This window comes from Hippopotamus amphibius, chromosome 9, assembly GCF_030028045.1.
Source record: "Hippopotamus amphibius kiboko isolate mHipAmp2 chromosome 9, mHipAmp2.hap2, whole genome shotgun sequence".
Classification (NCBI taxonomy): Eukaryota; Metazoa; Chordata; class Mammalia; order Artiodactyla; family Hippopotamidae; genus Hippopotamus; species Hippopotamus amphibius.
Window position 1 is genome coordinate 47,768,466 of NC_080194.1, and position 72,089 is coordinate 47,840,554.

The window sequence follows — 72,089 nt, forward strand, 5'->3', positions numbered from 1 at the left end:
GTTTTTTACAAAGCTATTAAAGGATACGGAAATTTACCATACACACTTGTGTCATTTATTGAGATGATCATAGGGTTTTTCTTTCTGACTTATTAACATGAAGGGTTAGATTTTTTGAATATCTAAGCATTATTCCATTTTCTACTTGGTAACGACTAGTCTGTTGTATTTGATTTGCTAAAACTTTATTTGAGATTTTTATGAGTGAGATTTATTTCAAGTTTTATGCACTATATATGTAGTATTTTTGGATCTGGGTTATGCTACATAATATTAGAGTATTGGGAAATTTTCCTTTTTTCTTTAAGTTCTGAAAGAGCCAAATAGGACAGAATTATTGTTTGAAGTTTACAATAAACTCAACTATGAAGTCTTCTGGGAGCACATTTATTAGTAGTTTTTGACAATTATCTCAAAAATTTTCCAAGGTTCTTTGTCTTTTCAACTTACTACATCATTCTGTGGTCATTTTGGTTACATATTTCCTAGAGCATCATTTCAACCAGATTCAATTTTATTAGCATCATAAAATACAAAGTGTCATTACATCTCTTTACTCATACTAAATTTTGTACAATTATTCTACTTTTCTTGTTTACATTAACAATGGTTTATATTTTATTGTTGATAGGAAAGTGATTTATGGCTATATGCAACAGTGCAAACATTCATTCCATTTTCTACTTAGATAATTACATACTTCACTTTTTTAAGCTATTACAATTTTTTCTTACATTGATTTTGTGACTATCTTTCAAACTTTAGATTGATTTCTGTTTCAACTTATTTTAATATTATATTACAATATAATCAAATTGTTTAAGAAGAGGAACTTTCTTCTGACAACATACTTTTCCACAATTCATAAGCTTGTAATATAGCACAAATAGTATCTATATAATTTTATTTAGAGTTCATCTTATGGAAATACCAGATAGTTTTAAGAAATGTTTCCTGCCAGTAGAAGTATGGATGGCTGTTATTTACTGTAGTCATGTCTATCTATTCCCATGTTGCCTACAGTGAACATATATTATTTTTCCAGGAACAATTTTTTTTTCTAGTTAATGTGGTCTGCAAGTTCATGATTGGAAGCAAGCCCTTTGCTCCCAAAACAAAGTAATAAGATGACTATGAAAATGTCATATGAAAATATGATATATGCAAAGAAAACATTAAAAGAATATACCCTGATTCAAAAAGAAGACAGATGAAGCCTTTGGCCTGCTAGAAGCAGGAGGTTTGGCAAGGGATTGACTTCAGGAGCAGTTCAAGGATTAAAATCATTGCATGTGAGATGGGAAACAGAAGAAGTTGAAGATGGGCACCTTCAAAAAAAATCAAATTAAAAAAAAAATTAACCTGTCTGGTAATCCGAGGAAAGTAAATTGTAGTAAACACGAAGTACTATTTCACACCCATCAATCTAGATAAAGAAAAAAGAAAGAAAACAAAAAAACAACAAAATAAATCTGACAATTTCAACTACTAGTAGAGAAATCAGAACTTTGCTATGCTGCTGGTAATGGTTTTGATAGCTAATATATACTGTACACTTGATGTGTTGTAGACATTGTTTCAAATGTTTTATACAAATAAGGAATTTAATCTTTATTGTAACCCAATCAGATAGATATAAATGTTATATTCATTTGATAGGTGAGAAAATTAAGTCACAGAGAAGTATCTTGCTAAGGTCACATAGCTAGTTCTCAGGGAGTCCCATTCCAGAATCCACATAATCTTCAGAACATAAAATAGTAGTTACCTTGGAGAGCAGATTGAAAATTACAGTCAAGTTGGAGATGTATACACAAAAGACCATTTATTTCCACTTTTGGATGTCTTTCCTACATCTTACAGTTGGAATCAAAAAGGTGAGTGCATAAAGGACCCTTGCAACATTATTTATAATAATAACAGACACATATAGTATTTATTTTGCACTTAGCATGATTCTTACATTTATTGACTATTTTATTCTCCACAAAAATCCTATGAGGGAGGTACTATTAATATTTCCAATTTAAAACTAAAGAGAATGAGGCACAAATAGGTGTGTATAAAATAGCAAAATATTGAAACTATCTAAATGCTCATTAATAAGAGAACAGATTTTTAAGACTGAAATATTCATAGAGGGCTTAAAGCAGTTATACAATGAACAGCCTATATATATAGAAAGGCATAAATCTAAAAAAGTAATTTTTTTAGTCTATCGATGCTAGTGTATTTTTAAAGGTAGGAAAACATAAGGATCATGTTTGACATGAAGATACAAGACTTTCCTTTGGATTGGGAAGGAAGACAGTGGGATTGGGAATTGTCTCCCAAGGGCTTCCAGTATCTATATTGTTTCTTTTTTTTGAACAACAAATATCAAGACTTTTATTAAAAAGCTGAGTAGTGAGTACACTACTGTTTTTTATGAATTTCCATATTTTCCACAGGATTATATGTTTTATATTAAAATATATGACAGTAAATTGAAATTTTATCCATCATGTAATAATCAGCTTGACATTAATTTTATTAAACTTATTAAAATTTACTATAGGAACAAGTTATCATGAAAAATAGCTAGTAATATTTACCATTTATTAAGAATTTATTTTCTGAAGCGGTATAAGTTTTTATATTATTTACTCGTTGGGGTAAATATTGTTGAAATTGCTTGCTAAAGACAAAACTATTAAAGGATTGAACTGGGATTAAGTGTGTCTAGTATCCACTTTGACTAAGCTATACTGCCTCTCTAAAACAACTACAGATTATGGATCTCCAAGAGTCCTAAAAAGGAGAAGCTGTTTCTGGCCTCAGTGACCTTCTTTTCTGGAGATAAGTACAGAGCAACTGAATCACCTGGGCAGGAGCCCAGTGCCAAAACCTACACACTTTGATTGGTTATTGTACCTCCACCTCTTACTGGGATCTGGGTTGTGCCAGAATTTTGGAATTGGCAGTGGAAAAGTGATGTCATGTAGCAGAGACAGGAAACATTCAGAAAATTAATGAGAAGGAAAGATTTCATATAAGTCAGCACAAGTTTCTGAACCAGGGCGTATAGAATTGTCCTAAAAATGACACCACCTCTGCATAATTTGTTACTTTCTCAGTTATTATAGTAAAGCTTCCCAGCTAAGATCTCTTTTTTTCTTTAACAGAATTACTCTTCAGATCACTGTCTAAAATTTCACTATTTTTCTTTGTAATTCACCTTTCTATAGCTTTTGAAATTATATGTAATAAATGGTGTTCATTTATTATGCTTACAACTATGATGACATTGAGAAGGAAAAATCTAGTTGTGCAAGTCAACATTTAATCAAATACAAGTAATATGATGGGACTTTCACAGTGGCTTCATATTTCTGATTACATTTACACACTGGCTTCAGTAAATTGCTTTTGTCTGCTATGATATTATAGGTTCCCAATTCTGTGATGTTAAATACAGTTGTAAAATAGAGATGCATGTCCATATATTTCCACATACATAGACATATACACATAAGTGACTATGAAGACCAGGTTTTCCTTTTTCCCTCTGGGATTGCCCATAAAATTATATGATTCAGGTATCACATGGAGGATGTATCACAAAACACTTTATGAGTGTCAGTATACAAACACACTGCATAAAGATATTATTTTACCAGTCTTTTTCCTTTTAAAAATCAGGGTCTACCCATACTTTTCTATCATAGACATAATAGAAAGTCATGCTTAAATCCTCACGTACCTTTTACATCTTTATTAAACTTTTAGTATTTGTCACTGAGAGCTTTAATTCCTATTCTCCTCCTTATTGAACATTTTCAGGAATTCAGAAAGCAGCAATTGTCACAAAATTTAAGCTACTGACTTCTAGCTAGTCTCTTCACCTCATTTGTAATCAATTTTCTCACAGATAAAATGTCCTTAAAGTTAATTTCAGATATACAATCCCATTATTTTTTTCATTAGCTCTAATAATATATATTTTTCAATCCTCACACACACAATATTCCTATATATATTTTTCCCATGATATTCACCCCCCCATCCTGACATCACATTATCTTCCTAAGTTTCAACGAAGTATTGCTGTGCAACAAAATACCCTAGAACTTAATGTTTTAAAATGGCAAAAATTATTTGCTCATTATTCTGCAGCCTGGGCAGGATTCAGTGGAGATGTGCCTCTGCTTTACATGATTTGCTGAAGTAGCTATTGTTGGTCTTATAATCTCATTTGGGGGTTAGCTTAGTGGATGGCCTTCTCCACCTTCTAAAGCACACATTAAAATGATCCCCCCAAAAGGGTTTATTGGAAGAAGAAACTTACATTTAGCATGCATAGATTTGTATGAATGAAAGTTCAGAGAGAATCTTTAGAAAGAAGGAAAAGATATAAAAGTTGTAGAAATTATCAAGGATGGGTTAGAAAATGGAAAGGCTGGAGGAGCTAGAGATAAAGGTTGGTCATTTAATGTCTGCCTACTTGCCTGAATATCACTTATGGAAATTGTGCACCTATAAATGAAACTGCCAGTTACTTCTGAACTATTATATCGGAACCCAAGACTAATTTCTCTTTGAATCTTCTATGTCCTAGAATTGAAAGCAGCTAGATCACGAGTTGTTTCAAGAGAAATACATCTTTAAAAGTGTGTGAAAAAGAGATCAGCTTAGCTGTCATTTCCTGTAGCATTAACTTGGAAAACAGCTCATTTCCATATACCTTTTCAGGCCCTGTAGATGTTTTAGGTACTTACTTTCAACACATGCTAAATCACTGCGCCCTGCAATAAAATTTTCTCATTTTACATGTGCAAAGACTTTTTTTTTTTTTTAAACAGAGCATCAAACTAGCACTTCCCCCCAGGAGAAAATTTAAATTCTGTTTTCAATTAAGCAGATAATCATACATTTGAATGAGGGAGCTCTCTATCAGTAAGCCTCCTTTTAGATTGAGGGATGCTGGGTGAGCTCTCTGTACATCTATCTCACTGCATCTCATTTCAACTCTCTGGCACTTAGAAAATGTTGAAGTAAAGAATGGGAACAGTATTCCTTCAGTTCAAATAATGAGTCAGTGGATCTGTCAGATGAATGCCCACAGCATTATTCATTAATCCGTGACAGTTATGTTTCTGAAAAAATTACATGGTTTTGTTGGTCTATGACGAGTAACTTTTCAAGGGCAATTTCCCAACCTTCAAGAAAGGGTGCATAAGGCAACACTAAATGATTCTGGAAACATAAGGTACATCTTATTTGCATAATTTAGCCATGCATTTTTTGAGTACCTACTAAGTATTTATATTTGTCTTAAGGGATATGTAAATTATATTTATCACAACCAAGAGTTGAAAATCAATTGAAGATATTACTGTCAACTTTAAAAAATGCACAATGTAAAGGCTGTGAGTTGAATTTATTCAGTGTCTTACTGAGGACTATAGCCCAGGAGACAACCTCTCAAATAGCTCTGAGAAACTTCCTAACATTTAAGGGAGGAATTCAGCACATTTGTGGTTTTGTTGAAGGGTATATGCACTCAAACACACATCTTCGTAGAAGGTTGCTGCTAGTTATTAGGAACAGATAACCTTGGCTAATGGTTTTAGTGTTTTTTTAAATATTGGAAGATGCAAGAATTGGGGTTCACAAAACTTTCTCCTGAAAATATCTTAACTATCTGAAGGCCTGTTCTGCCAGTTTTCCCCAGAGCATAGAGTGCCTCATTCCTGATCTCCACCCTCAACACCTCTCAGTGCGTGCTGAAGGTAAGTGACTGCAGTGGCTCAATCCTTTTAGAAAAGGATTGTAAAGTACATTTCAATTAGCAAAATAAACCCACATAATACAGTATAGAGCAATAACCAAGGATTGGATTTAACATTAAAATAATGAATATAATAAATATGAATTTTAAAGTCCAGTGATCAAAGAGGGAAAGTTTGAGAATTCCTGAGAGCTTAAGAGGTTTAAATTAAATCCTACAAGATGTACAAACTTGGAATGGAGAAGGAAATGTGGTAAGAATCATGGGCAAAAACAATAATAATTTGCATTGATTAAAGAAGGAAAAATAAAGTCTATTATTTGAAATAAAAAGTGCAAGTACTGATTAATAGACATGGTTTTATATATATATATATTTAAAAATTATAGTTCAGATGTGAGTTCAAAGAGATGAAAATAACTATGGTTTAAGGAGAAATGTTAAATAATACACTTGAAGTTTCTCATGCTAGTTATGGTTTACTTTTAAATTAATATTAATAATTTATTAATTTTATTTAACCAAGATTTATTGAGCATCTATTAAATGCCAAGAAACAATCTAGAAAAAGAAATAAATGGATACTATTGACATTTACTGATACACAGACCTCAGAGAGAGATGGTTTAAAGGTTCTGAAAATAACTTTACATCAAATATGAGCTGTTCTGCAGGGTTCAAGTAGAGAAGATGAATACAAAACCAGACATATACCTGCAGAGCTTGAAATAGAAGTCAAAACTGGAGATGTAATTTAAAAAAATAGCAGCATAAAAGTCACAGATATTACAGGAATAAATGAGAACACCTAGAGAATATTAGACCAATTCAAAATGCTTATAGACCCAGACCCTATTGAAATAAGAAAATAAATAAAATAGAGGCAAGCTTTAAAGTAGATTTCCATAATACAACAGATGTGCTCATGAAATCTATCAGTCTATGGTCAAGCTATGTTGAAAACAGATATTTTCATTATCTGTTGTTTTCATTATCAAGAACATTATAGAATATAATAGCAGTTTGAGTGTGCAAGGGGACAAGGTTTGTCACTCTAAAATATCTCTTCAGCATGTGGATTATTTCAAGCTGAACACAATAAAGGTCCAAAAGACTCAGAAAGAAACAATGACCTTCCCCTTAGATGACTAAAGAATTTAGATAAAGATCCTGGACGAGGAGCATGGACCTATTACCAGAGATATCTGCAAAGAATATTGGCCAGGTGTAAGGGGGGAGGACAGGGCCTAGAGATCAGAGTCCACTCTGTGCCCCATAATCTCTGCATGGCCCTCCAACCAATTGTTTACCAAACATTTGCTTTTTTCTCTTTATGTGAATTGTCTTCCTCCCCTTTGAAGTCCCAAGCCACTGACCCCAACTTCCTCTTTTGTCTTTAGCCGAAGATGGTATCTACAGTGAAAGTTCCAGCGATTTTCTCCTGTTAATTTGTCTCATGTCAATTTAATTCTTAGACCAGCCAGAAGAATCTAGAAGGGTAGAGGAAAATTTCTCCTTGACAAGTAGAAGATGGAATTGAGAGGTAGTTTCATTGTTTTGTATTATGCTGTGTTGTGTTGTGTTGCACTGATTTTAGGAGTGAAGCTTAGGGTGTTTGACTGATGAGAGGAAGCCCATGGAATGTATGCAAGGTCTGGAAAGAACATCTCTAGGCAAAGATTACAAATGACAAAATTAGCCTGGATATAAAGAAGAGAGAAATTCTTCCTCTATTAAAGATTATAACGATAATTTTTTTTAGAGATTTTAACTTACATAAATATGAGACAGTTTAAAATTTTTGAATTCCTGCTTTCAACTATACTCTTCATGCTAAATGGTAGCCCTTAGCTCAATTTTAGCACTTTCTAGTTTATTTGTTATTAAAATCTTAATTTTAATTTGGATAACTGATCATTCAGTATCATCACTCTAATTTCTTTAAAGTTTTTTGTTTCGTTTTGTTTTGTTTTATGATTTACTCTCCAACAGAAGACTCCCTAGTAGCTCTATCAGATTGGAAATGGGGTATAGTTTACGCTAACTACATTCATTCTCTCTTCCCTGAGCTTCATCTCTGCTTTTAGGCTGAGGAGAAGGGTTGTGGAGACAAAGACATCCTTATTCCTTGGCTTATAGGCCCGTGGTCAAGGTTCAGTTCTCTCCTAGTTTGCCCCAATCCATGTTACTATCAAGTCCACAATTTCATCTTCCTTCCATGGTGTCTAACTCCAGGACCTAAAGGCAAATTTGATCTCTTGAAAACCAGGATATAGAGGGAATGTCCTTGCTCTCCACACTCTTTTTCATGCCTTTTCTCTCTAGGTTTTTGCTCCCTATTCCAGCATCAAAGGGCAAATCAACATGTCCAAAGGATAAATGAATTTTCTACCTGGAAACAAAATGCTGGTGTCCTTTTTTTGCAGGATTCCACATTTTACAAGTGATTTCCGTGTGTCTTTTCTCTCTTTATGTGTGAAGGGGAAGCAGACTCTTTCCCTCTGTATAGGAAAGAGAGTGAAGGAAGTAGCTTTTTGTAAAGAACGCTGCACTCTATGAAAAGACCCACATGATTCTCCTTAATTTTTCAATTTCCTTAGCAGGGTTTTCTGAGACGATAGTTGTTGGATGGTTTCTCCCATGGCACCTTTTAGTAATCCCTATGAAAGATGATCAGTTCAACAGCTGATGGTTCTCTGAGTTTAGAATATGGAATATTTAGGGATTCTTTTTCTTAACTTTGGGGCTTAACACCATTTTCAAGACAACAGGAAAATTCCACTCAGAACACAATATCTATTTACATAAGAATAAGTAAAGATATAGGTTTTGAGGTTGAAGGAATAAATCAAAAGATTTCGTATGTATCAGATTTTATTTCTGTGGGAAATAAAAGTCAAGTTTTTAATGGGAATAGAGATAGCCAGCTTAAGAAGTGAAAGTATAATAACGGTTGGGAAATGGAGAAAGAGTGGCACATAAAATTAGTACTGGGCACTTCAGAGACCAATCTATATTAGGAAGTTTTACTCTTGGATGAATCCAGTCAGCCTATTTATATATTTTTCTCAAACAGGGTAGTTTCAGTGTCCAGGTTTGATTCTGAGTTGAAGATCTAAAGATCAGATGTGGTAAAAGGCCATGGAGGTCAAGGGAACTGAGGAAACAGTATATTTCAGATCATTGATTTCTTTTTTATTTTAATTTTTTAATTGGGGTGTATTTGCTCTACAATGCTGTGTTAGTTTCTGCTTTACATCAAAGTGAATCATCTATATGTACACATATATCCCCTCTTTTTTGGATTTCCTTCCCATTTAGCTCACCACAGAGCATTGAGTAGAATTCCCTGTGTGATATAGTAGGTTCTCATTAGTTATCTCTTTTATACATAGTAGTGTATATACGTCAATCCCAATCTCCCAATTCATCCCACCCCTTGTTTCTCCCCTTGGTATCCATACATTTGTTCTCTATGTCTGTGTCTCTATTTCTCCTTTGCAAATAGGTTCATCTGTACCATTTTTCTAGATTTCACATATATGCATTAATATACAGTATTTGTTTTTCTCTTTCTTTCCTAGTACCTCTTCTTGAAAGGGGGTCTTAGAAAACCACATGTTGAGATCCAGTTGTCTTGAAAAACTGAATGGATCTTAGAGTCAAGAAAAGAGTCTTGTGTTAATCTGGTGGCATTCAAGTTGAAGAAGGAGAAGAGCCATGTGTGGGAGACAAGCACAAACATAATTATGAAAAGGGAGTCAAATCAAGATATATGAGCTAGCAAATAATAGAGGATAACTGCAGGATAGTTAGCTGGAAATTTAGAAGCTAAATAATAGTTCCATGAACTGGGAAATAAGGAAGGATGAGAAAGCCTGACTAAAAAATCATTTGTTATTTACTGTTAGACATGTTGAGTTTGATCCACCCATAGAACTTCCAGCTGGACATTTCTAGTTGGATATAGGAGTCCTAAGTTTAGAGAGAGATCTAGATTAGATTTCAGAATCTAAGCATGTAGACAATGGTTAAAGATTTGAGAGTAAGATGTGATTTCCCAAGAACAGCATGGGAGTAAGAATATCACTGGGTGAAGGATGGAACACTAATTAATAAGAGGGTTGAAGGGAGTTAGGAGGAATAGAAAACTTGATGGAGAATTAAGAAGAAAAGGACAAAGAGGAAAGGGGAGAATCAAGAGAATGAAGGTTCCTATTTATGAACTTGTCTAGAATAATTGTGGCACTTTCAAGAAATAATTGTATTAGTTCATTAACCTTAAGATGCTAATTAAAATATGTAGTTTGATATCTCAAATAAATTTTTATTTTTTCAAACTAGTTTCTTTCTTCCTTGTTATGTAAAGCTTACACATAATCATAATTAATTAGAAAATATTTAAATTTTAAAAAATAAGTATTGATTATACTAGATTTATGAGTATCTAATGGTCTTCAAAGTATCTTAAATGTTAATTTATCATTTTGAGTATAAAATCAGGAGCTAGAGAGTGAAATAGATGTATAAAGGAAAGATTTTTCATGGTTCAAACTTAATTTGTAAGATTATTATTGTGGGAACCAGTTTCATTTTCTAAATAAATGCCTGCCTTCATGATGCTGAGTAGGGCCCCGTGGGGCTCCTGGGCATGGAGGCCTTTTTGTCCCCCATTTCTTGTAGGCAAGACTCCAGCTTCCATGACCTTCCCTGAGTTCCAAAGGGCAGATCAAAAGAGTTACTAATCAAGGGAGAAGCAGCCATTAAAACCACCTGAGGCAAGATTAAAGGGACCAGAGGAGCCCATCAAGATTAGGAGACCACCTGAGACCCTGCACACACCCTAATCCTGTCAGCAACCCCACCCTTTTGAAACTTTGCAGAAGAGAGAAAAATGCAAGACTGTTACTGCTTTGATCCTTACACATACCTCTGACAACTACCCCTGACTACTTAACCTTTCCCTATTCCCCAGGGAGGGGGGCACAGTTCTTGAGGCACTAGCCTACTGTGTTCTCCCTTTGCCTGCCACAGAAATAAAGCCACTCTTGCTTTCTCCTCCATAACTCTGTCTCCATATTTCTGTTTGGCATTGGTGTACAGAGAGCCAAGATTTTGGCAACATTCAGAGAAGGTAAATAATTTAGAAGGGCAAATTTCTTTTGGTAATCCATTTACAGGTCATACAAAACTTATATTCTTCTAAAGGTTATATTTTATCTTAATGACCTAATATCTCCTTATAGTTTACTAAAATAGAAACTATAGGAGGTCCTGCCCCTCCTGCTGTCATCATGCTGATTGTTTCCTAGTTCTAGACCTCACGCAGATCCTGTGGCCCCACATCCCTGTCTGACCTGGTGACTTCCTCTATGAGAATGACTATAAAAAGAAGCAGTTTTTGTTTCTCTGTCCCTAGCTGCTCAGATTCAGACTTTAAAGTACTATCTTCATCAACAGTACTTATATCTCTTTAGGTATTTGTTTGGATTTGCTTTGACCCCACATGTCCTATCCGTGATAGCAGGACTTGCCAATATTAACTCTCCTTCACTGTGTCCTCTGCCCAAATCCCTGACACAGCTGTCTGGAATTGGTTTGTCCCTGTCCACTGAGATAGCAGAGCTAGGGTTATTTAAATTGCTCTGACCTTTAGAATAGGGTGGGGTGAAAGGAAGTACTTTAAGATTAAGCTGGCCTCAGAAAATCTTCCTCCAAAGCACAACAAAGGAAAAAAACCAAAAAACAAACAAAAAAACCTCTCTGGCTGTGGCTAAAAAATTATTGAGCTAAAAATTACCTTAATAATAAAGTTAACTCATTTAGTTCTCAACAGCTCCATGAAGTAGTACTATCACTCTTATTTTCCCATTTTAGATATACCGACTAAGCCACAGAGGACCAATGTTGTTACCAAAAGCTAGGCCTCTCTGTACGTGGTGCTGAATCAAATCCCAGAGACAGAGTTTTGGGTGAAGTAGAAAAGGAGAGCTTTATTGCTTTGCCAGGCAAAGGGAGACACAACAGGCTTCTGCTTCAAAAAAAAAACTATGTGTCTCTACCCCAGAGGATTTGCTGAAGATTTTTATGACAGTGGTTCAAAGGTGGGGTCTGACAAGATTAGGGTGTGAGCAGGGCTTGCACTCCCTTAATCTTATCTCAGGTGGTCACCTCCTCTCAGGTGGCCTTCTAGTCTCCTATTCTTCATGAGCTTCCCCATCCCTTTAATCTTGCCTCAGGTAGTTTCTTGGCTGCTCCTCCCTTGATTAGCAACTGTTGGGAATCAAGGAAGGTCATGGAGGCTGGAATCTTGCCTATAGAAATGGTGCACAAAAGGAGGCCTCTGTGTCCAGGGCCCATTTGGCTTCCGTGCCTGGGAGCCCCACAGGGCCCCACTGTTTCAATGTCGAGAAGCTAGTGAGTAGTAGAGTTGAGGCACAGGACTTGATCTTTTTTCCAGAATATTATGCTGCCCTCTGTGCAGCAAGTCTCAACAGGATTGAAGGAAAGAGTGGAAAAGAATGAAGTCTTACAGCAGAGCTTTGTATCTCCTCACATGTGGCTGCCCGTTAATGACCATAATCCTGTGCGCATCAGGATTCCGACAAGCTGAGAGAGAACTAAATGTCTTCTCAGGTCTCTGAGTCACTGGGAGGATAAAGAGAAGTGGGTTGTCTGTTATCCTGTCTTCTTCCAGATGGCCCATGTTTGCTGCTGCATTTCTTAGAGTAAAGCAGAGGTGGGCCACCTAATCTTTGTCTCCGTCCAACTGCATTGTCCTGAGATTAGGTAAAAAAAAATTTTTTTTAACATGACAATCATTTGACTATAAGTGTTGAAACTCAATATTGTGACTCTTCTGTTTTTCTGAGCCATTTTAGAAATTGTAGTGCAAGGTTGAAAAAGGCTGCTTCAAGGTCTCCCAGAGAGATTTCTTCATATCTGCGAATCTTCCATCAAAAGCTCTCGGTGAGATGAGTGACAGCATCAGAACTGTGTTTCCGAGAGATTTATCTGGCAGTAGTTTATAAGATGTGTTGAAATGGAGCAATACAGATTTTAGAAATATAATGCTCATTTATGTATGATAAACACTGGTATCAAATTCCCTTCTTTCTGAGCTAATCCTGGTTATAGAACTTAGAATTTGCCTCAATAGGTCCAGGTAATATTTGGTTGTAAGAGAAAAATCTGGTTGGTTAACTCTGTTGACTTATTTAAGTAATACCAATCACTGAGGAAACTCATCTAATAATGCCATGCTGAATTTTTAGTGTTTGATACTTTCAGCATCGACTTCACTCTGGGCATAAAATCATCTTGGGGTAATATTATTCATAGACTTAATCTAGCCTTAAACCCTCATATGCCTTTTGATCCATGCATTTGCATTCTCTGACAAAGAGGTAAAATAACAAACATTACAAAGGCTAATAAAAAGACCATAATGATTGAAGATAGTTCTTGATAAAAAGAGACTGTCCTCAGAGATCAGCAGAGCCACAAATCTATAGTGAAATGAGATGTGTCATATTGGTTCTCTATGAATAACAGTAACACAATATTTTAAATGTGTAAACTAATTCAATGACACTAGAGCAACCTGGTAGCTTTAGAGCTGGCAATGTTAAGCCTTTTATGGTTTTAAAATTTATTTAATGTGTCTCTTAGAAATACAAAATTGAAATATTTCTCCTTGAATTGCAGGTCCCTGAAAAAATAGGAGGAATATTTAACAAGCATACTTCTTTACAATTTTTGCAAATAACTTTTTATGATTGCGATAGAAAAAAAGACTTTGGAAACTTTCCCCCCTCTTTTCATAGGCTGCTGCCAAGAGGAAATGAATAACGTCTTTGAGATTTTCACAAACATCCGGTGCGGATGGGGAAGCTCACTTTGAGAGCCAGAAATTTATTCTGTTTTCTCTATTTGAACCAATCTCAACAAAAGCCGTTCCCAACTCTATTACAGTGTCTTACTGTTGCACCAGATATTGAAATAAATTCTCTGTGCTTTCTTTCTTCATTCTCCCTGTTTTGCTCTCACTTGTTTCCTATTCTGGGGCCTGAGGTGTGAAACATGTCTTGGACCCTCAGCCTCTCCTCTCTGGCTTATCACAGGGGGAAGTTCTGGGACACACAAGCAGGTCAGGAATGGAGTATTTATATGATACATACTTCCCACAAAGGCCTCATCTACTGGTAGACATGCAATCTCCCCAAAGGAGACCCCACTGGGTGAGAGAAAACTTGAACTTCAGTACTATCTTCCCGTTAGGTGGAAAACTTTTTCTCCATTCAGGGAACCATCTGCTATGTGAGGAAGCTAAATATATTTTGTTGCCCCAGTTCCCCCTCTAATCATTCTCTTGAACACACGGAGTAAAAAAGAATTATCCTTTCTGACTCTGACTTTTCCTACTCCTGATGTATGTGGCATATAGCTTTAAGTACAATTCTAGTGGTCCTGATACAATTCTCTAGGAATACAAACACACAAATATGATTATAATCATACTTCCCTTCCAACTTTTAATTGGCTGTGGCAATAATATATTTGTAATGACCCATTTTCATCTAATTTCCATAATGTCAGACATTCTGTTTCTCTCAAGGCTCAACCATAGCCTCTTATATCCATGAAAAATAACGATGTTCCCTGTGTTTGCTCTGTAATTCCAGTGGCACTCCATTCTTATTCTTATCCATGCTAATTCTTAAGTGATTGGGTTACTGACCTTACTCTCTATTGAGTTCTACCCCTCTTTTCTCATGTTGTATCTCCCAAGCTAGCTAGCTCTTTCGTTCTCCACAGGACCTGCTCCTTACCTTGTACTTCTAGCATGTACAATTTTCAGTTCCCTGGCAGATGTGTTTCCTAATTTTCTTCATCCTTTAGCCAGTTTTCAATGTCATAAAATATCATTGCTATAAAGATGTGAGGCAGTGAGCCGGAAGCATGGCATGAATCTGGAGCTCACGCAGATGGCTTGTATGTGACTGTCTAAATGGTGGTTAAGCCAAGGAAGAGAACTTGGAAAAAATGAGAGTACAGAAAAATAAAGAAGGGTCAAGGTCTCTCTTTTGATTACATCATCCCATATTTCCGGAAGTTTATAGCCCATGTTACTCTTTAACCCTGAATTTGCCTTTGTTTTCTCTACTTAATGTCTTTCTTCCCTCCCCGTGGCTGGCCCCCAACACTAATTTGCAGTTGTGGTATTGCCTAGTATACTTCAACCTGGGCAATAATATGGACTTTCACACTTGGAGTAATATACCAGCAGAGGGAGCAGTAAATGCCCAAGAGCAGTAGCTGAGGAGTAGGCTTGCCCTGATGTTGTTGACAAACTATCTGGAGGCATTCCACCCTGATCAGTAAATCCACTTGGTCTATATAAGTAGAATCACTGTCATTAACAAGGGGCCTACCAGGCTGCCTGTCCTCCTCTAATCTCTACTTTTTCTCCTGTCAAAACAACTAGAAATGCGATGACGTAGATGTTCCCAAATCTATTCTAGGAACAACCTACTTAACAGTTCCTAATGATCTGGCTCTCTTCTGATTCATTGTGCTAGATTAGTTTCACACACAGCAACAACAAAAACAAAAAGCTGATTTGTGAGAGAATAAAGAGGAAAACAGAGTGACTTAGACATTTATGTGATTTTACCTTTTTTTTAATTTTTATTTTTTAAGGAAGGGAAAAAAGCAATTACAAAGATGGGATCTTATAAAGGTAATTGTGAGTCAGTGGCTAATATATGGCCAGACATTTTGAGACCCAAAGTTAAATTGAGAGCTGAGTTAACTTATCCCAGAAGACAAGAAATCACTGAAAAGTAGATCTAGAGGAGAATCATACAGCAAGGGCAGAGGGAACACAAAGATCAGCCAGTGAGAGCTCACTTTGAGGACCCAAAGAAGACATGAGATACCGTAGAAGTGGCCACGGTTTGTAAAGGACCAAATATTGCTATAACTGCTTCACAATGCTGTCATTTATGCCCAGGCCTTTCTGACTACTGTATAAATACAATCCCCCCAAAAGCCCACAAAACTTTTTGCTTTTCTCTCAAAGAGTCACTTTGGAAATAAATCCTAAGAAATCAGCATGATTTTTAGGGAAGAAAGGAAATTAAGCAGCTTCAGCTTTCACACTCTGACTTGTTAAGGAGATTCATTTCCATTAAATACTGCATATTATACACATACCATATAATCTCTATATTTATAGCTATTTATTTATATTGATATACACAGAGAGGGGTACTGTACAAAATACCTCAGAAAAGAAAAATCATTCCACAATTCCCCTTATTACTTATTCTCTGGAAATTTTTATAGACCCCCTTCTGGTTTTTCATACTTGAAGTGATAGGCCAGCTCTCCTGAGCAACAGCACAGTCAATGCAAACATGAGTGGTTAACAGCTCACACAGGCAAAATCACACAAACACACACACACACACACACACACAGAAAGGAAAGCAAAACAAAATCTGTACTAACAAGCTCAAACACTCTTTCAGTGTTAGCTTTTAAAGCCCCCTTTATACATATGATGAGATTCATCTGATTTTTCATTTTTATGAGTTTTTCACTTTTTTGACTGATATCAGAGTGAAAGTTTTCTGTTTGTTTTGGGGGGGGGGGTTATTTGTTCATTTGTTTGCTATGGAATTTTCCCTCTCCTTGCAAAATTTCCAAGGAGGAAAGTTTTAGGAGCTTTAGAAAATGCTTGGCATTTAAGTCAGATCTGGTATGACCTAAATCCAACTTTCACCATATAATAATTTGTAGTCTTTTGCATGCTATTTAACTTCAGGCTCATATCTGCATGAAGGAGATAGCAACAGCTACCAAACACGTTTGATGGGAGGACTAAATGATTTGATACATGTAAAGCATAGAACTGATATGTAATCAGATTAAATGAGTACAAGTAATTTATTATTGCCACAGATTGTATTAGTCTCCATATATTGAGAGTTTTCCCTACATAAAATTGCTAAGATTTGAGTAAAGAATACATGAGGAAGTTAAAATGTATGTTTTACTTTTTAACAAAGTATTTGTTAAGAATCATATCCTGTGGTGCCATATGTTGGAGATAAAATAAATAACCTTCTTATCCAATAGCTCATCTAAGTGGGGAAGACAGGAACCAAAACATATAATTATAACAGACTCTTGTACACAAACCAGTATGTGTATAAGGCATGCTTGTGACTGACATGAAGGTGGTTCAGCTCTGTCTTCACAGAAAAAGACATTTGCCTGATTCTTAAAGGATGAGCATCTGTTCTTCAGCTATGAGTGAATCCACATGGATGTATCTGAAACACAGAACTGCCTCACAGTGATATATGTAGACTTAATTAACCATAAATGATACAGAATGTATAAATGAGTCATTGACAGTGAACAGATCCAAAAGGCTGGTGCGGACTTGATTTATAGAACTAGTTCACTTTATTGGTGATCTCTTACATACCCCCTTTTCCTGAGCCAGTATTGCAAATACCGAAATGCACTCTCTTTCTATGTTCAGCCTCCTTGAAACTTATCCAAACTTACATTCAAACTTAAATACGAATTGAATCAAGAAAGCAGCTATGAATTCCCTTGCAGTTGCTTGCTGCCAACAATTCATTTTCCTTCCTTCAAATAATAACATTTCATCTGCTTTGGGGAAGCTACCACTTTCCCACTGTTGGTTATGCACTGTTGGTGGTGTTGCCTAGGGTTTACTGGCCATAGTGACTGAAATCAAGGAAGCGTTTCAACATATTGATTTATTTACTGGATGAGTTCACAAATCAGTGGATGAATACAGACTTCACCAAATAGGCATATTATATTTTCCTGGCCATCAGGATTGCTTCAGGCATTGGCCAGTCATTTAACCTAGTCCCCATAAGTTTGTTCCTCAGAGCGATGGCTAGGTGTGCTAGACAACAATACTCCCTCCGTAGTGGGAGGTAGCAGAATTTGAGGGTTGCTGTTGCAGCTGCCATGTTACATCCACTTTACACCATCCTAAGAGCTGAGCTAGCCCAGGGAGCAGGGGGTACTATAAAAGAGAAAGCCTAATGATTAGAGTTCCAGCTTCCAATTTATCTGAACTATTTGCTTACACTAGCCAATAATACACCAGGCTTATTAATCTAATTTAAGTTACAAAGAAGCCTGACTAATAGGTATCATCTTTTCGTCAACGAGTTGCAATTTTTCATTTGTATGTCTGTGACCTATCACTTCCCAAATTTTGAGATCTCAGTTTGTAGTAAGTCAGTCTATTGTTATAAACTTTACACCTGTTTCAAAAAATCAGGACACTTCAGAAATCATCATCCATGTAACAGAGAATTTAAATGTAATGCTTTCTGTGGAGGGGAGTTGAGGGAGGGAGGGGATACAGGGATATGTGTATAAGAACAGATGATTGAACTTGGAGTATCCCCCCCAAAATAATAAATACATAAATAAAATAGATAAATGTAATGCTTTCTGATGCCTGTTGCTACTTTGGTTTTTTCCTCCACTGTATTCCTCTTCCTCTTTCAATTCCCATGGACCTCCCAATGGCCTTTCAGTTCCTCAGTTTCTTATGTCACCTTGTTTTTTACCACTTTTATTTTAGATTTATTTTATATATATGTGCAGCTAGCATGCAGAAATAAATTCTTATAGTCCATGCCTTTCAGTAACTACTAACCTGATTCATAACTTGTCAGAGCAACTATTGCTAAACATCACTGTACCAAAGTTTAAAATTGTTTTAATAAAGTAAATTATTAAAAAATAATAATCTAGAAAGGAGTATTACAACTTACGAATGATAGGACTTATAAGTTTACCACAAACTGGGTATGAATAAACAATATTCAAAATTATAAATATATATAACATTAAAAACATATCGTGCATACTTTAATTTCTAATTTATTTTTTTTCTGAATCAGAAAGTGCTTCAACATCATCAACAAACATCAGTTTGCATTTTACTATTAATTTATAATGGGATTCTAAATAGAGAATTTTGGTTGACTGCCTGATAAAGTTTTTTCTTATTTAAATTGACAGTACTACAATCCAGTTAAATAAATATAAATATGCATAAAAATTAGTTAATATTTATTCCTCTTGTTTCTCCTGCATCATTTATTTTTTTCAATAAGTGGCTTTAGGGAAAAATGAAACTTGCAAAGGACTAAAAGCAGCTATATGTTCTCATCCAATTTACAGATTAATGCTTCTAATTCAATTCCAGCCTTAAACATTTCTTTTTTTTTTTAATCCATCCTGTTGAATGGTTACATATGGTCCAAGTATATTTCTCTTATCTTAATGTTAGTAGATAATGTGCTGGCTTATACATCTTTATAATTTTTCATTAGCTGCAAGCGGTATGCTTTGACTTTTATGTCCTTGAAACTATGAAATAGTATTCCTATAATTCAGTTCTTCCTAATGTTTCTACTTTAAATAGAATGTATTATGAAACTGAGATCTGAGCATTTTTAGAAATTCTGAGCTGGGGATATCAGTTTAGTCAGAACAGTGTCAAATGTGGAACCCAAACAACATAATTGGTACTTTGAGGTTGAGGTTGATGTGACATTCTCTTGAACATATTTTAATGCTTATGCATATTTAAATTAAAATTTTAACCTCCTGACATTCAAAGCAACAAGTCTTTCATCATCCAACTACAGAGCCATGTCTGACAAATAAGATGACATACAGCAAAAATCACTTGTCTTGAATCTATGCTTATTGCACAAGAAATTTCCAAAAGCCCCAGATTGCTAATATTTTGACAGTGGATTTTTATATTAGCAGAGCTTTTCTGATTGATTATACAGCAAGAATTTACCTCAAATATTTGTCTATATACTAAATAGCTGCTAGCTAGAAGTGGTGGTGTGGTGTGTATTCGAGCCATGACATCTATTCAGTTTCATTATTTTACTTTTTGTATGGCATGCAGGTTTCTGGTTATGCCACATAACACAATTTCTTGCTTCCAGGAAGCCTGGATGAGCTAGGAGTCTGTACTACACACACTCTACCCCTCTTTATCAATACCTACCTATCCAGAAATTGTATTTGTGAACCTGTCCTTTTTGATCTACTTTGTCAGTTTCAAAGTAGCAGGGTTCCTGCAGAGAAGTGTGTCTGTGAACATGGCCAGAACCAGGTTGGCAGGTCAGATACCACAATTTGTTTTACCCCAACATGTTCTTGTCACAACTCATTGGTGCCGTGGATCTGCAAATATGTTTCAGTTGAGGATGCTAAGGTCAAATGAAAGTGACACTCGGATGTACAGCTGCGTCTCAGTGGGAGAAAGAATCATCATTCAATCACTCAATGCTATTTCAAATTTATAATTTCATTTCACATTTGTTATAGTACCAGCTTTAGAGTAAAATGCCAAAGTAAAAATTCTCATGTTCAGTAGCAGGCACAAATAAAAATTATTGTATCTGACTGAATCTGTACTTGCTGTGAACAGTTGACTTTCAAATTGGGAAGGTGCCAGGGGCCTTTGGCTTCATTCCATAATTGTCAAGTTACATAGCATTGAGGAAGTTATTTTAATTTCAAGAAACAGGAGTTAACATCCTCAGATTCAAGGCTGCTACTCAAAACCAAAAGACATCAATGTTAATGGGAGTCAAATAGAGAAGACCCTCCTTGCCAATTGCCTTTGTGTTTGTTAACTTCAAGTCCCAGATGAACAATCCAAATCAGTTTTGCCACCCTTGTTATAAAGAGCATAGCAAATTCATAGTCTTTCTTCAAAGAACAGAAATAATTCTCAAATATGATTAAACTCACAGTGTCCTTATGAGGGAGATACGAAGAGACAGAGTATTTTCTCTAATTTCAAGTTCAGGAAAGCAAGGACCACAAAAGTTAAGTGGCTGGTCTCCATTTATTTAAATAAATTTATTCAGGAGTAGAGCCAAAAGCAAAGATCCAGTCTCCAGGCCCATGTGCGAGGCCCCATGCTGCCTCACAGCTTTCAAGACTCTCATTTTCCTGGACAATGCTGAAAAGCTTTCCCTTACTACAATGCTAAATTCAGACATACTGCCATCTACTGACCCATCAAGGAATGTAGTGCTTTTCCTTCAGAATGTCATCTCCAGGATGCCAATGGACTGTGTCTACTGGACTATTTAGGAGAATGGTGTAAAAGGTAAGTGAATTTATGACATTTCTTTACCTATCAATGGATTAGTATACTGGCATTCTTAAATTTCATATAGCAGTGCAACAATGTACCATGTTGTTTGTATGTGGGACATCTTAAAATCACCTGTTCTTCTCCATGCTCTTATTTTGACACACTCTTCTAGGGAATCAGCTATCTAAAACAGCCTATCTTTTCACATAAAACAGTTTGAGGAATGCCATACCATTTTTGTGTTGTCTGTATTGTCTTACACCAGTGTCTTATGAGATGTGCTAGTTATCCTACATGTTGCCAAAGAAGAAATGATAGAAACCAAGCTAAACAGCTATAGTCTTGTGCTTGTAGGAAATATAAAATGTCCTAAAGGTGTTCTAATAATAGGAGAACAAGATCCCAAACATATTTTCAGCAGGATTCCCTTTGCACAGAACCAAATTTTATTTTCCCAGAAATGTATGTCAGTCTCTTTCTTCACCATATCAACCCCTCATAGCCTGCCTGCATTATCCCTAGGATAAAAACAACATTTTTCAGGTTCAATCAGGTTGTTGTTTTCACACACAATTGTTATGTCCATCTCATTATCATAGCTGAGTTAAAATTATGACATTTGTCTCTCATTGTTGCTTGTCATTGTATTTAGTTCATTGTCTCTAAGAAAAAAGTTGAGTCTACATATTTGAAATAGATATTTGCTTTTGATTAGAAAGACTGAACAACAATTTCTTAATACAGAATCAACATTTATAAGACCAGTCCACATAGCATCAGAGAGGCATCTATGCCACTCCGGTTACCTGTCTACATCCTGCTTTAAGATCTTAAGAGAAGATTCTTCACTCTGATTTTGGTTCACAGACAACATGCCTAAGAAATCTTGAATATAGAACTTACTTCTATTCTTTCCAGATACATTGGGTTGGCCAAAAAGTGCCTTTGGTTTTTAAGTAGAAATAAAAGACACATTTTTCATTTTCACCAAGAACTTTGTTGAACAACATGTTCACCCTTTTGTTCCACTAGCTTCTGCCATTTTTCAGGCAACTTCATAATTCCATCCTCTCAAAACTTTTTATCTTTTTGAGCAAAGAACTGTTTCAGGTATGTTTTACAGCATTCTAGGAAATTGCATTTTTTGATTTTTCCATTAAGATAATTTTGTGAAGACCTAAATAAATGGAAATCTGAAGGTGCAATGTCTGGTGAATGCAGTGGATGAATCAGAACTTTCCAGCCAAGCTGTAACAGTTTTTGCCTGGTCATCAAATAAACACGTGGTTTTGAGTTATCGTGATGGAATATTATGTGTTTTCCGTTGACTAATTCTGGGTGCTTTTCATCAAGTGCTGCTTTCAGTTGGTCTAATTGGGAGCAGTACTTGTTGGAATTAATGATTTGGTTTTCTGGAAGGAGCTCACAATAGAGCACTCCCTTCCAATCCCACCATATACACAACCACCACCTTTGGATGAAGACTGGCCTTTGGTGTGGTTGGTGGTGGTTCATTTTGCTTACCCCATGATCTCTTCCATTCCACATTACCATGTAGTATCCAATTTTCATCTCCCACCACAATTTGTTTTAAAAACGGACAGTTTTTATTATGTTTCAGTAGAGAATCACATGTGGAAATACAGTCAAGAAGTTTTTTTCATTTAACTTATGTGGAATCCAAACATCAAAGAGATGAACATAACCAAGCTGGAGCAAATGATTTTCAACACTCGATTTGGATATTTTGAGTATGTTGGCTATCTCTCTTATGGTGTAACTTTGATTGTTCTCAATTATTGTTTCAGTTTGATCTCTATCAAGTTCACCTGGTCTACCCAACTGTGGAGCATCATTCAGCGAGAAACCTCCAGCACAAAACTTCGCAAACTACTTCTGACATGTTTGATCAGTCACAGCACCTTCTCCATACACTGCACAAGTCTTTTTTTTTATTTTGAATTTCAGTTGTGTTTTGCCTTTCTTGAAATAATAAAGCATAATATACCAAAAAGGTTATTTTTTCTTCCATCTTCAATATTAAAATGGCTACACAAAAATTCACCAATTTTGATTCTTTTTTAAATGCACACTGGTATAACAGCTGTCACAATATAATCTAACAAAATTGTTTCAAATGAAGTTAAAGAGAACTAAGTGCTACTAGAGCCATCTTAGAGAAAAACTGAACAAACCTTTTGGCCAACCCAATAAAAGCTTATTCTCATAATAATTTAATTGTTTTTATAAAGTAATTGTTTTGATCTTTACAATTAATCAAGCAGTACTTATCTTTTCAAGTTCATGGTTTGAAACTCAATCTGAAGAAGACCATTCATTTAATGTGGGGTAAATGCTTTTATTTGTCCACCTAAATCTTTATAGAAATATCTTAATTTGAGGTCTTCTTAGGCAAAAATAAGAAAGGGTATTGTCTCCACATTTTTTAAATATCAGCGTGGTGTCAAAAGTCACAAAAGATGTAGAGAGTACAAGTAGAGGTGTATTAAGATTGAAAACATTAGGAGTGTTACTGATTCTCTAAAATCAGAATATTGTGGTATTTTAACTGAAAAGTCTACAGAGAGAAAGCTCCAGCCCAGAAGTCTGGCTCTCACATGCTTAGTCCTTATTGAAAGCCTATTAGATGTTGAAAGACAAGAGCGAGTTCAGGGAAAGGTTAGATGGAAAATGAGAAGACAAGAGGTGATGAGGAGAGAAAGAAGGAATAGGAAGTGCCAAGGAATTTGAACATGTTTGGTATGAACTTAGACAAGCACCCAAATATTTGGAGGGTTTATGTGAAGTAAACTGAACCACCAAACTTTTTGAGAAGCAGTAACAACAACAAAACGTTTTTTTAGCCTTCTTCTATTTAAAGCACATGCACCTAGAGCAATCTTACAGAATGACTATTCATACTTATTTCTCTTTAGAACATGGTGACAATATATCATATTGTAAGAGTATTTATGCTTTAAAAATAGAAAGTATTTTTTATAAACTTTTATTTTTTAGAAACTTTATTTTCTATAAACTTTGTTTATAGAAACTTTATTTCCCTGATATCAGAAAGGTGAATTATTTCAATGGTGTTTTTCATTATCCTATGTTATTTATCCTTTCTTTTTTTCTATCCTTATATTTTTATCATCTGTTTGAAACAAAAATATAACATCATTTTCTTAAATGAAGAGTACAAGGACAATTTCAACTGAGATTTCAGGCCTTTCTACAAATTAGCATGGCTTATTTTAAACAGAAAATTATGTAATCAGCTCTAGTTTCCAACCTAGGTGAGATAGAAGAGACATAGGCCAAGTGTGGCATTCTGGCAGAATTGAGGAAGCTGCTGAGAGTTCACAGACAAAGCAGCTTGGTTCCACAGAGCAAGTATCAGAGGGCAAAGGTCTACAAAAAATATATATATCTGGAAACATGCAGAGGGTCTGTCTCAAATTTTCAGTAGAGGACTGATCTGCACGTGTGTGTAAAAGATAAATCTGTTTGAAGCTGAGGAAAGAATCATCTGGAAGAATTAGGAAGAATAATTCCTGGAGTCTATACAGAGCCAGGAATATTGCTTGTTTCCATTTTCCAGAAGAACCCATTTATCAAGAGGATACAATAATCATAAATATCTATTCATATAGTAACAGAGATTCAAAATACATGAAGCAAAAATAGATAGAACCTCAAAGAGAAATAGATCCACAATTATAATTGGAAGTTCAACACCTCATTCTCAATAATTGATAGAAGTAATGCCACTTCTATACAGTCTTCCAAAAATTGAACAAGAGGGAATATTTTACGAATCACTCAATGGTGACAGCATTACCCTGTCAGCAAAATCAGAAAAAGCTTTATAAGGAAAGAAAACTAAGGACAAATATTTCTCATGAATGTAGATACAATAACTCATAACCAAATCTAAATAAATGGAATCCAACAATATGTAAAAAGGTCAATGCTTCATAATCAAGTAGAGATTATTTTAGAAAATGTAAGTCTATTTAACATTTGAAAATTTATCAATGTAATTTACCATATTTACAGATGAAAAAAGAAAAATAATAATTTCAGTAAATAGAGAAAAAACACTTGACAAAATCCACATCCATTTCTGATTAAAAGAAAAAAACAACTCTAAATATACAAGGAAAAGTCAACTTGATTTTAAAAATTCTGAACAAAAAAACCCTACATATAAAATAATACTTGGTGTTGTGAGATTTATTGCTCTTCTCCTGAGATTAAGAACAAGAAAATTTCATTGTGTCTATTCAGCATTGTACTGAAGGTTCTAGCCAATGCACTAAGACAAGAACAATAAATAACCACATTCTGAATGGAAAGAAAAAAGTCACTCTGTTTATTTGCAGACAACATGATTATCTTATGCATAAAATCCAATGGTGTCTAAATAGACATACACACACACACACACACAAAGCTATTCAAACTAATAAGTGAGTTTAGGAAATTAGCAAGATGTGAGAACACTGAATAAGTACATTATATTTTGTATACTATCAACAGAAAATCAGAAACTTAGAAAATAGTACTTGTTATAGCTTTAAAAATATTTATAAAGTACTTATGGTTAAACATAATGAAAGATGTGAAGACCTTGACACACAAAACTACAAGCTATTGATGAGAGAAATTAAAGAAGATATAAATAAATGGAGATACAGTCCATGTTCATAGACCAAAAGACAATATTATTAACATATTACTTCCTCATAAATTGATCCAGAGTCAATCCAGTTTCAGTAAAAACAGCAAGCTGTTCTACAGAAATTGGAAATATAATTCTGATTTTTCATGTGGAAATAAAGATGTCTAGAAAAGTTGAAATGACTTTGAAAAATAACATAGTTGGAAGACTTACACAACCTGACTTTAATGCAGATTATACAATATACGATATTATTATTGTATATTAGTATTGTACAGTATACAATATTATTATTATACAATAATCAAGATGTGTGAAATTGGCATCAAGATAGACAAATAGATCAGTGGAACAGATTAAATATTCCAACAATTGATTTTCAACAAAAATGCAAAGACAATTCAGTGAAGAAAGAATAGTTTTAAGAAAAAAATAATGTTCGAAATTAGATATCTACATGCAAAAAATAATTAACTTTAATCCATACCTCGTATCATAAGCAAAAAGTAGTTCAAAATGGATTACAGAGCTATGTGTAAATTTAAAACTATTAAAGTTCCTAGAAGAAAGCAGAAGATATTCTTTTTTGCCTTGGGTTAGGAAGGATTTCTTACATAAAAAACTGAAAGCACAAATATATACAAGAAAAATTGATAAATCCCATGTCGTCAAAATTAAGTACATTTTCTTATAAAATGACACTAAAGAAAATGAAAAGGAAAGCCAAGTCCAGGAGAAAGTATTTTCAGCTCATAAAGTTGGCAAAAGATTTGTATCTAGAGTATATAAGAGACTTGTAAAATAAGAAACAAAATCACACCTAATTTTGGGCAAAAATTTTGAACAGACTTCACAAAACATGTATGGATGAGCTCACTTCCTCCCCCTACATGCTCCCCCCCAACCAAAAATACAGAGAAGTGTTCATGTGAGCACACATGGAGATGGTAGCCACCTACAAGTCAAGAGAAGAGGCCTCAGAATGAAACCTACTTTGCTAGCACCTTGATCTTGGGCTTCCCAGCTTCCAGAACTGTGAGAAATAAATTTATGTTGTTTAGGGAAAAAAAGTATGTGAATGCTAAATAAGCACAGGAAAGGGTGCTCAGATTATTAATCACTAGGGAAATGCAAACTACAATGAGGTATCTCTACACACCATTTAGAACAGCTGTCCCCAAAATTTTTGGCTCCAGGGACTGGTTTGGTGGAAGACAATTTTTCCATGGACGGTGGGGAAGGGAGTTGGTGATTCAGGCGATAATGTGAGCTATGGTTCAGGCAGTAATGCCAGTGATGGGGAGTGATGGGGACTGGCAGATGAAGCTTTGCTCGTTTGCCTGCCACTCACCTCCTGCTGTGTGGCCCAGTTCCTAACAGCTGTGGACCAGTACAGATCTGCAGCCCAGAGTTTGAGGAGCCCTGATTTAGAATGTTTACAGTTTAAATGACTGACTCAACCAAGTGTTGTGAAGGATGTGGAGCCATTTATTTTACTCATAAGTATTTACACAAGATAAATGAAAGTCTATGTCCGTAGAAGAGGTTGTTCACAGCAATGTTATACATAATCACTAAAAATTGGAAACAACCCAAATTTTCCATCTATAGGTGAATGAATGAACAAATTGTAGCAAAATGAACTGCTGCGCAGCAATAAAAAGAATGAAAAAATGATACATGAAATAATATGTATGAATTTCAAAATAACTGCTGAGAAAAATAAGCAAGAGAAGTTGAACACATATTGTATGATTACATTTCTATAAAATTCTAGAAAATGCAAACTAATCCATAGTGATAGAAAGTGGGTAGCTGATTACTGGAAATGGGTGTGGATTGTAGGGGTGTATAAGAAGAAGCGATTATAAGGGACAAAAGAAAACTTTTGGGGGTAATGGATATATTCATTATCCTGATTGTGATGATGGTTTCATGAGTGTATAAATATATCTAAACTTATAAAATTATACATTTTCTAAACTGTTTATTTTATTTCATTTATACCTTTAATAAAAAGGAAAGCAATGAGTAGCAGGAAATAAATTGGCTAGCCTGGATTGAAAGATTTGCACAAAAAAATGGTCCCAATTATTTCCTCTCTTGTATCCATGTATTTTGCATGTATTTGAGGATGCTGTCATTCCGCTAAACAGAAATGAAGCCTCCAGAAGATAGAATATTATTCAATACTTAAAAGAAATGAGCTATCAAGCCATGAAAATCTTCAATGTATACTACTAAGTGAAAGTAGCCAATCATACATACTGTATGATTCCAACTACATGACATTCTGGAAAAAGCAAAACTATGGAGACAGTAAAAAGTGGTTGCCAGAGGCTGAGGCAGAAAGGAGGCTAGGTCGAGCACTGAAACTTTTTTAATTGAACTTATTTTATAAGATAACAGTTCTTTATTTACATGACTAGGGTACTATAAACCTGGTAAACAGTGCTTCTGGAAGTTGAGAAATGAAAGAAAATAGTACATTAAGCATTAAAGACATTGCCTGATTATAGGTTTTGGGTAGAGTTCTAGAATACCTCTAGACCAACTTTACTAGACTCTAAAATGACAGGGTCAAATAAAAATAATATTAAAAATCCTTCCATTTCTTACATATGACTCTTCTAGAAATTTGAGAATAAGGCTCAATGATTGTTAAATATATAGATTGAGATAAATCTACCTGCTGCATGGCAGAGGGGTAAGTGGTCACTTTTCCAGTCTCTGGGCTTAGAAATTAGATTAGGGCTATATATATATATTTTCTGAATAATGGTTTGGCAAGAATTATGGGCAGCTGTCATTTGCACAGAAGAGCAGAAGAATTCAACATGCCTTTTTATTATTAATCAACATTGCTGTGGCGGCCAAATCTTCAGTATCTGCATATGAATTATCAACTGCAACATTACTGCATTTTCTGCTCTAAGATAATTGTCTCTGATACTATTTACTGGCATTCTTTATGCTGTTGAAATAACAACTAATTTTAACGTTAGCCTAGGCTAAAAATTAGGAAAACAAATAAATTCTGTCAAAGACAACAAGCCAATCCTGTATTCCTAAAGCAAATATTACTCTGCTAGCTCCCTCAACTATGCCTCCTGGCAGCAGTCAACTAACAGATTTAACTCGCCATTGTTGATTCTTGTTTCTAATGTGGGCTAAGTACTTTTACAAACATTGATCCATTTGTATATTAAAATCGAACACTTTACTCTGTATCAATAACTAGATAAGGCACTGGGAAGAAAAGTAATTAAGACATAGCCACTTTGCCTCTGAATATAATTTAATGGGAGCAGAGCAGCTGGAGAATCCAAGTTAAAGCAGAATTTCAATATGCATTTTTAAAGTATGAAAGAGGGTACTATGGTAACACATGCTAGATGTTATTGGAGAGGCCTCAAAAGCACATGCTATTGGACTGTGCCGGGTTACAAGTTTTGACCTAATCCAGAAGTAAACCATGTGTGGATTTTGAAAGGGAGGAATTGGCTGGTTAAGTTTGCCTTAGGATGATCACTCTAGTTGTCGTGTAAAGGGTGGTAAGACTGACTGTAAACAACCCTTTAAGGAGGATGTTGAAATAGACTAGATGAGGTACTTTGAGATCCTGGAACAAGGTGTGGAGAAAAGCAGAAGGAATAAAAAAAAAAAAAAGGCAAATTTACCTTAAGGCAGGTACTAATGTCCACTGTCACCTTGGTGTATGATATTTTTTTAGTTACTCTCCTGGCTGAGGGAGTGAGGTAGTTTCAGAGGGCTTCATCTTCTTCCCCAGTGTCATAGCTCTTATCCCTAGGCTAAGGAATCGTAGTGCAGGTATACCAACTGTTAAGTATTTTAATTATACATGTGGGAAACAGAAAATAACCACTGGATGGATACACAGACCCAAGAGATGGACTTTGTCAAGATGCTGTACATTACCTCCATCCATAGGACCCAATTGTTAGCAGGGGCACCATGATGACACTTTGGGTCTCCAGGGATCAATTCCAATTCAAATGGGTGTCCGATAGTCCTTGAAATGTTTGAGTAATGCTGTTTTCTCAGTCTATTTCTTAACCTGTATAACTGCTATGGATCCCTTAAGAGAAGGACTGAGGGAATTACTGAATATCTTTCTGTGTTGTTGCAGGGTACTTTATCTTAAGGACCTGGTTTCCTCTTCAATCGGTGGATTCCAGATTTGAAAACAGGCTCAAGTTGAGAAATTATGCAAGGGATCATGACTTTTTATTGAGACAACTTCCTTCAGCCTCCTGGTCATCCCTCTTTACTTTCTTCTGCTGGTTCAAGTTGAGTAGAACTCTTGTTTACTGCCTATCTGCTTTGACCATAGGGATGCCATGCTTAAAACCCTTTGTAGGGTTCTCCCTTAGCTTCTCCTCTGACTTACTAGATAGTAAGACAATTTTAGTAGCCTATTTTTTTTATAAATTTATGTATTTATTTTTATTGGCTGTGTTGGGTCTTTGTTGCTGTGAATGGGCTTTCTCTAGTTGCGGCAAGTGGGGGCTACTCTTTGTTGTGGTGTCCCAGCTTCACAGTGCAGTGGCTTCTTGTTGTGGGGCATGAGCTCTAGGCCCATGCAGGCTTCAGTAGTTGTAGCACTCAGGCTCAGTAGTTGTGACTCACGGGCTTGGTTGCTCCACGGCATGTGGGATCTTCCCAGCCCAGGGATTGAACCCATGTCCCCTGCAATGGCAGGCAGATTCTTAACCAGTGTGCCACCAGGAAAGTCCCTGTAGTAGCCTATTATATTTAGTAATTAACTCCACCACATGTTCTCTATTCTGGAGGGAGTCCTATCATCCCTATTACTATCAGCTAGCCACATTTTTTAATAGTTTCTCCTACTGACAGCCATGGCTTACAGAGTGAAGCCACCACTGACAGTTTTAGTGTTGTTGGTACCTCTCTCATGAGATTGTTTTTCACAGCCCTTGTAAATGCTGTATCCACTGGGCCATCTCACGGAACATAATCATCCAGTAGATCTTCTGGCTATATATGTCATGTCCATTCTCAGATGCCCACTTTCATCAGCACTTTGATTTCTTTTTCCCTTTTCTTCTATGGCCATTCTAGCCTTTTAACTTAACTCAGTATAGGCCAGTGTTTTCTAGGAGACATCCTAGTAGCAACTTTATTCCATCTTCTGGGATCTTTACTTCAGTGTTAAGTCCAACATCACAGGAAAGCATTACAAAGTCAATAAAATTTTTTCTGTTTTATTTTATATTCTTGCCCCTTGGTTAAGCACTCTCAGAATGTAGTCCCATGTACATGAGAATATAGTACTCATACTCAGTACTTACTGGTATATTTCTCGCAGCTCGTTTGGGCTACAGAACCAGCCAGGTTATGCTACAATTTAACCCTAGTTAGTAGGATTATGGCCATGATGGAAGGTAGGAGCAGACCTTAGGGGCATAACTTACAGGAAGGAGCCTCTGAGTTGTCTTCCAACCAGGAAGTGGAGTGTGAGGCAAGTTGGCTGTTGATGGGGGTGCTACTTTTATGTGCCCAGAAGAATTCTGAGAAGGCAAAAAGTTTCATGGCATCCACCTCATTGTCTCCATCCAAGTGTCAAAGCTGCAGGTTTTTCCTACCAGGGAAAATGATCTTGACATAATAGAACAGGCTTGGTGAGCATTTAACCATCTTTGAAGGTGGCCTCTCTGACTTAAGTTTAATTGGTCCTTGGCTTTCTTGACCTCTCACTGCAGGAAGGGCTTTCATCTCTGGCTTTCAGTTTCCTAGCGCTCCCCTCAGCTCTTCATTGTCTTTCCGTGGAACATCAATGTCATATGGCAATAGCCAGGCCAGAATGTTATCCTTATACATACCATTTTCTCTGTACATTTCAAACACTTAATGTATAGAGTTACTCATGCATTCCTGTCACTATCAGTGAAAGGTTCAAGAATTGGACCACCACCTTACAGCAGGTTTATCTGTGGTCCCCTTACCTTCAGCATTGGCATCCTTATGGTCAGACAGGCAATGAATAACCTAACGTCAAAACACAACTTCAAAAATGATTTATCTCCTCACTTGCTTCCTTGAACCACTCCCACTACCAATAATCACAGTTTATTAGGGGTCAACATTATGATACTTGTCTGCCAAAACCCTGAGAAACACAGCAGGGAGCACTAAGCAAGAATTTCCCAAGTTACCCCACATCAGGTTGAAATTGTAGAGATGCTATATGTCTGTCTTGATCAGATATGGGCCACCTGTGGAAAGTTGCAATTTAGAGCAGACAGCTCTCTATAGCTGTGGCAGACACTGAGAGAGATGATAGTTGGGTGCTCTCTACTCACCACACTGCCACAGCTGATTGGAAAGCCCTTCAAAGTGGAATTACTGTTACACATTTACATATTTACCACATTAGTCTTCTTTTCTTTTACATTTTATTTATTTTATTTTTTATACAGCAGGTTCTTATTAGCTATCTATTTTATACATATTAATGTATATATGTCAATCCCATTCTCCCGGTTCATCCCACACACCCCCAGCCCGCTTTCCCCGCCTTGGTGTCCATGTTTGTTCTCCACACCTGTGTCTATATTTCTGCCTTGCAAACAAACCAGTTCAAGGCTTTGTTAATTTCCTCTATTGTCTGTTTCACTGACTTCTGATCTTATTTCTTTTCTATTGATTTACTTACATTAAATTTGCTATTATTTTCTGGCTTCTCAGGATGAACACTAGGTCATTAGTATTAATTTTTTGTTTATTAATAGAAGTTTTTACACCTAAAAATTTCCCACTAGGCACAGATTTAACTGCATCCCACAGGTTTATAACTTAATATCTTCCTTGACTTATGTGTTATTTAGAAGTTTATTGCTTACTTTATAAATATTTAAATGTTTTCAAGTAATCTTTTTGTATGGCCATCTTGAATGATTTCACTAGAGGAAAAGAACATGCTTTGAAGAGTTTCAATCTTAAGAAATATATTGGGATTTTCTTTCTGACCCAGGATATAGTCTACTTTGAAAATTGTTTTATGTATACTTAAAAAGAATATTCTTCAGTTGTTTGATGTATTCTTCTATTTATTTCACTTAATGTCAATATTTATGAATGTTGTTATTCTTCTTTAAACATGATGATTTATTTTCTGCTCATTCTAAGATTTACATGGGCAAATATAATTCTACATTTTCTAAATTTTCTTTTAGTTTTATTAGTTTTGTTTTATGTATTTGGAGTCTATGTTATTAGCAGCATACAAACTCAGAATTATAACTTTTGGTAGATTGAAAATTTTATTTTGGTGAAATATCAATCTTTTTAATAGTTCTTGTCCGTAAGCTCAAGTTCTATATTGATATTGATATAGCTATCCCAGATTTCTGCAATGAATAATTTTATTATCTATTATCTATTAAAACAGTTGAGACATTGTTCCAAGTCAAAAACTTTGTCATTAATTGGAGTTTTCTACATTAATACATGTAATTACTGATATATTCAGATTTAAACCTACCATTGTAACGTTTGTTTCCCATTTATCCCATCTGTTCTTTGTCCCCTTTTAATCCTTATTTTCCTTAGAATTTTTAATTATTAAGTTTATTTTCTTCTATGAGCTTTCAATTATAATTTTAGTGTCTGACCTAAAGATCATTATATGTGTTCTTGACTTCTTAGACTTTATTTTAGATTAATGCTTTTACTACTACCTAGACAGTGCAAAGATCTCACAACTTGAACTCCCTTTACTGACTTCTGTGTTCTTAATTTCGTGTATGTGATTTCTATGCCTATCTCTATGTGGCTTAAAACACATCTATGACATATTTAGCAGATGTTAGTCATTTTGTACTGGCCCATTCCTGCTAAGACTCAATAAATTTACCAACATGCATTTCTTTTCCTAATTTTCTGTCTCTTCTCATTTTTTATACCTGCTTTCCTCCTCATTTTTTTCTTTTTCTAAAACCCCAGCCTTTTAACATAGATGAAATAGCAATGAGTTAACCAAAGAATAGTTTTTAAAAGTGGAATGGAAGGGACAATCAAGATTGTCACTTTCAACCCTCTGTCACACTTAAGGACCACCTCTGTCATAATATAGCATTTTCATATAGCTTTTATTGAAACATCCAATCATAAGAACCTCAGTACTTCCGAGTCAGCTTATTCTATTCACAGTCCATTGAAATTTTTAGAAAAAGATTCTTATAATGAACTGAAATCTATCACTCTCTAAACTTAGGCTAATTAGCTCAACTTACTCAAATTTATTTTCAACATGTGTTTTCTAGTAGGGTATAGAAATTTTACTACCCTTCAAATTAGTTTTACTTGTCTTTCCATCAGTCATATATTTTCAAAACTAGCATTTTTTCCTGTTTTTAGTGGAACCATGAGTCACTACCATTGATAGGTCAGTGGCACCCTCAGCACTTCAAGATCTCCAGTGGACTTAAACTCATTAAAAACAAAAACAAAAACTTTTTGTACCAACTAGAAAGTTTGGTTAACACTCACCCACAGCTATTTCACAGAGCAGATGATAATGCATTAATTAATAATGAATTCTGGTAACATGTCTGATCTTAGTCCTTTTATAATTGACTCAGAACTTTCCCTTAACTCTACTGTTTTTAGAGTCTTTAGGGTGGCACAGCATTGATTCTCTTTCTCTCTGACTTGAAAAACTATGAAACACTAAATAGATCAAATTGAAAACATTAATAAAGAAAAAATTTGAGGACAGTAATTGTTTATCTAGAATAAAGTGGCCATTGTTGCAGTAAACATTTCTAAATTCAAGAATCAGAAAGAAGACAGGTTTTAACCTCTTCAGGGCTTTCACTGCCCATTAATATAAGGTCAAATCCATAACAAATGATACCTCTGTTTCAGAGGCATAAGAACTTAGTTTAAATACGGGTTTTGCCACTGCATTACTGTGTGACTTTGGGCAAACAACTTAACTCACGAAATTCAATTTTCTCGTCTATAAAGTAGCACTGATAAAAAATAAGTAAAATATTGAGTATATAATCAATAAAGCATTATCTAAACTTTAGATATCATTTTAATCCCAATATACTTTGAGCTTCTTGAGGGTAGCACTGATATCACTTTTCTTCCTATTTGTATTTGTGAAAGGCCAGAAATCCTGAAACACAGAATTAAGTGCTCACTAAAAGCTTGTTGGAAAAAAGCAATAATAGCTACAATGTCTCCATTCACTCTCTTTTATTTGGTAGATAAATAAATTCCAGTAAATAGAAGATAAATTAAAACTTTTAGGGACAAATATTGCACAAAGCTCAGAAAATTTTGTACTGTTAACAAGATTATAAATTGCTTTACATGAAGGTAATGTGAGAATATTTTTTTTAAATGTATATAATTTTCTCAATAAAAGACAAATTAAAATATATAATTTTAAGTAATGATTCTCTAGGTAAAGTGTACCTTTCTTGAATTTCCATAATACTATATTAAGGAAAACAGTGGGTGCTCAACCAATATTTATTTGTTGAAAAATGGACATGTATCCTAGCAGCCCCAAACCAAGGAAACATTTACATGTCTCCTGCAATTTTAATGAATTTACATTTTAAGGTTTATTCATAATCTCTGGAATTCAAAATGAGAAAAGCAATTAGAATAGATGTCTCATGATAGCTGGACAAAATGTTCTGAGGATCATCAGATCTCAGGGCCATGGTAATGTGACAAAGTTCTTTTCTTTTTTATTTATTTATTTATTTATTTATTTATTTATTTATTTATTTTTTGGTGTCAGGAGTGGGATGCGAAGACAAAGTTCTTTGACATGACAACTACAAGCACCCTGAATATTTTACAGAAAGAACCTAGTGATTTAGTCATTACAATAATAAAAACATTGCTCATACAAATGGATTGTCAACCTGCACCTTTCTGAAGAGCTGTAAATATAAACATAGAACCTGTTTCTTTAAATCTTTACTTCAATACTACCTGAGCTCTAAAAATTACTCAGTGAACACAGAGAAAGCACTGTCAGGTTAGTTGTTTCAGCCTGATAAAGTGACCATAAATGTCTGCTCTTTAGTCACCAATACCTAGAGTCATTGCCTATTCTGCTTCACAGTAAGACACAGAAATAAAAAGAAATTGTCCACAAAAGACTCTTGTTAGTTGTAACTTCCTGCAGATGTCTGTAATTAGGGTTAAACTGGTGACTTCAAGCCTATTTGGAAGCAGAAAATACTTTAAAGGAGAGGATAAATTTGAGTTGGAACTTAAAAAAAAAATTAAGTGGAGGGATCCAGAGTGGGAACAAAGCATTATAAGCAGTGGGAAGAGCATAAATACAGACTTGGAAGAGAAAGTGTCCCTGTGAAAAGAAAACGGGGACTATGAAGTAAAAATTAATGTAAAATTCGACAATAAAAGTAAATTGGTGTAAAGCTGTGGGAGGCCATAAAGATCGGCAAAGGAGTGTGAATACAGCTAATTGGACAGTGAGTTGACCCTGAAATGCGACATTTGAAATGGTCAAAAAGGAACTTGGAATTCCTACAACTTAGCCCTGTTATAACTTTTTTCTAGTGTTGAATATACTGTTTTCCTGAGCAGTATGTTACCTTTTTTAGATTAAAATTCCTTTTAAAAAATTAGATGCCCAATACAGCTTCATAGAGTATTTTGTCACTTTAAAAATATAGAAAAATGCCCATGCATAGGAAATATTTCAGCTAAAAGAGCGGTAACGTCAAATGCTGTTCACAATTATGATGCGATGGTTGACGATACAACATGCCACATGCATTCAGCTTTAGAGCCTTAGAGATGATCACACATCCAAATAATCTGTTCTGTTTTAAATAATATTTTGTTTATGATCTAACATACAGTTGACATTTACATAACATGCAATTCAACAAACTTCCTTTTTTAAATATACAAATTCGATTTAGAGATGTTTGTCTCTGAAGACTTTTTGGAACACAATATCTATTTGTTCTCATTGGTGCATTGCATAATAATTTGAGATCTCTTCACAGATTATCACTTTATTCTTATGCATCACTTTGTTCTTCCTTTCTGACTACAGGATTGTTCTGCCTCTTGGAAAAGTGACTCTGGAATCACTTCCTGTCAACTCATATAGGCAACTAACTCATGAATAACCTATTTTTGACTATAGACACATCCAGTGTCAGCATATTTTCCCTGCTTGCATATTTTTGTTTGAAGACAAGTGTTCTGTTTTCTTGTCTTAAACTGAGATGACTGTGATGATGACACTTCACTATACTAATTTGAGTAATCCAATAGTGAGACCCAAGTTCACTGATTTAACCAATAGTCTAATGGTTTAACCCAAGGTGCACAGAGTGGTGGCACAAAGCAGCACACAGTGCCTTGAAGTACAAATGTTTTCTTACTTTTCTGAACATTAATCTGAACATTTCTTTTGTGCACTACCCTGGAATTAAATTTGAATTTTATTACAAAGAATTTTGACTGCTTGATTGCACAATATCTGGGTAATAACTGAAGGAAGCCTTTTGAAATTCTACAAAGATTATATCCTCTCTTGAACATAATTGAAAAAAATGTTGCTGCCACTCCTCTATCACAAAAATCCATTTGTCAGAAGCATTGTGATGGCTCCTAAGTACCAGTAGAGCTGGGGCAAGAGTGAGGCATTACAGTAGAAGAAACAGACCCAACTAACAAGAAAACTGTGTTCTAGCCTCAAATCTGTGGCTCAGGATCTTTGTGTACCTGGGCTGTTCCCTTAATCTTAGTTTTTCATCTCTAAAATGAGAGTCATAAAATCTGACCCACAAACTTCACAAGATTCTTACCAGATCAAGATGTTTAAAAACTTGCAAAATGCAATTCAAGTGAATAGTATGGTTATTCCATTATTACCATATGAACTCTTAAGGTGATTGAGAAAGGCTGAAATTGGCCCCCATACATAAGAAGCTAACCCAGAGAAAGGCTGTAAGTAAATAATACTAAAGGGTCTGTTTGCCATTCATTCAGGCTCAGGTCTCAGGAATTTAATTCTCTGATATAGAAGTGAATTGGATTCTTGGCCCATAGTATCACAAAAATGTTTCTACCTTGCCCTTACCACACCTCAAATATCTAGAAAGCAACATTTTTGATACTTCACTATCAAACTTAAACAGATGTTACCTGATGGCATAGTATAGTAAAATGATAATGGATTATATCATGGGACTGAAAGATAAAAGTTTGGCTCAATAAATATTTATTATAAGTATAATAACTGATAGTGAGATGTCATGGTATATTAGAAAGGTTGCACAACCTGGAGTCAGGTTATAGAATTAGTTTTTCCCAGCTGCGGATCCATGTAACAACCATCATGTGTGACTTATCTTTGGTCCTTAGTGTCTTTAACTATAAAATGAAGATTAAAAACTGATACTTTATTGGACTGTATTGGACATACAAGATAATAGAATATGTGTGAGTATTTGCAATATATAAGGACACAAGCAAATATAAAGTTACAGCAATAGTAATGTCTGCAAGAAAAAGGGAGGCAATGTAAGATTTGGTAAGATTGCAGGGTATCACAAGTTCCTCCAATTCTGGAAGAGAATGCAACTAAGTCTCTCCTAATGACATATGAAAACAAAAGGCCTTTCATTCACATTAAGGTCTTTTAAGAAAGAATGGAGGAATTGGTTGCATGAAGGTCAGCAGTGAGAACATCTGTCATCCATATTGGCTTCCTGTTCAAGTTACCTGGAATTCTTTTGTTGCCATCCCCTAATCTGGATTAGAAAGATTCACTAAGTTTTTGTGTAATAGTAAAACAAATTTACCGTAAATAACTTTTATCTCATAAAATATTAACTGTAACACAGAAAGTCACACAGGATTAAAGATAATATATTTTAGTACACTAAACTAGAATGAAAATGCAAACAAATAACATAGCTAAAATTAAACTACGTCAATCTGAAAGATATTTCCAAAGAAACTAATCAAAAGGAAATAAACAAAAACACTGACATTGAAGTGCTTAGAAATATAGTGATGACACTATCAAAACAAGTAAAGCAAAAAAATGAATTGATTTAAAGCATCTATTGGTAACTCAATGTGCAGAAATTTGGCATCTGCTTTTACATAGATATTAATAATATCCTAGGTTTAGGCACATTGATCTTTCTATTTCTTCACGTTGTATTTTATTTTTATTTGATATTGATATAAAATACTTTTGCTTATTCTCAATGAAATTTGAATAAACCATTGAAGGCAGGAGGTAGATGGGGCCCCCAGGGTAAGCAATTAGAGATTCATTCCCTATGGACAGGCATTCCAAGATGAGAATAGCAGGATAATTGAGAGAGGAGGCTGGGCCCTGACCAGATAGAAGATAAGGGACCACATATTTCACTTTCTCCAAGTTAAGGAAACCTTCCCCAATATAAATAGAAAGCTCTTTTGAGGTCAAAAAGTGAGGGGGTGCCACCCAACAGTAAGTGATGCCAACTACCCATAGGCCTCTTCAGTGGAATCCATCTTGGCTGAGAGGTATGTACCCACACATGGGAGGCCCCTGAGATATACCAAATATGGACTCTGAACCAGACAAATCAAAATAATTGGCCAAAGGAAACCCAGAAGAAATGCTCCATATATGTGATTTAAACTACGACAAGTGTGTGACTCTCTGAGTCCACTGTGTGTCATTCCGCATGTACTCTACTCTTTCCTTCTCTCGTAATAAACACTTTACTTGTTTCACTACTTTCTATCTTTGTGGGAATTCTTGTCTGCAAAGCTAAAGGGCCAGAACCTTGTCACTGACCATTGGTCTAGTGGCTAGGATTTGGTGCTTTTATTTGCCTTGACCTGACCTCAATCTCTGGCCAGGAACCGAAACCCTGCTTCAATCTGCTGTAGGCTGAGACCACCCGAGATCAAGTTCATGTTAATACAGGCTTCAAAGATAAACATTTATTTGGAATTTTAAACAATTGCTTAGATATTCATCTACCAAATATCAAACATCCAGATATTTTGAAATATCCAGGTTACTGGATATAGAGTTTAACCTCCAGGTGATTAATATTTAGTTGTTGCCATATATTAATAGTACTTAATATAGCCACATGCCTGGTGGCTAAGCTCTCTAATATCCTTGAAAGATTTGAAAGGTTGACATATGAAAAAAAGTGGGAAGTTGAATAATTCTCCTTTTCAGAACTATTAATATATTCCTATAATTAAACTAACTGAATCAACAGATTCTTGACTACTTTCTATCATGGATAAATATCACAGAAAATTTTCATTTAGCCAGATATGTATGCATTTAACAAACTTCTCTTGTCGCAAACATAAAGCTCTTTTTTTTTAAATTTTATTTATTTATTTATTATTTTTTTGGGGGTACACCAAGTTCAATCATCTGTTTTTATACACATATCTCCGTATTCCCTCCCTCCCTAGACTCCTCCCCACCCTCCCCGTCCCAGTCCTCTAAGGCATCATCCATCCTCGAGTTGAACTCCCTTTGTTATACAGCAACTTCCCACTGGCTATTTTAAAGTTGGTAGTATATATATATCTATGCTACTCTCTCCCTTCGTCTCAGCTTCCCCTTCACCACCACCCCCAAACCTCGAGTTCTCCAGTCCATTCTCTGCATCTGCATCCTTGTTCATGTCTTGTCTTTGAGTTCATCAGTACCATTTTTAGATTCCGTATATATGAGTTAGCATACAAAAGACATAAAGTTTTTTAGTCGTCAACAACAAAAAAATTCGTATAAATAAATGTTAGTGAAAACTCAGAAAAACAAATTGTTCCTGAATTACAAGGAAAACATACATTGATAAGGAAACCAGTCATCAAAGTCAAATGCAGTGGTGGTTAAGGTAACTTCTCCAGTTCAAATCACAGTGTTGAGGATCAACAAATTCCTTCACCGACAGCTCCTTTAGATTGTATGTATATCATATCAGAGTAACTAGCTGAAAAGTGAAAAGTCACAACTACTAAGATTTTTGTTGATCCTGAGATTGAAAGTTTTGACAGATTTTTCAGTTCACATTGTTAGAATGATGATTGTGCTCACATAATTATAAAAGAATATTTAAAAGTGAGATTGGCAGTTGGCAACTAAGGAGTATATTAAAAGGAAAGTAATATATCAGTTTTATTTCTGATTTCAATTGTTTTGAAGCTGCTTTCAACTAGAGTCTGGATATGGGCAGATATTCATAATGGTTGAATCAGTTTATAGGTTTCAATAAGCCCAAGTACTCTAAGTGAATTGTCTTTGCCATCGCACAGATCAATAGTCTTGGAGGCACTATCAATATTCTATTTCTTGTTAATTTACCTTTTGTAACAGTTAAGGAGATAAAAGAGGAAGTTATATAGAACTCTGCATAAGCACATGAAAATTTTATTCCATTATCATCCAATCCACTATTGATCAGACAAGTTCAGTGCTTGTCCTGAAATAATCCAAACTGAATTTTCTTGGGTTCCTAGTTGCAAGCAATAGAAAATAAATCTAGATGATTTAATCAGTCACTAAAAAGGTGGGAGAACCAGATTCAGAAAATAGTAAGAAAGAAAGGGAGGACTGGTGTTGAAACACAGCACACTGAGACCATCATTTTTGCCACTGCTGAACGTTGGAGGCATAGCCTCTACCTCCACAGCTGTGAACCCTGAATGCCAGGCGTTTTCTTTGTCACTTCTTTGAAAGATGTGCCCTCCTTCTTTGAGACACCTAAACCTAATTAAAGTGCAAGGTAAGCAAACCGGGTTTGTGAAATCACATGCCCAACCCGTTCATTTCTGCATGAGTGACTCAGAAAACAAGTGTTTGTCTTTTCAGTGTCCATGGTGAGAAGTAGCTTTTGCCTGCCACTGAGAATCATAGAGTGTGTGGGGAATGCTCCTCCATAGGGGGGAAAAGGGTCTATTTGTTGGGCAGATAAACAAACAAACAAAAATAAACAAATGCTCACTAAACCAGATATAGATAAAATTGGGGAAGGTGGCATGCTACAGTGGATAATGGACTTTGGCATCAGATCGAACAGCGTGAATTTTGGCTCCCTCACTTCCAAAATATATAACCTCCAATATACTGCCTATCCTTTCTGATCATCTGCTAGGTTGTAATTTCAATGAGGGGAAGAACAGTGTCTTACTTGTTTATGTGGTATTTTTAGCAGCTAGAACAATGCCTGGCAATGAGGCAAACCTTTAAAATAGTTGAAGGAATGACAAGGCCAAATCCTACTATTACGTATGCTGACAACATTATGTAACATTCCTCCTAAACACTTACACATTTTATATATTTTTGTGATTATTTGATTAGTGTATTTCACCACCACCACCAGACTAAGCTCCATGGAAATCAGGGACAATTATACTTATTTCTGATTGTCTCAACTGTGAGACTGTGCGGTCTGACACTTCATAATTGTTTGCTAAATAATGAATGAAAGTATGAATGTATGGTTTCTCATCTGCAAACTGGATATAGTATCCTTTTAATGTGAGGATTCAATGAAAAGAGTCTTAAAATCTAAGTTCTCATTGATTGTTCTGGGTTATTTGTTTGTTTTTAGTTTCTGGAGAAAATAAACTCTAAGGTTATAGTTAGTTTTAAAATTCTAAAACAGTCATTTAATTTAGGCAATAGTGAACAATTATGCTATTGTATGTTAATATATTTTGTTCTAATTTGTTTACATACTTGTCTCATTTAACATGCTGAGAGCTCCTCGAATGCAGAGAACACGTCTCATTTATTTTTTGTTTAATCAGTCAATGCCTGGTAGTGCCTAATCCACAGAACATTCATTTTATTGAAGAAAAATTAAGATAGAATGAATGTGTGACAATGGACTTTTATCATTTCCAAGATTAATCTCAGAATCAGTAACATTACTTTCCATATTATGAACAAATATAGATGTTATAAATGCAGAAAAGACCCTAACTAGGGCTCCCTTCCTCTTTATCCAGGTTTGCCTGTGATAGTTAAGGTTTAACAAGATGGTTGTAGCCACATACGCTTCTTCTTCTTTTTTTATTTATTTTATTTATTTATTTATTTATTTTTACAATAAGCTGCATATATTTAGAGTGTACAATTTTGTATCCCAATCTCCCAGCTCATCCCCCCAACCCTCCTATATGCTTCTAATTGTTGAGGGCACATTATATCTATGAGTTAGTTTCAGTATGAAGAACACTGGGAATTGAGGTATTAATAGACATTGATATTTCTATTGCAATTAAGGAAAGGAAAAGAATGAGTAGCAAAGAAAGCATGAATACCTACTAGTAATAAGAAGCCATTTTAAAGCTAGTTTAGAAAATGAGAAGAAAGACTACTTGTGACTGATCAGGTACAGAAGTAACCATGAGGACCTGGCTAAGGTCCCTAAAGCTGTGGTATATTGAATATTTTTGTTGAAATATGGTAACAATAAAAATATATATACTTTTTTTTATGTTGAGGCACTATCAGATCCACTAATCTGAAGCCTGCTCTAAACAATACAGATGACCAATTTGTAAATTTTCCCATTAGCTTACCACAGCTAAAGGAATAAAAATCATTGTCAGTGTGATATTGTTTGACAAAATAATCCCTTTGATAGAGAAGAAGGCTGTATCTCGATATCTCAAAGGGAAATATTTCCTTTCTCCTATGGTGGGAAAAAGTATGGCCATAGTTTGTTAGGCTTTTTAAAAAAATATTTTTCCCTGTGATTGTCTAATAATTTTAGAAGGTATACATATTGATATTATTTTGTCACTCTTGATGAATTAGAAATACCAATTAAATAGAAATACTCTAAAATAGAAAATAATTCATATGTTTATTATTAAAAAATGTTCCCAATAAAGCATAATGTTTTAATTTCATGTTATAAAAATACAAGTAATCAATTTATTTTTAAGTAAAGCATTTTGAAAAGCTCTCCTAAGTAATTAATTCTACTCACTTGATAAGATATTCTCTCTTACTAAAGAGAGTTCATCTGATTGAATGTGTATATTAAAATACTTGTGAGACTGCCTTCTCCTTTTACCATGCCAGCTCTGTCCTACATATCCTGTTTATACCAGAGCTCATGGTGCCTGGCAACTTTCTGTGTATCCAGTCATTCTTGGTGGACTATTAAATCATTGACCTCACAATGGATAAATGTCTGTATTGGGGTTGCTCCAGAGTCTCTTGGAACATAATTTGTTCCCTGAGAGTAGGCAAGTGTTATGATTTTAATATTTTTGTCCCATTGAAATTCATATGTTGAAATATTAAGGCAACCCCCCATGGGACGGTATGAAGGTAGGGCCTTTGAGAGAGGAGCCCTCACAAATGAAATTAGTGCCCTTATAGGAGGTCAGAGAGCAAGCTCACTCTTTCTGCCATGTCAGCATCTGCCACCTGGAAGAGGATTCTAACTAAAGCCCATCCATCCTGGCACCATGATATTTAATTTCCAAACCCCAGAACTGTGAGAAAATTTTTGTTGGTGATAAGTCACCCAGTTTATGGTATTTGGTTATAGTAGACTAAGTTGTCAAAGACAGTAAGAAAAACTTACAAGGAAATGTTGTTACTACTATCAATAGGGCTAATATTTATTGGACACTTGTTAAAATGTCAGGCTCAATGTTAAGTGCTTTATGTGCACTCTTTTAATCCACTCTGAAACCTTGTGAAATAGGATCTGTTATTAATTATCCCCACATTAGAGATAAGGAATGGATCTTAGATATGTCACACAGCTGCTAAGTCACAGAGTTGAGACTCAAACTATTTCCAGAACACTGTGTAAAACTGACTCGTGTATTGAGATTCTAACCACTGGTTTGTCTCTTTCCTGATTTAAGAAACGTATTCACTATGTTTTGTGTTTTATCTTTACATTTCTCTTTTAACTTTTATTTCCTCCAGAAAGAGACTTCATTTGGCCTGAGGGAGCACCACAATTACATATTGGTAATAATAATATGAGAGATTTCATAAGTCATATCGCTAAATATGTTTCAGTGTAAAGACCTTATAAATCACGTGTAGGCAAACACAGAAAAATGGTAAAGATTCAGCTTGTTAGGGTGACATAATTGTGACATCTTCATTTCCCTGGAAACAAATTGAGATTAGAAAACACAGAAAACAGTAATAAGGAGTTCTTTCTTGGACATAAATGTTTGAATTTTGTTAGATCTTCTCAAAAATAATCTGAAAATAAAGTATTTCTCTAATGTAGATAGAAGAGCAAAACAGTAGCAGAAAATAATTTTGATCTATTTCTTTTTCAACTTTACTCAAGAAATCCACCTCTAAAACACATGTGCACTGGTGATGCTAATTGACTATACCACTGTTAGTGGACAAAATGCAGCAAATTCAACCAAAGCTGTATATCTAATAGAAAAATGACTTATGTGAAGAAAGAAGCTGACAGAAGAAAGGAGGGAGATTTTTTAAATATTATTTCATCATTCCATTCTTACATGTTTTTAATTAGAATGTTTTTGGTAATCAGGATCGCCCATTACCAAGAAATCAAAGTTCAGGGATTAACATATACAGACTACTATATATAAAATAGATAACCAACAAAGACCTACTGTATAGCACAGGGAACTATACTCAATATTTTGTAATAACCTATAAGGAAAAAGAATCTAAAAAGGAAAATATATGCCTCTGTGTGTGTGTGTGTGTGTGTGTGTGTGTATGTGTAAAACTGAATCACTGTGTTATGCACCTGAAACTAACATGATATTGTAAATTAACTCTACTTCAATTTAAAAAAAAAATTGATATAAAAAATAAAATAAATAAATAAATAAAATGTAGCTACTAAATGAAAAGAAAAATAAAAGAAATTAGAGTTCACAACAGAGGTTACCATACCTTTTCTATAAAGAGAGAGATAGCAAATATTTTAAACTTTGCAGCCTAGTTGGTCTGTGTCACAACTATTCAACTCTGCCATTGTAGTACAAAAGCAAACATGGACTTACATAAACAAATGGGAATGACCATTTTCCAATAAAACTGTGTTAATACCAAAAAAAAAAAAAAAGATTGGCAACCAGCCTACAGGTCAAAGTTTCCCAAGCCCTGCTCTAGAAGAGAGAGAGAAATATTTAGAAATACAAAACTTCCTGATAAAAAGAACTGAGACTACTTAATGATGGAGTCTTAAAAGATCTCACTGGATAGCTTGTCAAAATGATTACTAAGGATGCGCTAACATTCTTTCTATTACTTATGGTTATAAACACAGAAAAAAATGCGTTCTATAGCTTGAGGCACCGAGATCCAATTAAGAATGAGAAGCTTTTAACAAAGTCAAGGCAATGTCATCATACATCTGCTGAGTCTGAGTGATTATTAAAGATTCTATGGCAGCCTGAGCAGGAGAACTTTATGAGAAAACAAATCCGAATAGAAAGATATTAATTGGATATAAGACCATTTCAGGATCTTAAATATATAATAGCGGACAATCTCTAAGTTCTTTATTGAAGACATGTGCCATGTCCACCCTTGCTATTCCTTCTTCTAAAATTTGTAGATGATTTGAAAAGTAATGTGCAGTCATTTTCAATGCATGCACACCTATACATACACATGCAAATAGATAAAAAGGAAAAAAGTGTACTATTTGAAGAACTAACACCTCTATGCATAAAAGCACCATGGAAGATACAGATCTGAGGTTCAGCGAGTGAGAAGAGAAAAGGCCATCTGTCAAATCATTCTCCTTATTGACTCTAATCACAGACACTTCTAAAAGGACTTTACCTACACCTTGGCCACACATCACCTGCTGAACAAGCTTAATTACAGCAGACAAAAGAAATCTGAGTGGTAATCATTCTTTCTCTAGGCATAGCAAAGATTGTAGTCACTGCCCAATAACCCAGGGGTGAAAATTGGACAGATCTTATAATAAATTCATAAAAAAAAGATGCCAAATCTACTTTTCCTCATGTTTTACATACATTGTGAATCATACCATCATTTATGCAATCACACATTAGAAATATAAGGTAAACTTCTTTTCTCATATATTCCCACTCTCCACTCCCAAGCCCTGATAATCTTACAGATTCTATCTTCATACCATTTCTCAAGCCTGAACCTATCTAACTTACATCTATTGCTACTGCCTTCCTATGCCCATCATTGCATCTTAGCTATATTGCAGAATAGTTCCCTAAAACATCTATCACTTATATTTTAAAAAGTCTCTATTTCATGAAAATCAAAACCACAATGAAATATCATTTTATACCTATTATAATGGCTATTATCAAAAAGACAAGAGATAATGAGCATTAGGGAAGATGTGGGTAAAAAAGAACCCTTGTGCACTGTATGTGGGAACATAAATTGGAGCAGCGACTGTGGAAAAGAGTACAGAGTTTCCTCAAAAAAATAAAAACATAACTACATTATGATCCAGCAATCCAACTTCTGGGTATATATCTGAAGGAAGTGAAATCACAATTTTGAAGAGATACATGCACCTCCATTTCATTGCAGCATAATTCACAATAACTAAGAAATGGAAACAGCCTGTGTTCATTGGCAGATAAATAGATAAAGAAGGTGTGTGTGTGTGAGCATGTGTGTATATACACACATATACAATAGAATAGTACTCAACCATTAAATAGAAGAAAATCCTGCCATTTATGAAAACATGGATGAATCTTGAGGGCATGGACCTCACTAAGTGAAATAAGTCACACAGAGAAAGACAAATACTGTTAGATTTCACATATATTTGGAATATAACTTATATTGTTATACCATAGCTATAGTGTGATGATGAAATAATTAATGAATGGATAAACTCTGAAAATTAGATAGAGCTTTGCAAATGAGAGAATCTTATAAACATAACAGCTTAAGCCAAAAGAGTAAGTCTCAAATGGCAGACCATCAGATGCTGAGACAGGCTAGTGGGACAAAAGACTCTTTAACCCACCACCCTCAGTCACACCAAATGTGGGTTATGTTTTCTGTTTACTTACCCATCATCACTGCCAAAAGTTAAAATAATACTAATTTCCAAGTCACTTAACTTTTTGAGATAACAGAGAAAAATATCATTTCTGGTTTCCAAGGCTTGGATTCAATAAGTAATATAAATATGCCACTTGTGAAAGACATGGCAATTTCACTGATACTGCTAAAAATTAAACAAGAAAAAATGTTACTTGGATCTTCTTTAAGAGTTTTTATTTGTTTGTTTGGCTGATACTGCAAGGATTCAAGATAATTAGATTATGAAACAACATAGCAAAAGCACCTAATTTTAGCACTGTGACAGATCCATTGATAAACCTGTCCAGGCAGAAAACTGAGTTGGGGAAAATGACAGTTTATTATTATTCTTCTCCTGAAGGAAAGGAAATATCCTTAGAAACTTGAATCTATCTATCCTCTTTTAAGCAGGAGCACATTAGTCTTTTTGCTTTATTAAAATGAGCACAAGTTGAACATTCATAAATTGATTTCCTCTATTCAGTCTTGGTTTGAAACTTAACTTCCTACACATTTTAGCAAGCATTTTCTAAGTCTGAATCTCCAGGCAACAGCTTCTAAATGTAGCTCTGACCTTACAACAGCAAAAAAGCAGCTTCAACCTGGTAAAAACTTAAAGAAAATATAGTGTCTGCTTATAAATACAAAAAAATAGCAATGATAACTATTTTTTAATCACTAAATTCTAAGATTTGCAGATTGAGCATAACAGTAGCCCTTTGTTATAAATATAAAGTCATATAACCAACAGTTCCATTTTTTGATATTTCTATGTCTTCCTGCAGGATTGACTGAGTGCCTATTGTGTGCAAGGCATTGAGCTAGGTGTGGAGACACCAGCCCCAAAACAATCATAGTCCTTCAATCTGTTGTGACAGAACCCAACCTTCCTACCAGCAGGCCAGCACCAGTCTTGTGACCTAATCTCCTGGACCCTGACTGCACCCACCAATGAGGCAAAACTATCCTCAGGACATCCTGGAGTTCCATAGCCAGCCACCTGTGAGTGGCCCCACCAACCAGCAGCTGGCAGCATCCATACACAAGGCAGGCTGGGAAACCAGCTGGACTGGAGGCAGGCATGTCTACCAGACCATCCACAGTAGACCTTCAACCTGCCTTAAGAGAAGGACCCTGCAGCCTACATAGGAGGCAAACTAAGAGCATATAGCTCTGGTGACCCAAGCAGAGTGTGCTGCTGCAACACACAGCACATCTCCTACAGAAGGCCACTTCCCTAGGTCAGCAAATCTAACCAACCTATGACATACACAGAAATAAAAAACAGAAGTTAGGCAAAATGAGGGAATGTAGGAACATGTTCTAAATGAAAGGACAAAATAAGACCCCAGAAAAACTAAGTAAAGTGGAGACAGGTAATCTACCCAAGAAAGAGTTCAAGATAATGATCATTAAAATGACAAAAGAAGCAGAGAGAGAAGTAATAAGTTTTTGTACAAGGGTTTGAAACTATAAAGAACAACCAAAGAGAGATGAAGAATACAATACTGCAATGAAAAATCCACTAGAAGGGATAAAGAGCACATTAAATGTTGCAGAGGAACAGATCAGTGAGCTGGAAGATAGAGGAGTGGAAATCACTGAAGCTGAACTGAAAAAAGAACGAGAAGAAATGAGAACAGATTAAGAGACCTCTGAGACAACATCAAGTATTATAGGGTCCCAGGATGAGAAGAGAGAAGGGGGCAGAGAACATACCTAAAGATATAATAGCTGAAAACTTCCCTAACCTGGGAAAGGAAACAAACATCCATGTCCAGGAAGCACAGAGTATCCCAAATAGAATTAATCAAAACTCAACCACATCAAGACACATTATAATTAAAACAGCCAAAATTAAAGACAAAGAGGGAATATTAAAAGTTGCAAGTTTAAAGCAGCATGTTACATACAAGAGAACTGCCATAAGGCTATCAGCTAAATTTTCAGGAGAAATTTTGCAGGCCAGAGAGAGTGGCATGATATATTTAGAGTGATGTAAGGGAAAAAACCTACAACCAAGAGCATTGACTTCGCAAGGATCTCATTCAGATTTGATGAAGCGATTAAAAGTCTTACAGACAGCCAAAAGCTAAAAGAGTTCAAAACCATCAAACCAACTTTACAAGAAATGTTAGAAGGACTTATTTAAGCAAAATATAAGAGGCCACAAGTAGAAACATGAAAATTATGAAATGAAAAACTCATTAGTAAAGGCATATATACAGTGAAGGTAACAAATCAACCATGTTCAAAGATAGTAGGGAGGTTAAAATATAAATTAATAAAATCACCAATATCAAAAATAAGCAGTGAAGGGATAAAATAAACAAATAGATGTAAAATACATAAAATATGATGTCAAAAATAATGAGGGGAGGAGAGAAAAATGTGGGGTTGTTAAAATGAGTTTGAAATTAAGAGATTAGCAAGTTAAAACAAGCATATATATATATACATATGTATATATATTATATAGATAGTTATGTATTAGATAGATAGATAGATATGTATAGCTTTATAATATAAATATAATATATATTTTAGCTATATATATAGCTATGTATAAAGCTCATGGTAACCACAAACCAAAAATCTATAATATATACACACAAAAAAAGAAAAAGGAATCCAAGCATAATACTAACAATAGTCCTCAAATCACAAGAAAACAAAAGAAGAAAGGAACAAAAAAGAACTACAGAAACAACACCCAAAAAATTAACAAAATGGCAATAAAAACAAACATATCAATAATTACCTTAAGTGTAAATGGACTAAGTTCTCCAATTGAAAGACACAGAGAGGCTGAATGGACATAAAAACAAGGGTAGCATGTATGCTGCCTACAAGAGATTCACTTCAGATCTAAAAATATACACAGACTGAAAATGAGGGAATAGAAAAAGGTATTCCATGCAAATGGAAATCAAAAGAAAGTCAGGGTAGCAATACATGTATCAGACAGCATAGACTTTAAAACGAAGACTATTACAAGAGATAAAGAAGGATATTACATAATGTCAAAGGATCCTCCAATAAGAAGATATAACAATTGTAAATATATATGCACCCAACATAGGAGTACCTAAATACATAAAGTTAGTATTGACAGACATAAAGGGAGAAAATGACATTAACACAATAATAGTAGAGGATTTTAGCACCCCACTTACATCAAAGGACAGAACTTCTAGAAAAAATATTAATAAGGCAACACTGACCTTAAATGATGCAATAAGTCAGTTGGATTTAATACATATCTATAAGGCATTCCATCCTCAAAGAGCAGTATATGCATTCTTTTCAAGTGCACATGGAATATTCTGCAGGACAGATTATGTGCTAGGCCAGAAAACATTTCCATAAATTTAAAAATTGAAATTATATCTTTTCTTTTTTGACCTAACATTATGAGACTAGAAATCAAGTAAAAAAAAAAAAAAAAAAACTTGCAAAAAAGACAAACAGCCAATGACAGGGCAAGAATAAGCATGCAGATGCAGAGAATGGACTGGAGGACACAGGGTTGGGGGGGTGGGGGGTGAAGGGGAAGCTGGGACAAAGTGAGAGAGTAGCATAGACATATATACACTACCAACTGTAAAATAGAGAGCTAGTGGGAAGTTGCTGTATAACAAAGGGAGATCAACTAGATGATGGGTGATGCCTTAGAGAGCCAGGACAGGGAGAGCAGGAGGGAGTCACGGGTGGGAGGATGTATGGGGATATATGTATAAATACAGCTGATTCACTCTGGTGTACCTCAAAAGCTGGTACAAGAGTGTAAAGCAATTATATTCCAATAAAGAGCTTAAAAAAAAAAGAATGCCAATAAGAAAAAAAAGATATTATATTTTAATTTACTTTTGCAGGTCAGCATAGAAATTATTAAAGCAATTCTTTATTGAGAAAAAAAAGACAAATACATAGAGGATATGCTACTAAACCAATGTATGAGTTAAAAAATTATTGAAGCAATAAAAAAATATACCTGGAGACAAATGAAAATGAAAACAATAATTCAAAATCTTTAGGATGCAGCAAAAGCAGTTCTAAGAGGGAACTTTATAGAGTTGCATGCTTACCTCATAAAACAAGAAAAATCTCAAATGAACAACTCACCCTCAAACCTAAAAGAAATAGAAAAAGAAGAACAAACAAAACTCCAAGTTAGGAGGATGAAAGAAATAATAAAATCAGAGCAGAAAAATGAATAAAATAGAGATAAAAAAATTGAAAAGGTCAATGAACCTAACAGCTGATTCTTTGAAAAGATACAAAAAAATTGGTAAGCCTTTGGCCAGATTCATCATGAAAAAAAGAGAGAAGGCCCAAATCAATAAAATTCAAAATAAAAATATAAATTACAGACAACTCCACAGAAATAAAAATGATCATAAGAAATTACTATGAACAAGATGCCAATAAAATGGACAAACTGGAAAAAATGGACCAATTCCTAGAAATGCATAATCTTCCAAGGCTGAATGAGGAAGAAACTGAAAATATGAACTGGCCAACTTCAGTAATAAATTACAATTGCCAGTAATAATATTGAATCAGTAACTTAAAAACACCAAACAAATAAAAGTCCAGGACCAGATGTATTCAACCAAACATTTAGAGAGGAGTTAACACCTATCCTCAAACTATTCCCAAAATTGCAGAGGAAGGAAGGCTTCTAAACTCATACTACAAGGCCAGCATCACTGTGATATCAAACCCAAAAACAGCACAGAAAAAAGAAAATCACAGGCCAATATCCCTGATGAACATAGATGCAAAAATTCACAACAAAATACTAGCAAACCAAATCCAGCAATTCATTGAAAGGATTATACACCATGATCAAGTGGGATTTGTCCCAGGAATGCAAGAGGTTTTCTGCAAATATCTGCAAATCAATGTGGTACAGCACATAAACAAACAATAATAAAAACATATTTTAATCTCAATAGATGCAGAAAAACCTTTTGACAAAATTCAACATCCATGTATGATAAAAACTCTTCAGAGAGTGGGCATAGAGGGAACATATCTCAACATAATAAAGGCCATATATGACAAACACAAAGATAACATCATACTCAATTATTAAAAGCTGAAAATATTTCCTCTAAGATCAAGAACAAGACAATAATGCCCACTCTTTCCACTACTATTTAACATAGTATTAGAAGCCCTAGCCACAGAAATCAGACAAGAGAAAGAAATAAAAGGAATCCAAATTGGGAAGGAAGAAGTAAAACTGCCACTGTTTGCAGATGGCATACTATTATACATAGAAAATCCTAAAGATGACATCAGAAATCTATGAGAGCTCACCAATGAATTTGGCAAAGTTGCAAGATACAAAATTAATATACAAAAATCTATTGCATTTCTATAAACTTACAATGAACTATTAGAAAAAGAAATTAATGGGAAAAAATCATTTTACAATCACATCAAAAAGAATGGAATACCTAGGAGTAACCTACCTAAGGAGATAAAAGACTTGTATTCAGAAAACTATAACACACTGATGAAAGAAACTGAAGGTGACACAAGCAAATGGAAAAATACACCATGTTCATGCACTGGAAGAACTAATATTGTTAAAATGACCGTACTACTCAATGCAAACTAAAGATTCAATGAACCCCCTGTGAAAATAATTATGACATATTTCACTGAAAAAGGACAAATAATACTAAAATAAGAATCAGAATATACCCCAAATATCCAAATCATTCTTGAGAAAAAAAAATGTAGGTATCATGCTCCTTGACTTAGACTAAAATACAAAGCTATAGTTATCAAAAAAGCATAGTACTGGCACAGAAACAAACACATGGATCACTGGAACAGAACTGAGAGCCCAGAAATAAATACAGAAACTTATGGTCAGTTATCTAGAGCAAAGGAGACAAGATTATACAAAAGGGAAAACAGTCTCTTCAATAAGTAGTTTTGGGAAAACCGAACAGTTTCATGTAAAAAATTGAAGTGAGAACATTTTCTCATGCCACATACAAAAGTAAATTCAAAATGAATTAAAGACCTAAATGTAAGACCTTTAACCATAAAACTCCTAGAATAAAACATTGGCAGAACACTCTCTGGCATATATTGTAGCTATATTTTTTGCATCTGTTTCATAAGCAAAATAAATAAAAACAAAAAGAAAGAAATGAGACCTAATTAGACTTAAAAACTTTTGCACAGTGAAGGTAACCATGGACAAAATGAGTAGACAACCTACAGAATGGGACAAATTATTTGCAAATGCTGTGACCAATAAGAGGTTAATATCCAAAATATACAAAAAGCTCTTACAACTCAATATAAAAAAATCAAACAACCCAATTAAAAACTGAGCAGAAGACCTAAATAGAAAACAGATGGCTAATGGGCACGTGAAAAGATGTTCAACATTGCTAATGATCAAAGAAATGCAAATTAAAACCACAATGAGATATCCCCTCATACCTGTCAGAATGGTTATCATCAAAAAGACAACAAACAAGTGTTGCCAAGGATGTGGAGAAAATGGAGCCCTAGTACTCTGTTTTAGGGTAATAAATTGGTAAAACCACTGTGGAAAGCAGTGTGAAATTTTCTCAAAAATCAAAAATAGAATTTCCATATCATCCAGCAATTCCATTCCTGGCTATATATCTGAAGAAAACAAAAGCAGTAATTTGAAAATATACACATACTTCAATGTTTATAGCAGCATTATTTGCAATAACCAAGATTTGGAGGCAACATAAGTGTCTATCAACAGATGAATGGACAAAGAAGATGTGAGATATATATATATATATATATATATATATATATATATATATATATATATATGCACACACACACACAAACACACAACAGAGTACTACTGAGCTATAAAAAATAATGAAATTCTGCCATTTGTAAAAACAGGGATAGACTTGGAGGGTATTATGCTAAATGAAATGTCAGACAGAGAAAGACAAATACTCTATATTACCACTTATACATGGAGTCCAAAAAATGGAATAAACTATAACAAAAAGGAAACAGACTCACAGATATAGAGAACAAACTAGTGGTTATCAGTGGGAGGAGCAATATAAGGGTAGGATATTACCTACCCTACAGAATACTATGTGTAAAGTAAATAAACTTCCAGGTTATAATGTACAACATAAGGAATATAACCAATATTTTATAATAGCTATAGATGGAATATAATCTATAAAAGTTTGAATCACTATGTTGTACAATTGGAACTAATGTATTCTAAATCAACGATACCTCAATATAAATAAATAAATAAATAAATAAATATTTAAAAATAAGTTCATAAAAAAAAAAAGGGTTGTCCTGAGTTTGACTTTAGTTTCCTGATGCTGAGAAAGTCACTTTTCTCATGCCATCTATTCATTCAACACTTTTTTATTGAAGGCTTCCTTGTGGACCATGGGCCAGAAACAAGATATACTGAGGAATACCTGGCCCCAGCCTTCATGGAGCTGATTTTATAGTGGGTCAGACAGATACTAAAGAATTGACTGAACACAGAAATAAATACATACACAGATTGCATAAAGTGTAATAAAAAAAGCATTTGATGAGAAAGAATATTTAAAATTTGGGCCCCTGATTTATTTCACCAGTACTAGAAGGCTTATGTGAGGAAGTAAAATTTAGACTCGTATCCAACAGTAAGATAGATTATTATGTGCAAAGAGCAAAAGGGGAAAGGTAACAGGCTTGAGGAACTTGAGGTCAGTATGACTGGAATGCAATCAAAGGGGAGAAGGATAAAGAGTGGAACTTAAGGGTTAGACACAGCCCAGATCGTGTAAGGCCTTATAGACATGCTAAGAATTTTGAAATGTATCCTGAGTGAAATGAGAAAATTACCAAAAAATATTAAGCAACAGAATGGCATAATCAGATTCGTATTTTTAAAGTTTACTTCGGCTGCAATATACACAGTGAATTGGTGGAATAAGATGCAGCAGTTAGAAGAAAGAGACTAGATAGTACACAATGAAATGTAGATAGACTTCTAAAAACCATAATACTGAATGAAAAAAGAAAAGACAAAATATATTCCATAGCAAAATATCATTTATATAATGATGGTCTGAGCAAAACATATACATTTTGGATACATGTGAAACACCCTAAATTGTTGCTCTTGAAAGGCTGCATAGGAATGGTGACAGGGAGAGGGGATTAAGGGAATAACTGAATAAAACAAAACAGGGGCCTCATATGGACCAGTGATGATAGCAGGCTAGAAAATTATGAGTATGATTAACAGGAAACTCTGTAACTGAGTTCCTCCTTTGGCATGCTCATAGAGAGTAGTATTTGAGATGAATCTTAGTGAATAAGTAGGGTTTAGATAGAAAAGAATGAAAAGTGTTATTTCAGGAACAGCAAGAAAAAAGCAAATATTTGCAAAATAGAATGTTTGAGAAGAGAGTTTCAGTTTAGTTTGGCTATAATATAATTATAATAATAACAAAGGGAAGAGGAAAAAGATTGAAAATAGGTTGAGTATAGATACTGATAATTTTTGCATGCCCTGAGTTGAACTTCTGTTTCGTGATAAATTGCACACAAATTGATTTGTAAACAGGAAAGTGATTGAAAATTTAGGAGGAGTATGTTAGATTTAAAAATTGCATAAGACAGATTGAATAGGGAGAAGGTAGGTGAGGAATTAAAAGTAGAGAGACCAGGTAAAAGATTCACATAGTAGTCCAGGAAAGCATAACCAGACAGAAAACTAACATAGAAGTCCAAGATAAAGATTATAAGCATTAACCATGCATTTCCAGGAATGATGGGAAAAGTCAGAAGTGAGAATGTTGAAATAACATCATCGGACTTGGCTAAAAAACAGTGTTGAGGTGAGGAAAAGGACAAAGCCAAAACATTCATGTAATCATTGGTAACTAAGGGAATTAAGATCTCTTTAACAGAAAAGAAAATTAATTATGTAGATTAAAATTCAATTTTGCATATGTTTAAAGGGTAAGGGAAATACAAGATGAGAGTTAATGAACCAGAGACGGACAGGACAAATATGAGAGATAATAAAGAGTAGTTGGTAAGATGTTTGGAGTACAACGGGTTTGATTTGGCAGTGACAACTTTGCATTGTGTGTTACAGCCTTTTTATAAACTTTAATCGTTTATTCACTTAATAAATAAAGGTTGTTTTAGCACCTATTAAATGTAAGATAACACCAGGAGCTGAGGATGCAGGAGTGAAGAATAAAACATAGTCCCTATTCTCATCACTTTTATAGTTGGAGGTTTTTGTATTCAATATTTATTGAGTACCTCCTTCGCTGTGCAAAAGGACTGGACATGGGTAGATGAATAAGATATGCCCTGTGCTGTGTCATGAGTACAAGCAGAGTGCTAGGGACATCGAAAGAAAGGAGACCCTAGTGAGAATATTGGAGGTGGACTCTGACGTGTGATTAGAAGTCCATCAAACAAAATATATTCATATATATTAATAGTCCTTTTAATTCGGATCTCAACTCTTTGAGTTTCAAATAAATAGCACATATTAGAGATGTACTTTTTAGGTATATTCTGAACTATCAGCAAGATGAGAATAAAGATAGTTTGGTAGCTCTGTCAATCCTTGTGTTCCTCTTCCTAATTTCACTGCTTTGTTTGAAGTGTGTCTTTTTTATTTAGCTCTGAGTGGAAGAACAAAGGTATTCCTTGAGAATATTGATTTTATAAGAGTGTGAAGGGTATGAGGTGTTGTGTTTACCAAACAAAATACATGATTTCTAACACATTATGACTGATTCAGGCAAATATATTCTCTAAGGATGTCTTCATTTCATTCTGTCTATATACAGGTGGATACAGTAAACAGGTTAAAACAAAACTCTTCTGTCAACTAATTTTTCAACAGTATTTTAAAGGGTGGCAAACATTCCTATTTGCCAAAAAAGTTTTCACTGTCTCAGTCACCAATGAGTATAAATGCACACACAAAACTTTCTTAGATTCATAGCATTTGACATTCATATACTCTAAAGGACTTAAATTTTAGCTGATTTTAAAACTAACAGTCAACATTTAAAAATTAAGTATTATTCCCCAAATTAAGCACTTTACTTTGCATACCATGCATTGTGCTTCCTAAGAAAACAGGCATTTTATTTTCTATTTAATCATCTACTTCTTCCTGTCGATCAGTGTTGGTAGCTCGTCAAAAATGAGTCAAGGACACCCTGCTTTGGTATCCATGCAAATAAGATTCAATTATGCCCAATGAGTTTCCAAAACTTGTATAAGACATTAATTTGCAAAACATGAGAATTAATGCCAGGGAATTTGGAACTGATGTCAAAGACATTTTGAAATTACTCACATTTAAACTTTGATTATTAATACTCAGAAAATGCCTAATGCAGCTAATTTTAACTGTGAACTGTGATCTACACAATAAAAACACTTGTCAATTTCGACTAAAAGTTAACATTTTCTTCAGATTAAAATATGACTATATTAGACAGCAAATGTTACCCAAATTAAATAAGCCAGTAAAGTATGCCTAAATTATCTCATTGAATGCTTTAATCCCCCTCCAATTCATGTTATGTTTGTGAACATAAGTACAGGCTCATTCTCTACATACGTGGGGTAATTTCTTGCATTTGTTAGTAAAAGGTTTAGCTGTACCTGTCCTCACAATTACATAATTATTTATCTTATATCTTCAAATATTTAAAAATTATTTATTTATCAATATCAAATGTCATTTGGTCATCCATTAAATGCGAGATCCTATACAACTCATTGAGTATTGAAACATGTCAGCAATCTATGAACTTGATAAGCATATAAAATGTAAAATATATTTCATTTGTATTGACAATTGTCACCATAGTAAATTGATCACTTAATGATGCTGTGTTTTACTTCCTTTTTATAGATGAAATAATCAATTATATTTATTACACAACTTTCTCTTCTTCCATCTTTTTATAATCCCTCTTACATCAGGCTCTCTGTCCTAGCACTCCATCAAAAATGCTCTTGTCTATATTAACAATGCCCTCCATCTTATGAAATCTACTGTTGAACTGTTAAGCCTCATCTTCCTTGACCTAGCAGCAGCGTATGACAGTTTATAATACCCTTTTCTTTAAAATACTTTCTTCAGTTCTCTTAGATTCTAAGCCTTCATATTTTCCTGAGTTTTCTGTAATCCTCTGGCTGAGTCTTCCTCATCTTCCTGACTACTAACTTTTAAGATGATGCAGATTCTTTTAGTTTCTCTTTCTGTATTCACCCTCTTGGTTATTTTATTTACTCTTATAGTATACGTACATATACATATATACATTTGTGATTCTCAGATTAATACCTCTACCCTTGAACTCCAGACATATATATCAACTATATATTTAACATCTCCAATTGTCTGTCTAGTAGAAGTCTCAAACTTACCATGTTCATAGTAAACTTTTGCTGTTTTCTTTTACCTTCCCCTTCTTCTGTTTCGTAAGGTAAATTCCTTGGAAACATCTTTGACACTATCATTTCTCTCAAACGCCATATCTAATCAATCTATGAGCTATACCTGCCTTTAAAAAAAACATGTAAAATCTGAACTTTTCTTATCTCCTCTATTTCTACATATCTGTTCTAAAATGGAATCATCTTTCTTCAGGATCTTTGAAATTTGTTTCACTCTACTTTCATCTCCATCCTCTGTTATATTCTACTTTAAAATCAGTTGAGTTACTCTTCTAAAATTTAGTCAGGTGATGTTGGTGATCTACTTAAAAGCCTCAAATGGTTCCAGGGTTCATTCAGTTAAAACCAAAGTGACCTCAACTTCTCCCACTCTCCCTCCACTTCACTCTTCTCCAGGCTCACTCCCACCAGACATGTACTGCCTGTGTACTGGCTCTGTCCCTTCTGCCTGGAATGCTTCCCCACAGATATCAACATGCTCTACTCCTTACTTCCTTCCAGTAGCTGCTCAATGTCTGGCTGGACCAGAGTCAAAGATAAAAGAAGCCAGCACTCGTTAAAGTGGTAAGGACAGATTTCAATCAGAAATACACTATCGCAATACGGAATGGAGTCCAGTGGGAACTGAACTCAGCTTTGACTTGTACAAAGTTGACTGAGCATTTCAAAAGGAGAATGGGGGCACAGGTGGTGGGGGTGGTGGAAGGGGCCTCAGTAGAGTCAGGGAAGTTAAAATTTACACAAAAAAAAATGGAAGGAGGGGTCAATCTATGTGAAACTCATCTGGGTTTGTTCACTGGTGCTTATAGAGATTAGGCTCCCACCCTCTCACAGAGGCTGGAAAACACAGTCACGCTCTTCAGGTGCTGGTTGGAAGGAGCAGTAAATTCTTTCTGTAACCTTGAGTATTTTAGGCAGACACTTTAAGAGGAGCTAGAGTCACCCAAGGGATGAGGTCTTGAGACTGTTAGAAGTTATGTTAGTGTTTTGTTTAAGCCTTAAGAGGCCAAGGTTGGGGCTTAGTCAAGAAGGGGGCTCAGAGGAACTTGGCTAGAGTTTGATGAATAAGATAATCTTGCCGCCAGTACTGTCTTTAGTCTAGGGATGATTACTATCCACTACTGAACAAGATACTTCTGAATACTCTACTCCCTAAAGTTTCTACCTAGAAACTCTCTCAAGGAATAGGAAATCATTGGACTCATTTCATTTTTTTCCAGCCACTCATGGGTCACTGTCCTTAAGTTTCAAATGTCCTATCTTGAAATTATTATTTTGTTTGAAACTATTGTATACTGTGTGTTTGTTTCAGGGAGGAGGGTAAATACAGTTCCTATTAGTCCATCTTTGTTCTATTCCTTGTCCTTTAATCTCTTTCATGTGATGTTATTATAGCCAGTTCATCATTCTCTTGATTTGGTATTTTCATGATACATTTTTCCACCCTTTGGTTTTTCACTTCTGTACATCTGTATATTTAAAATTGGTTTCCTGTAGACAGTATATATCAGTTGCATAGCTTTTTTCCCCTCTAATCTGACATTCTTTGCCTTTTAATTGGCATGTTTTAAACTTTGTTGCTATTTTCAAATATATATTTATTGGGGTTTTTTTCTAGTCATTTTCTACTTGCTCCACAAATTCTGTGTACTTGTTAATTTTTTTCTGCATGGTTAATTTTTATTCAATGGCTTCATTTTATTTCTACTATAGGCTTATTAGTTATACCAATGCATAATTTTTATTTTAGTTATTGCCCTAGGTTGTACAATATGCATCTTTAGTTTATTACTACCCAACTTTAAAAAGATATTATACTACCTTATTCACAATATAGGAAACTTGCATTTTTAATTTCTGTCTCCCATTGTTTTTGTTGTGCTGTCACATCATTTTTATTTACATTCATTAAAAATATCTCATTATTGTACTATTTACAATTTAAAAATTAAATATTTCAAGTAATTAGGGAGAGGAAAATGTCTTTTATACTTACCTTCATTTTAATCATTTTTGAAACCCTTATTCCTTGTGTAGATCCAAATATCTGGTATCCTATTTCTTCTGCCTGAATAATGTATTTTCACATGTACATTATGCAAGTCTGCTGACAATTCTATTAGATTTTTTTGTCTTAAAAAGTATATATTTCACTTTCATTTAAAAATAGTTAATAGACTTTATTTTTAGAACAGTTTTATGTTTCAAGAACAATTACAAAGGTTCTATGATGAGTTCTTATATATCCCACACCCAGTTTCTCCTCATTAACATATTACATTAGTGGACTATATTTGGTACAATTAATAAACCAATATCAATACAATATTATTAGATAAAGTCCACAGTTTATTTATATTTTCTTAGTTTTTATCTAATGTCCTTTTCTGTTTCAGGATTCATTGCAGAATATCCAGAATATTGCATTGCATTTGGTTGTCATGTCTCCTTGGTTGTGATTTTTTTTTTTGATGACCTTGAAAGTTTCAAGGAATATTGGTCTATTTTTTTCTTGTATAGGAAGTAAAAGACTTTTATTTCTGAATATGAATATATCATAAAGTATATATCATATACTTTTATTTCATCATATATATATAAATTAAGTACTCTGCATCTTTAAAATTAGTTTAAGTATTTGAATATGAAAAGGAATGCCTTTATTCACTTGAGACAAATTGAAAATTATACATAGTGTAGTTGACAGAGCACATATTAAAGCTGATAGGATAACATATGTTGGGTGATATAATTTGTCTTTAATAATGGAATGAAATAAACCTAGAGTTATGCCTTTCAACATTCATTATATAATCCCTGAGAACCTACTATACAAAGGATGCTAAGGAATGTTTACCATTTAAAGTCATAATATAGAGTATCTGCTCTCAAGTCCTTCACATATACTCTAAAAGGGGAAATACACATAAACAAATTATTATAACAGAGTATAGTGATCACACACTAAAAGTTAAGTACAAAATATAGTGACAACCCAAAGGAGGCAAGTAACCAACTTTATTTGAGATTAAACTTTAAGGTCTTGAAGGATAGGTAGTTGGTCATTAGGCAAAAAGTGAATGAATATTGCAGAAGATGCATCTTATACAGAGTGAAGTACAATGTGTTTGAAAAATTAAGGCAGTTTATTAGAACCATATTAGTGATTTTGGATTTCAATACCGTGAGGTGTGGAGGTTGATTAATTTAGTACGGGATAGCATAGTTGATTTACTCTTCAGGAAGTCCATTAACGGAAGAGGACTAGGAGGCAAAAGATACTAGAAAGGAGCACTTTCAGAAGTGAAGTGCAGTATTCCAAGGAAAAAATGTAAAAAAGCCTGAACTAGAGCCCCAGCATGGGGAATCAATAGGTGAAGATAGATGTGAATCTCCTTAAAGCTCCTTAAAAGGTAAAACTGACAGGACTCAGTACTTTCTTAATTATGTGAGGCTGAAAAAAAATAATCTAACACCCAAGTTTGTCTCAAACTGAATGGTTTGTAGTTCTAATAATTAAGAGAGGGGACATGGGAACAGTAAAAGGTGGAGGAAGAAGAGACAGAAGAGGAAAAATAATAAGTTAGATTTTTGATGTGAAACACTCAGCTCATGTGAGGTTGACATTTGGTACATGAGCCTGAAGAGCTTTTGCAAAATCAGGATTAAACATATAACCTTAAACTCTTACAGAAGTTATCTATTTCAGTCTCCTCTCTGATGTGCTCATATTCTCTGCCTTAGCTCAGTTTACTTTACCTATATAGAGGTGAGCTTTTGTTATCTAGTTTTGGTCCTAATGCTGTTGAATGGCTAGAGCTAGAAGACAATAACACGTTGGAAAGTGATTTTCAAAGCACTTTTTTTTCAAAGTTGGAGAAGGGAGAACATCCCTACACTCTCTATCCATTCTTTCTAATTTCATCTACCAGTGACAGCTGAAGCTCTGAGGAATAGGGATGTCAGGATTTATTAAGCATAAGAAGACGTAATGCTATGACAGCTCTATGTCAACTTTTAGCAGGTATGTTGCTGCCCTGTAAGTTGGAGCTACAAAGGATTTGGTTCCCTCCCAAGTAGGAAGCAGATTAAGCAATTTTCAGGCTTGGGCAGGTGGTTGTGTTGATTACAACATTTGGTTTCCATGCCAGTCTCTCATTGCTGTGACCTAAGTTGCTGGCATCCCTTTACTGCAAATCTGGATTCCTGACCCTCTTGCTGTATCTTGCTCTTTCAGTTTCTACAGATTTCCAGATGTTTTGTTTTCTGCTTTGTTTCTCTGAGTTCGTGTACTCTATATTCATGCCATCCTTCCCTGAACTGACCTAAAGAACGTGGTGCTCACCCATACCTAGTCTCCACTGTAACACTCCGGTACCGCCTAGCAGACAAGCCCTCACTAGGCCAGTTCCTTACTCAGGCCACACTTCACAATATGACTGTGATACCAATTCTAACAGATGAAACTAGATGACAGTGAAGAATGGGAATATGGATACAATAAGGTCAGCTGTTAGAGCCACAATTTCCTCTGGGTCACCGAATTTCTATTTCCCTTTTCATATTGCCCACGGAAGCATTCCATTCTACTTCTTTTTTTCTAACATATAATTTTCCAGAAAAATAAATCTACTACCTCTAAGAGAAATTATCTGCTGAAGTCATGGTATGAGCTGAGAGAGGGCTGACCCCTAGGGGAATACTTTCCAAGTTACATTAATAAAATTGCAAATGTAAAATGCAGAAATCTATAAACCCAGAATTTTGATTTGGTATAGTAATATCACAAGAGTCACCTGTGGGTATATATCATACTGTATTACTAGTTAAATTATAAAATTTTGCTGAACATATATGCAATGCAAGATATTACCTTCTCACTCAAACTTTCCTTTCACTTAACTCCTTTCTATGTCATATTTAGCTTTTCCTAAAGTTTCTGGTTTTCCTAGTGTCCCTCTTCCTAAATTTTGCTCCAGATTAAATACAAGATGCAATACTTATATGTCATTTTGATATGCTACATGATGTGATATATCATTTTTGATGTCATTTTTTTCAAAAACATACATAAATTATAGTATTAGAAAGTTGAAGTATTTAATAGTTTTAGTAGTATTAATAGTTTTAGTATTATCATGTAATTTTCAAAGCTTGTTCATATCTTTTGTTTGATTCCACATTTTAAAAAAAAGTGAAATCTAGAGAATTGGAGACTAGAAGTTCTAGTAGGGCTGAATTCTCTGAGGAAAGACATCTGTTAGGCATGTTTGCTGGAAGTCCAAGCCTAGTTGCCTGGAGTAAACGTACTTGGCTATTCTCTTTTCCTTTCCTCATAATAGGGTCAGTGAGATGAGCTTTTATTTATACAGGAAAATGTTTAGGTGGTTATAGTGGAGTTTGTTTGTAACCTTAGTGAAAGGTTTCACATTTTAATCTCAAAGAGAGAGAGGGAGAGACAAACAGAGAGAGAGACAGAGAGGGAGATTGATTTCTTGCATTATTTCTTCCTACCTATATCTTCCTACCAAAAAAATTGACATTGCCTTTCTCTTAAACTATATTCTCATTTGATTCATATATTAATTAATGTTTTCTTTTTATAAATTTCAATCAATTCTCATATGTGCTTTTTAAGGGAATGTTTTTGTACTGTGGCTGATTTATATGTGTTGCTAATTGTTATGATGAATAATTTGTCAAGAACCATTCATATGCAATACATGCCAGATGAGCATGACATTTTTTAAATAAAAGAAAATCAGAGAAATCAATAACAGTTTAACATTCAGTAGCTTACATAATATTTGGGTGAGGATTGTGCGTGTGTGTGTGTGTGTCTTATACACATATGCACACATGTACATACATATACACTTATGCATATAGGTACCCATATACATAAATGTGTATGTGCATTAATCTAAAGCCCTGAAGCTATAATCATCTGTTAAATCATTTGGCTTACTAAATTCATTATACATTATTGTAAGTCTAATTCTAAAACCTCAACATCAGTGAAATATAAATAAGCAAGAGAGTATTCAGCAACTCAGCAGTCAGGGGTTGGATGGCATTGAATGTCAGTGGAATGTCATTCCAGCAATATCTTAAAAATTCCTACTCTTTGAGCCTACATCACAAGTGTGCAATACTGTATATGGCAAATTCAATCTCAAATAAGTATTCCTGATAGTCTTTTTATGTACAAATGTAACACGTGAAACATATTACACATGCCTGACACAAAATTGTTGCTGAATAAATTGTAGTTAGGGAGGAGAATTTCACAGCAGGTGTGCATGATCAGATCATTCAAGATGGCTGTCCTCTTGCTCTCTGTACATTCCTTCTCAACCCGTGCCTGCCTCACCAACACCCTACTTACAGGACTGATCTTCCTACATACTTGCCCCAGGCCCCTGCTAGTGATTGTTCTTATCAAAGGGGTGTTGAGGGGCATATCCCTCTGCTGATTTCCCTGGTAACTGACTTAACTCCCCCTAAAACTGGCAATCTCCCCTTCCACCTGAGAGCAAAGACGGCTGCCATGTCCTGCCCGCCATTCATCACACACAGTGGGGTGCCTCACACATGTAAGATCCCCCATCCATTAAACAAGTGATGTCTCTGTTGCTGACTCTGAGCTCTTTCTTCAGTCTTAAAGCTGGGCAAGGGCAGGCCTTGTAGGCCTGTGACGTGCAGCTCAACAAGCAGCGCAGGATTGTAAGTCAGCCAAGGGTAAAATCTCAGTTTCAATACTTATCAATTATACAACTTTGGGCAATTTATTTTATCCACCTAATGTCTTGTTCTTTTCTTCTGGAAAATGATACTAATAATGTCAGCCTCACAGATTTATTATAAAAATGAAATATTGGATATGTCATTACAATTTCTGGGTCATAAGTGTCTCTTCCATCATTATCGTCACCACTATCTACATTGTCAGTATTTTTTACCTTTTCATTTTAGATTATGTATAGTCAGAAATCAGTTAAAACTGAAGAATACCAAAATTGAGATATGTAAAAATGGCATTATTAGAAAGCAAGATCAAATTGCCATGCCAGAGTCAGAAACTTGGGAAGATTAGGACATACCTTAATCAAGGAGAAAAAGACAGACTAGGAACATGGGTGAACACTATTGGAGAAGGTAAAGAGAAAGGAAAGTGGGGACTCCACAGACTACAGGCAATGGCCATTGGAAGGCATAAGGCTTACACATCTAAAGTATTTATATTCAGTGACTATAATTCCTTTCTTGGTTCAGGCATATATCTTCAGTTGCTTTGTCGTCTTTCTAAATAGCTAAGTAATTTTTAGAATCAGTAATGTGAAATTACAATAAGGGTAGAAAAATTAATTCCAGGCAATGGGAGGGAAGGATACTCTAATGAATGAAGACAACTAGTTCATTCAGTAGTGTTCTACATTACACATTATAATACTAATATGTAAACTCTAGTTGCTAGTACCTAAGCTTACAGTGTGGAAGAAAGGTGTTCACTTTACTAATATTCACATATATTATTCATATATATGTATATAAATGCCTCACTACTGATGTATTCATGTTGGCCTATTTATATGCAAATGTAACCTCTAAAGCTTGCAAATTTATATATATATGATGTAATATATAAAAATATTCCTTGAAAATGACTGTAAAGCCTGTTCTTTTCATTGACAATGTGGAGTGAGTAAGGCATTGAATTGAGTAGGCTATTTTCTCTGAACAAAAAGACATCAGTACATACTCCCAGATCTACACTTTGGTACATAAATTATTTAGATAGTTCTGTGCCAACAAAACAACGGCCATAGTTCTAACCTTTCAAGACCAGGCCTCCTATAGTTAATCCCTCAGACATTACTTCTATCATGTATTCATATGAAAACTTAGCACTGAGCCAGGCACTTTATAATTGTGTGATTAAGGGATAAATGTACCCTCAACTAGGAAAATGGTACAATTCAGACAAGGTAAGAATTTTTCCTTTTTCTCTATGTCTTTCTTTTGAAAGTATAAGCTGTATAAATGTGTCTTTAACTGTCACTATATACCCTGATTCTGATGTACATTTAATGGAAGGTGAGAGTTAACTGGAAAATTCAATCTCCTCAGCACTCATCTTTCTACCCATGGAGAATATTAAGTCCCATAAAAAGAGACATTATTTTCATCAAATACAGGTGATTATGTCTATAAACATGCTTTTTTTCTGTTAATAAAAGGATGTTAAAATCCCAGAAGAATCCAAGGCCATTGCTATTAATAAATACTGCAGACTGTAATGATTTATTTATAGATTTATCAGTGATTATAAAATATTTAAAAGCTTTGTTCAAATCACACAAAGCATGAAAACAAATCACCTTAAGATTCACTTTTATAAATTGGAAAAAGAATCATGTGAAGTTTTTATAACATTTTGAATGGTAATAATCACTAAATGAAGCTGAATAATTTGACTTTTACCAGATTAGAAACATTTTTTAACTCAGGAAATATTGAGCAATAGTATTCCAAACACCATCTTCTTTTCTCCTTGGAACACTGTTGTTAATTGTACACGATGATATGTTGATGTTAAAAAAAACAAAACAAAACAAACTTGGGAATTCACAATGAAAGAAAATGAAGTTGCAATTACTTCTTTCATATATATATTTGTGTGATTAAGGGATAAATGTACCCTCAAGTATATATATATATATATATCTATATATACATATAGATATATATATATATATACTTTATGTATTTATTTATTTTTGGCTGCATTGGGTCTTTGTTGCTGTGTGCAGGCTTTTTCTAGCTGTGGCGAACGGGCTCTAGAGCACAGGCTCAGTAGTTGTGGCACATGGGCTTAGTTGCTCTGAGGCATGTGCGATCTTCCCCGATCAGGGCTCGAACCCATGTTCCCTGCATTGGCAGGTGGATTCTTAACCACTGCGCCACCAGGGAAGTCCCCTGCAATTATTTCTTTATAGTGAGTTTACATCTTCTTTCACAGTATTGAAGAAATAGGAAATAGGAAGATAATTGTCTTGAATGATAATATTCCTCTTGTGAAAAGATCAAAGCAACATGAAATAATTGATACAATTAAATTCCCCACACCTTTGCTTTGGCATTTGAAAATCTCAACTCATAAATGGCTTGTAAATAATTAATCCAGAAATCTGTTTAGCTCCCACAGCATACATGAAAGAAATGCACCTCATTTTGAAAGCAAAACATTTTTTTTATGTCCTACAAAAGGTTAAACCTTTAAGTAGTGTAGTGAGACTGTGGGAAGCTTTACTCAGAGATGCATAAAATGAACACGTTTTTATCAAAATGGTGTTTATGAGATCTTATTCAGCCTGAGTGTACATCTGTGTAGGTTATTAAAAAGTCAAAGTGTCTAATGGGCTACTGGCATGAAGCTAAGTTTTAGTCAGCATTTTCTGTTCTATGCTCCACAAATCACCATAAGTCCTGGAAGAAGTCAATTGTTAACACCTCTAAATTCTACCATTGCACAGTAGAGAAATGCAATAGTGAAAGAGTCTCACATTCAGGTGTGTAAATTAAAAAGGTTTAGTTTAGATAGGATTTAGATTTAACAACTACTTCCACACAAACTGAAACACATCACACTATCCCAGAGTTCATTTTATAGTGTTAGAAACTGCGTTTCGGCAGTTTTAGCAACAGCCTCTGCAGATTAGAAAGATCTGTTCTAGCCAAGTTGCCTAGCAGCAAGAAAGAGGGAGACTGGATACTTACATGTTCTCTCAGAGTATTTTGATTAAGGTTGCAAATATTTACCAACCATTTATTTAGAGGTTTGCAGCATTTGCATTTATTCATTTGGGGGAATGATAGACTGAACAATGTGTGAGTCGAGAGTTTCCTTCTTGTAGACTATTTGAAAAATGACCAACCTGAATATAAAAGGAGAATTTGGCTAGAGCAAGCAGACAGCAGAAAACAACCTGAATGTCACTTCCATTGATTAATCTGAAGATTTAATATGGGACAAGATTCTGGGCACAGCAGTATTGAAGGCTTCCTGACATTTCTTTTGAGGAAAGAACAGTTGTGAGCTCTCACTAGTGCTTACTCCTCAAGAAGGAATAAAGGTAGACTAAGCGATGTTGGCAGCACCCACCCCAACCTTCACCTACTTTATGTATGTATAGTGCTCATTTAAGGATATTTGAAATTCCGTCAAAAAAAGTGGGAATGTCTGCTATTCGTGATGGCTATTGAACAGCTGTGATGTTAATGTTACAGAAAGAGCACAAAACTGAATCCAAAGTTACTTAAATTCATATAACTACAACCAAATAAAATTAAGTAGATTCTCATAGAATTCCTAAAGCAATGGTTCTAAACCCTGGCACCAAGTTGGGATCACCTGGAATACTTATCTAAACTATCAATGTCCAATACCTTTCTTGCAACAATTCTGAAGTCAATTGTCTGAGAGAGAAGCCCAGCAGCAGTCATTTAAAAGCTCCCTGTGGAAAAGGGATTTGATCTGGACTCTCTTGGGCATTACACAAAATGAACAAAATTCTAGATCTCATAGCATGTATGGTGAACCTGAATGTCTTTAACCTTTATTCTATTTTCTCCCTCTTCTTGTTCTTTGCAGAGAAAATAAACACCTGAGAAAAGTATGTGGAATTTCATACAATTTTCATCTTCCCTCCTGATAACCGTGCGTCTATTTATGTATCTGAATAGTCATCCTTGAAAGAGAGCAAATAGATTTTCTCATTATTCTCTGCAATATCTTAATTTAAGTACAGAAAGGAAGCTTTGCAGTAGTAAGTGGCAACATTAGCTGCAAAACACCATGCTTTTCTCAGGCACGTAATCTCAGCAATTAAATGCACCTATGTGAAAGATTACACCAATTTTAGGAGATACATCTTTATTTCTTAGGGTTTCTTTGTACAAATCTTGCAAAAATTGTTCATTACAATAACTTTTGCTCTAAAACTCTGCTATAAAAATCCTATGATATTTTTTATCTCTGGACCGGTGGGTAATGAAGACTCTTAATAACTGGAAGGATATCTGCCCACCACTGAGAGATATTTGAACATACAAAACCTCTGATTTACTTTGAGAATTTTTTCTTAAAGAATGCAAAAGCATAAATGCTATGGAATTTTGCATATCAGCATAACTATAGGAATTTATATTGTAAGATATGCTTTACCTATTGGAACATAAACCATCAGAATGCTCATATATGGCCTGAACTAGAAGATACTTGTATGGGTGTGAATGTTAGGGGGAAGGTGATCTGTTTTCCTATTTTAGGGAAATTGACTCTTTTTATTAAGAAATCTTCAACTTTATGTTTGTTAATACTTTTTGCTTAGAATTTTAACTTACCTGACCTTAATAATATCATTAAATCATTTCTATGCTTATTGGTTGCATATGCCCTTTCTCGTCAATTTACAGTCAATATCTCTGTGCATTTATATTTAACATGGCTCTTATTAATATCATACAGTTGGGATTGCCATTTTATTCATTCTTATAATTTGTGCCGTTAATTAGATTTGGTGTAATTATTGATATGATTGGATTAAGTTTTACTATTTTCTATTTGCTTTGTTTCTAGCCAGTGTTTTTTCCTTTTTTTTTTTCTCCTTTCCTGACTTATTTCAATTAACTTATGGGGATGGTGTTGGCAGGAATGAGATAATTTCATTTTAATTTACCCATTGGCCTTTTAGATATATCAATATTTGTTTGCATAATATGTTAGTGATTGCTAATAAATTACAGTTACTTAGAGTTAATAGTGTACTACCTCAAGTGAAATATAGAAACTTTGCAACCTATAAGTTTATCTCCCCACTATCTTTTTATAGTAGTCATATATATTATTCCTACATCTGTTTTAAAATCCAAAAATAAAATGTTACAATGTTTTTCTTTGGACATTATATATATTACAAATAAATTAAGATTCTGTATTGACAGTATTTTTTTTCTCCCTCACTTTAAAGACATTGTTCCACTATCCTCTGGTCTTCATGCTTTCTAATGACAAATTTTTAGTCATTCAAATTGTTGTTCTGTAGGCAACACAACATTTTTCCCTTGCTGCTTTCAAGAGTTTATCTTTAGCTATCCACAGTTTAACTGTGATATGCTTGTATATGTGTGACTTTATTTAGATTAATACTCCCTTGTTTTCACTGAGCTCCATGGATCTGTAAATTGATGTTTTCACTAACTTTGGGAAACATTTAGACTTTATTTCTTAAAAAGATTCCTAACTTATTCCCTTCCTATTCTACTTTTAGAAACCCAATTACATGTATGCTATACGTTTTTGCATGGTCCCAGAGATATCCAGGTGTCAATTTTCTTAACAATCTTTTTTTTTTCTCTGTACATGAGATTGAATAATTTCTTTTGATTCATCTTCAAACTTACTAAACATTTATCTGTCATCTCTATTCTATTGTTAAGTAAATCCTGAACTTTTTTTCTGTAATTTCAGATAATGATTTAGCAAATCTAGAACTTAGTCCAGTTTTATTTTTTCTGTTTCCCAGCTGAGATTTTTCTTGTCCATTATGAGAATATTTTTCTTAACTTCTTTAGCATAAACATGAAAACTGCTTTAAAATCTTTACTAATTCCAGTATCTAAGCTATCTCAAAGTTTGTCTATTGTCTTTTCTCTCGAGAAGATATGTTTCCTTATCTGTTCATCTATTGAGAAATTTTGAATTATAATTTAGACATAGTGAATCATATGTTGTAGAAAACTCTGAATTATTTTATGTTTC